The 70,809-nt window shown below is 45.4% G+C and overlaps 6 protein-coding genes across 11 annotated transcripts; 4 read left to right on the forward strand and 2 right to left on the reverse strand.

Moving 5' to 3' along the window:
• Nucleotides 1–1,325: 1,325 nt before the first annotated feature.
• ZCCHC10 (zinc finger CCHC-type containing 10) lies at nucleotides 1,326–15,797 on the reverse strand. Its single transcript, XM_068131350.2, has 3 exons — nucleotides 15,498–15,797; nucleotides 12,956–13,123; nucleotides 1,326–2,374 (listed from the first exon to the last, which is right to left on the reverse strand). The coding sequence occupies exons 1-3, from the start codon at nucleotides 15,536–15,538 to the stop codon at nucleotides 2,101–2,103; spliced, it is 483 nt and encodes a 160-aa protein (XP_067987451.1). The 5' UTR covers nucleotides 15,539–15,797; the 3' UTR covers nucleotides 1,326–2,100.
• On the forward strand, nucleotides 15,699–26,405 carry CCDC32 (coiled-coil domain containing 32). Its single transcript, XM_068131349.2, has 5 exons — nucleotides 15,699–15,730; nucleotides 19,734–19,907; nucleotides 20,398–20,493; nucleotides 20,725–20,878; nucleotides 22,496–26,405. The coding sequence occupies exons 2-5, from the start codon at nucleotides 19,763–19,765 to the stop codon at nucleotides 22,641–22,643; spliced, it is 543 nt and encodes a 180-aa protein (XP_067987450.1). The 5' UTR covers nucleotides 15,699–15,730; nucleotides 19,734–19,762; the 3' UTR covers nucleotides 22,644–26,405.
• A 4,962-nt stretch (nucleotides 26,406–31,367) lies between these two features.
• On the forward strand, nucleotides 31,368–50,617 carry PTGR2 (prostaglandin reductase 2). Of its 3 annotated transcripts, none has more exons than XM_078786958.1 (10): nucleotides 31,368–31,438; nucleotides 31,659–31,795; nucleotides 31,946–32,064; nucleotides 38,303–38,494; nucleotides 40,728–40,898; nucleotides 41,179–41,388; nucleotides 44,075–44,196; nucleotides 47,620–47,707; nucleotides 47,940–47,979; nucleotides 50,152–50,617. In XM_078786958.1, exons 2-10 carry the CDS (start codon nucleotides 31,759–31,761, stop codon nucleotides 50,217–50,219), a joined length of 1,047 nt encoding a protein of 348 aa, XP_078643084.1. In that variant the 5' UTR covers nucleotides 31,368–31,438; nucleotides 31,659–31,758; the 3' UTR covers nucleotides 50,220–50,617. The 3 variants fall into 3 exon arrangements, with proteins under 3 accessions (XP_078643084.1, XP_078643083.1, XP_078643085.1); XM_078786957.1 differs by having other exon boundaries at nucleotides 31,387–31,570; XM_078786959.1 differs by having other exon boundaries at nucleotides 31,400–31,494.
• LOC144888278 (uncharacterized) lies at nucleotides 35,025–36,458 on the forward strand (the record flags this gene model as incomplete). Its single annotated transcript, XM_078765925.1, has 1 exon — nucleotides 35,025–36,458. A coding segment is annotated over exon 1 (1,434 nt), but the record flags the coding sequence as incomplete, so codon positions are not given.
• Nucleotides 36,471–38,118, forward strand: LOC144894322 (uncharacterized). Its single transcript, XM_078786956.1, has one exon. The coding sequence runs from the start codon at nucleotides 36,535–36,537 to the stop codon at nucleotides 37,978–37,980; it is 1,446 nt and encodes a 481-aa protein (XP_078643082.1). The 5' UTR covers nucleotides 36,471–36,534; the 3' UTR covers nucleotides 37,981–38,118.
• Nucleotides 50,618–58,034: 7,417 nt separating the features above from the next.
• On the reverse strand, nucleotides 58,035–68,718 carry RPS14 (ribosomal protein S14). Of its 4 annotated transcripts, none has more exons than XM_068105071.2 (5): nucleotides 68,674–68,718; nucleotides 67,794–67,952; nucleotides 62,260–62,421; nucleotides 58,331–58,407; nucleotides 58,035–58,172 (listed from the first exon to the last, which is right to left on the reverse strand). In XM_068105071.2, exons 2-5 carry the CDS (start codon nucleotides 67,940–67,942, stop codon nucleotides 58,105–58,107), a joined length of 456 nt encoding a protein of 151 aa, XP_067961172.1. In that variant the 5' UTR covers nucleotides 67,943–67,952; nucleotides 68,674–68,718; the 3' UTR covers nucleotides 58,035–58,104. The 4 variants fall into 4 exon arrangements, with proteins under 4 accessions (XP_067961172.1, XP_078643086.1, XP_078643087.1 ...); XM_078786960.1 differs by lacking the exon at nucleotides 68,674–68,718 and adding an exon at nucleotides 68,223–68,408; XM_078786961.1 differs by lacking the exon at nucleotides 68,674–68,718 and adding an exon at nucleotides 68,328–68,403.
• Between the last annotated feature and the right edge of the window lie 2,091 nt (nucleotides 68,719–70,809).

The raw sequence follows: 70,809 nt of genomic DNA on the forward strand, positions 1-70,809 counted from the left end.
AGATGGTAGTTGGAGAGTTCTGCTTTGAGATTTGGAAGATGAGGTTTTCTCGCTTTCCTCAGGATGAACACACTTATTGCAGGACCTTACCAAATGAAAAGAAGTTACCCTCAGTTGGGTTAGCTGTCCAAGCTGAGAAAGCAATCTGCTCAACTGCAACCACCTTCCCACAGGATTCAGTGTACCAGTCAAGAGGGTGGATAGAAAGGGATGGGATAAACTGGCACATGAGAGAAAGTAGGGTTTTGTGAAGGTATTCCCAATGCAAAATAAATATCAAGTGATTATAGATACGCTTGCACACACTAGTATGTCTGTGAATATTATTTGACTCGACGAGCAAGTTTCAACCTTCTCATAAGCAAAACCAAAGTCGTCTCCAAAAACAAGGTTAAATTTTTTTTTTTTTTACCTCAAAGGAGATGTCAAATGCTATCTCGTATCTACATATGCTGCATTTAAATTACTAAATGTTCTATGCAGGAATGGTAGAGGTTTTCTGGTCATGATCACAAATTCCTTGAGAACAAACCACAATTGGTACTTGCAAATTCTCCTCAGTTAATGAGAACTTGGACTGTGTGCCTTTAGTGGGAGGGAGACATTAAAAAAATTCAACTACAAAAAAAAGTAAAGTAAAATTCATCATGATCTTGCTTTGCGATAAAACAGCAAAAAAGTTTGATATTTTTGACCGCCAAGTGAAAAGCGCAAAATTGATGACAGAAGAATGTTGTGGACTCTGGCAAAATTATTACATTTAACCCAAATATGCCTACATTCCTCTATCTCTTCTCATTGTCCACACATCTTTCAATTTTTTTTCCAGGGACATTACTGGACTAGCCACCTTAGGTGGATAACTATCCAGGGCAGCACCCTTTTGTACATGGGCATGCACCAGGTATGAGCACGTCATGAAGGGGACTGCACTGCTCACCCACAGGTGTAGCCAGAACAGGGATTTGGAAATGATGCCGGAGATAACCAAACTACACTTTGTCGAAAGACCATGGGACATTTAACATCCACCAACTAATGCTGGCAGACAGGACGCCCAGGTTATCGTCCATCCGAGGGACGGCACACACGTTGATATAACACCGTACCTGTGAGCACTAAGGTGATAGCTTTAAGGCAGGTTCTTGCAACTACGACATGCGGTAAGTTCCTCATTTCCCCCATAAATCACCTCAAAATAGGTGACTCGTAAAATACAATTTACCAAAATTGAAACAATACAACACCTTATAACGGCCACGATCATAGGCCACAGAAGTATGCCGTGGCCTTTGCAAGTTCCTAATTTACAAATCGTGGCAATATTCATGGAATTAGCAACTTTAATAAATAATATAAAACATTTACATTCAGGTATTGGCATTTGAAAAATAAAACAGCAAAGTCTGATAATTTTTAGTTCAAAGACGAGACCTCACTCCTTATAAAAGGTAAGAGGGGAAGAAGAAGAAGAAGAAGAAAAATGTTGAAAATGTTGGTATTTGAAAGCAAGTCTTAAACTAAACCTCCCTCAATGTGTAGTACAAGGGGGAAAAAAATTCAGTATTCAAAAAAGGCAACAGACAATTTAGAAATAAACACAGACACCTATAGATTTTGATTTCACCAACCTTTTAACATTCTTACTTTAACCAAAATACTTAAAGTATTTTGATTAGAAATGCTTAAACAAGATTAGTTAAAAACAAAAGACGGGTCAAATTCAAAAAATCTACAATAAACATTCGCAAAGCTTCGAAAGGAAAACATAAAACAAACCATCCAAAAGAAGAAGTGTATCATAACATTGACGTGGAATGGGGGAGGCTTCAGCAGTTACATTACATTATTGTTATGAAGCGTACAATTTCATTCCAAACTCATTGTTGGCCGTCTTTCTTTTTTTTTGAACCCATGCTTCCCATGGCGAAACAATGTTCTCTCCTCAAGCAGAGTCACATTTAAGGTCCCAAGCGTTTTTCACCCAAAGGTGATTCCATCTGCATTGTTTTCATGGAATCATCTCGTATCATCTATTGAACCATATAGTATTTGTGTTAGGGAGTCAACCGAACAGGTGAAAATCCCGCTGCCCCTCCCCTATAATAAAGCCTTTTTCTTTTTCTTTTTGACAGGCCCTTCACTGGCACTGCTTGTATCAGAGTTAGAGTCAGAATCAGAGTCACTGGAACTTGATGAGGTAGTAGATGTGGATGAGGTGCTGGAAGTCTCTCCATCAGGGTCCTCAGATGAATTGTCCGAATCTGATGAGCTCTCTGAGTCTGATGAAGTGGAAGAGGAAGAGTCTGAAGTTGTTGAATCACTTTCAGAGTCTGAATTTTTATTAATAGAAGCTCCACCACTGGTTTGCGTTCTGCAAAAGGAAGTACAACATGACATTATTTTTTTTGAACAAATAAAGTCTTTTAAAAAATAGCCAATATAATAATACATAAATAATATAACCAAGATTAAAAATAATATTACAATGCTAAAATGTATAAAGAATATAACCAAGATAAAAAAATACATAAATATAATTGGATTAAAAACACTTGTAGAACCTCAACATTTGCAGTTCCAACATTCGCGTATTTGTGGTTCATAAAATGTGACCTGCTTCTACATTTGCAGCCCTGTGCTTCATGTATTCGTGGTTTCTCATGGGCGCAAAAAACATTTCCCACCAGCCGCGCGCATGCCAGTTCCAAAACCATCTTCGTCAACCAAAAATAAATGCAAAGCATCTTCATATGAAACCGTATATCACAAGCTGCGCTCATAATACAATTCTAAAACCATCTTCCGCCAGCAGCGCATCAATACAATGAATCTCTAACCAACCATCTACCACCAGCCGCGCACATGACACTTCTAAAAGCATCTTCCACACGTCACGCATAAAGCAGCTGTACGTGCGCAAAAACAAATATCCGACCCCCCCCCCCCCCCCCCCCCAAAACAATTGTCATACTATCCACCTATCCTCCATCTACCTACAACCTCTGCACGAGTACTTACTCATGTGCAGTGTGTCATGGGTTTCATACTTTCTTCTCGTCCTGCTGCCTTTACCTGCAATGATTCTTTGTGCTCGTGAACTTTTGCGCACATCATTCGGCCCGCTGCCTTGACCTGCTGCTATGCCTCACGCTCATGAACTTTTGCACACATCATTGGATCATGAGGGACCAAGCGTACGAGTAGTGCAGGCAATGTGGTCGCTCCCAAGAAGAATAAAAAGCTGCTTAACTAGAAAGTGGAGCTGCTTAACTGACCGAATAATTGGAAACAGTACCTGCTGTTGTTGTTGTTCTTTTTTTAATGTGCGTGTTCGTGTTCGGAATTTTTTTAATTTTCCCTTATGAATCATGAACCGCCGGGAATTTATTCCCCTTTTTCCCATTGAAACAATGCCCCAACATCCGCGACCTTTTTCAGGAATGTATCCCCCCCACGAATGTTGAGGTTCTACAGTACAAATATAATATCACCAAGATTAAAAATACATACATAATATTATTACCATTGTTGTTCCCACAATCAATTGTGATAGAATGTCTGTCCAAAGACATATAGTTTTGCCAACGTGCAGTGAACAAATTCCTCGTGAAGGAGAGGTCAGCTGCAGATATCTATGGCCAATTGATTCACGGAAACACTGACATCGCCGATCAGCCACGCTAAGAAGTGCTATAACTGGATGCAACGAGCAGAAATTTGATGCGCCCATCAGTGAGGACCGAAGGGTGCCGGGTAGGGAGATCGCAGAGCAGCTTGGCATAGGGCACCATGCCATACATGAGATGATAGTGACTTTGGGATATCGGAAAGTTTGTTCTCGTTGGGTTCCCAGTTCGCGGAGGAACACAAAAATACATGCGTGGATGTGTCATCACAGTTGCTTAAATGACAAGGGCGTGCAATAAACGAGGGCGATGACTTCCTGTTCCACATCGTGAATGATGGTGATGAAGCTGGTTCCACCATTTCAACCCAAAAACTAAGCAGCAAAGCATGGAGTGGCATCACTCCACATCTCCAAAAAATAAGGACAAAAGAATACCCTCACCACCAAAGTTATGAAAACCATCTTCTGGGATGCCGAGGGATGCATATGGGTTGATTTCCTGCCCAAAAGGGAAACCATTAACACGGCTCGCTACATTCAGACACTCAAGAAACTGAAGCGTGCACTTCAGGAAAAGCGCCCGATGAAGAAAGCTGTAATCTTTGGACATGACAATGCTAAAGCTCATACTGCACATCTGACATTGGAGGAATTCTCAAAGAATGGCTGGGAAGTGCTCCCCTACACCTAGTACAGTCCGGTCTTGGCCCCATACCATATGTTCGGGGCCTTGAAAGATCACACGAGAGGCCAGCACTAAGAAAACGCCGAGGCAGTCCAGATAGCAGTGCGTAGCTGGTTGTGAAGTGTTAGAACGGACCACAGCGGGACTTTTAAGCTTGTGCAGCGGTGGCAGAATGTAAGGATCGTTCTGTAGATTTTCTTGAAAAGTAATGTGCAATGTCTTATTATTGACAGCATCAGTTTTCTTACTCCGACCGTTGTTTTACTGTGCAATAAACGTACTCATGACTTTCAGTACAGCCCTCATACTTTTGTGGATAAAATCTGGAAATCAAAACTGCCATTAAATTTCAAAAAATAATTCTTTAAAGCAACAGTGGAGAATATTCTCCTTTATGGAACTGAGTCTTGGACACTAAGCAAAGCACTTGAAAGCAGACTCGATGGATGTTATACTTGACTCCTTAGTTTGAAACATCATGTCTAATAAATATCTATATGGTAATCCATCACAGGTTTCTGACTGTTCAAGGCAGTGCAGACTTAGAATTGGTGGACAGTGTTATGGAAAAAAACCACCTTTAGAGGCCATTTTCCCCGCAAAGCGGGGGTTGGCCTTTTTCGGGAACCGTGGTTGTTGTTGGTTTTTGGTCCCCTTTTTGAAGCAATGTTTTACGGCCGGATGCCCTTCCTGACGCCAACCCTTTTTGCCGCCTTTAACGACAAACAGGGAATTACCAGTGAACTGGTACTCAATTTGCTGACCTCGGAAGGATGACAGGCTGAGTCAACCCCCCTGGCGTTAATTCAGCGATCGACCGGGATTCAAACCCAGGATCCTGGGATCCTAAGCCGGCACCCTAGCCGCTAGCCCAACACCAGAGGAAACTTTAAATCGTATAACAACTCATACTCTGGTCAGAAAATCACGGAGCATGATGTAGTGGTCACCCAGCTCTTACCTACATTGATCAATTAGTAAGGGACACAGGGCTGAAAAAAGAAGAGTTACCAAGGAACAAGGAGGACTGACGTGCATGGGAAAATCCCATACGTGTCCGACTTTGGTCGACCAAACAACGATGACGATGACGCTGACGATGACGATGACGATACAAGGTGCTCCACAAACATTTGCCTCTCTTCAGATTAAGGGATCTATCAAGTCAAAATGAAACATGACTCGCTGGAGACGTATTGCCCTGGTTTGCTACAACCCACCGTGGTTTGCTACGATTCGAACCGAGGTGCACTTTAATTCCAATGATCATACTAAATTACACAATTTGGTGTCTGTCTTTCTGTCTTTTTGTCATGATACATTCAGTCATTACTTATCCAATCTCAACCAAACTTAACAGGAGGACGCGCTGGAGGTTGTGGGTCACACGGTGGAGGTTGTGGGTCACGCGGTGGAGGTTGTGGGTCACGCGGTGGAGTTTGTAGCCACTTAATTTGCCTCCTCCCCAAGGGGGTTTTCACCTCGGGTGAAATCGTGTTAAAGTGTAGCTAATCGGGGTGGTTTTCCAAGGCTCCTTGTAATACCAAAAGTAATAACAACACTAATGATAATAGCATATAATACTAATGTTATTACAAAAACAATCTATATTATAAAAGGAGACGTGTGTTACGGATACCGGCCCTAATTATGGTGGTTCTTGTTATCATGGTTGATTCTAGATGATGCTTATTGTGGTTAAAAGGGTTAAAAGCGCTCCGGGTAAAATGTGGCCGGAAATCGGATCGTGACCTGGAAGAGATAAGGAGGGGAGGAAAAAGAAGCGGCGGAAGATCGCAAGCAGACGTTTCTGATTGCAACAACGTACCGAGCAGTCAAACGTACAGTACAAGGGAACTTTGCCTACTTGAAAAGAAGTCCGCACGATAGGAGATCGCCGGATTGCTGCGGAGCCTGCGTAGCCGGGTATCCTCATTGAGGTTGCCGAGTATCCTTACCTCCAAACCCGGGGGCGAGAGAAAGCCGTCCGCCATCTTCGCCACGCGCACAACTGGCAGTGACCAGGTTTTTGTGTCGCGTCGGCCGGGCATTATTCTCCGGTGGCTTGCCGGGGACGGCGGTACAAGCCCGTGGCTTTTGGAGGGTTATTGAGGAGACTCGCGGATTGAACCGCAACTGTGTACGTACCAGAAATCGGCTTTGGGAGGTTTCCCATTCTACCGCTATCGTGCGGGGGATTGGACCACGTGACCTGTGGGTTGGTTCGATCGGCCATGCCTCCCCTGATTGGAATCGGAAATCGATTCCACGATCGCTGGAGCGAATCGACGTCGCCTGGGAGGAGTAGAGACATTGGGGAAAGGGCCGTGAGTTTGGGGGTTAAGGGACTCGATATGGTGGTGCCACCTGTAGATAGGAATTATATGGTGAAGTGCTGTACTAATTGGGGCCGTGATTCCTGTGTGGTATTTATAATACATGGTGGTTTGTTCGTAACCCTTGGTGTGGACTCGTTATTGATTGGCTTGTTTTCAACCAAGAACACATCTTTCTGCCGGGGACTTCCTCGGGGTTCGAAGGTTTACCGAGACCAGAGGATGGGGGAGGACCCCGTAACAGAAATTGGGGGCTCGTCCAATTGATATTCGTGGGCTCGCAATTGGGTCTGCGTCCGGGATCTGAAAATTCCTAAATTTAGTCTGGGAAAGAATTCCCTAACATTCCCAGAATTCCCAAGTTTGGAACTTTTCCAACATTCCCAAATTTTCTCCAAAAGAAAAAAAAAATTCTTCTTTTTTGTGTGAGGGTTAACAGGTGTTAACAGTAGTCACCATGGAGTTTGACGCAGGGAAGTTTACAGTGACCCCTAGTGAAGCACAGTTCAGAGCGTTAGTAAAATGGGACCTCCTGAAATTGGCCAAACATTTTAACATGGAGGTCCGAACTAATATGAAGAAGGCATAGTTGCACAGTGGTGATACAATCTATGGTGGGATTAGGAACATGGGAAGAGGTAGCCTGGGAGTGGTTACCAGAAGAGCAAGAAAATTTGGAGCTCCGGAAACTGGAGATGCAATTACAGAGCCAGGAAAGGGAAAAAGCAGAGGAAAGGAAAGCAGAAGAGAGAAGGGAAGAGAAACAAGCAGAAGAAAGGAGAGTGGAGCGAGAACTCCAGGAAAGAAGAGCAGCACAGGAAAGAGAACTCCAGGAAAGAATAAAAGCACAGGAACGATAACTCCAGGAAAGGTTAGAAAAGAAGAAGAAAAAAAACAGAGGAAAGGAAAGTGGAAAGAGAACTCCAGGAAAGGTTAAAAGTACAGGAAAGAGAACTCCAGGAAAGGTTAGAAGAGAAAAAAAAAACAGAGGAAAGGAGAGCTGCAAGAGAACTCGAAGCAGAAGAGAGAAGAGCCGAAAGGGAGTTAAAGGACCGTGAATTGGCGCGTCAGCAGGAAATTAAAGTCAAGGAGCTGGATGTATGGAAAGAACGGGGAGAGATACCATCCATGCCGACTGGTTCGACACCTGGTCAGAACACCTGGGATGTCAGCAGACATGTGAGGCTGGTTCCACCCTTCAATGAAAAGGAGGTAGCCAAGTTTTTTTCCACACTTTGAGAAAGTTGCTCAACTGTTAAACTGGCCTGAGGAATACTGGTCCATACTGGTGCAAAGTGTTCTGGTGGGTAAAGCTCAAGAGATTTATTCGGCTTTACCGATTGACCAATGTGCAGATTACGAGGTATTGAAGAAAAACATTCTAAAAGCCTATGAATTGGTCAAGGAAGCTTACCGGCAAAAATTCCGGAGTGCCAGGAGGAGGGAGAGTGTGACCCATGTGGAATTTGCCAGAGTGAAGGAAACCATGTTTGATAGGTGGTGTGATTCAAAAGGAGTGGGGAAAGAGTTCGAACTATTGCGACAATCGATCCTGGTGGAGGAATTCCAACAATGTGTCCACGTGGACATTAAAATACATCTGGAGGAAAGGAAGTACCAAAGTTGTATGACGCAGCAACCATGGCAGATGATTATGCCTGAACACACAGGATGGAGTTCCACAGAATGAACTCCTCGCCTAGACTTAAACAGGGGAGCTATGGGACATCCGGTGCTGAGAACGACAAGGCATGGGGGCGGCCTCTAGATGATTATGGGGACAACTCTGATACCACAACTTTTCGAAATCAGAAGATGATGGGCCCAAGACAGACTTATCTTGCGGGGGGCTCGAGGCAGACCACGGGGCTCCCCTCCGGGCCTACTTGCGCCTTTTGCCATAAACCTGGACACTTGATGTCCCACTGTCATGCTCTGGGAACGGAAAGTCAGGAGTGGAGGTCGACTAGTACAACTCCGAATGCAATGGCCAGTGTGAGAAATCGCCCTCAAAAGGGTTACCAACCATTTATTTCAAAGGGGTTTGTGTCACTGGATGGAGACCCGACTACCCAGAAACCTGTTAGGGTATTGAGGGACAGAGGAGCACATCAATCTTTAATGCTGGAAGGCATCTTGCCATGGTCCGAGGAGACGGCAACTGGGGATAGTGTTCGTTTACAGGGGATTGGTGGCTGTGTTAGTGCTCCACTTCATGTCATCCATTTGGAGTCCGATTTGGTGTCAGGACCGGTCACCGTCGGTTTACAAGCCACGCTTCCTGTAGAGGGAGTATCGGTGGTTATCGGGAATGATTTGGCCGGTGATCAAGTTTATGGTAACCCGATGGTTGTTAAAAAGCCCAGTAGGGAAAATAATACCACACCAGTTCGGGATGGCGACAAGTTTAGCAAGTTATTTGTAGGTGGACTGAACTTCAAATCAAAGGAAGATGTTTTGGAGTCTGCCTTCAGCAAATATGGACCGCTTTTGGAAGTGCTGCTGATAAAAGACAGGGAGACACGAAGGTCAAGATGGTTTGGCTTTGTCACGTTTGAAAACTCCAAGGACGCCAGAGAGGCAGAAAAGGATCTGAATAGCCAGGAGTTGGAGGGTCAGACCATCACAGTAGGGAAGGCATTTCCTAGGGGTTGAGGGGGCTACAGAAGAGGAGCACGGAATAGTAGTGGTGGTGGCCGCAATCGATATTATTATGGAGGCTTCCAGAGTTATGACAGCTCTCGAAGGAAGGATTATCAGAGCACTGGCCGAGAAGGAGACCGCCAGTCAGGTGACTACTGTGACAAGTGGTCCCACCGTAATTATTAGGAGTCCGGAGAAGTTGAAGCACTGAATGCGGCAGAGCCGCCGAGCCCAGATTCCTACACGGACTAACCATGAACGCCACGTTCCTAAAGGCGTCCAGGTAGTGAACTTTCCTCCCCGGACTAACCGTGAACTCCACATTCCTAAAGGCGTCCATGTAGTGAATACTCGGCTTGGCCTCCCGGAAAACGTGCTATCGAGTTGCTTAACGTTGGATTTTTGATCAACCCCTTAACCTTCATTCAAAAAATGAAAAACAAAAATCCGAGGTTGATGAGATGGAGTTGGCTTTGCAGGAGTTCAACTGGGAAATTGAGCACGTAAAGGGCAGGGACAATGTCGTTGCTGATGCTTGGTCCAGAGGGAATTAACTTTGGAAATCTCTGTGGGTTGTGTAGAATTTTGTTGCTTTTTTGGGGAACTATGGATTGTTGTTGCTCACAGGACTTGATGATTTGGGGGTGAGCTTACTTTTGTTTGTGTAAAGAATTTTGCCTACAACGAAAGTTTTCCCTATGTTCAAACTTTCTTTCTTGAGGGGGGGAAGTGTTATGGATACCGGCCCTAATTATGGTGGTTCTTGTTATCATGGTTGATTCTAGATGATGCTTATTGTGGTTAAAAGGGTTAAAAGCGCTCCGGGTAAAATGTGGCCGGAAATCGGTTCGTGACCCAGAAGAGATAAGGAGGGGAGGAAGAAGAAGCGGCGGATGATCGTAAGCAGACATTTCCGATTGCAGCTCCGTACCGAGCAGTCAAACGTACAGTACAAGGGAACTTTGCCTCCTTGAAAAGAAGTCCGCGCGATAGGAGATCGCCGGATTGCTGCGGAGCCGGGTATCCTCACTGAGGTTGCCGAGTATCCTTACCTCCAAACCCGGGGGCGAGAGAAAGCCGTCCGCCATCTTCGCCACGCGCACAACTGGCAGTGACCAGGTTTTTGTGTCGCATCGGCCGGGCGTTATTCTCCGGTGGCTTGCCGGGGACAGCGGTACAAGACTGTGGCTTTTGGAGGGTTATTCAGGAGACTCGCGGATTGAACCGCAACTGTGTACATACCAGAAATCGGCTTTGGGAGGTTTCCCATTCTACCGCTATCATGTGGGGGATTGGACCACGTGACCTGTGGGTTGGTTCGATCGGCTACGCCTCCCCTGATTGGAATCTGAAATTGATTCCACGATCGCTGGAGCGAATTGACGTCGCCTGGGAGGAGTACAGAGACATTGGGGAAAGGGCCGTGAGTTTGGGGGTTAAGGGACTCGATAAGGTGGTGCCACCTGTAGATAGGAATTATATGGTGAAGTGCTGTACTAATTGGGGTCGTGATTCCTGTGTGGGATTTATAATATATGGTGGTTTTTTCGTAACCCTTGGTGTGGACTCGTTATTGATTGGCTTGTTTTCAACCAAGGACAACACATCTTTCTGCCGGGGACTTCCTCGTGGTTCGGAGGTTTACCGAGACCAGAGGATGGGGGAGGACCCCGTAACACGTGTCTGTCTGTTTGTTTGTTTGTCATGTTATAACTTGAGAACGGCTTAACGGATTTCAATAAATCCAACTACTGTGGATTTGGGGACCTCCCGGGAATGTTTAGGATTCCCACCCCCCCCCCCCCCCACCCCAAAAAAAAAAATATATATATATATATATATATATTTTTTTTTTTATGGGTACATTTATGGGTACAAAACTGCTAATGCCAACACAAGGAGAGCAGGTTCTCCCAGGAATTCTATTTTTTTTTCTTCCCCCATAGATTAGACATTGCAGCAAAGATTGGTATTTCCGTCAGCGAAGCGATGGGTCTTTTATTCTCGTATTAATACCAATAATATCCCCTCTCCCCCAAGGGGTTTTTCCTGCTTGGACAAACGTTGTGTCAATGTGTATAAATAGATTTATCATGGCGTTTTGTGGGGCAACGCTACCAGAAGAAATATTATAAACAACAAACACGTAGAGTGCCTTCAGAAAGCATTCACACACCTTGACTTTTTCACATTTTGTTGTGTTACAGCCTGAATTAAAAATGGATTGATTGTAATTTTTTGGTCACTGATCTACACGTAATACCCCATAATGTCAAAGTTCAAAAAAAAAAATGTTAAAATTTTACAATTTAATTAAAAACTAAAAGGTTCCCAAGAGCACAGTGATCTCCATCATTAGGAAATGGGAAAAAATATGGAACTACCTAGACTCTTCCTCGAGCTTCTTCTTAGGCTGTCTGATCACATTGAGCAACTGGGCAAAGGAGATGACCAAGAACCCAATGACCACACTGACAGAACTACAGAGTTGTTGGCTGAGATGGGAGAACCTGCTGGAATAACAACAATCTTTGTAGCACTTCACAAATCTCGGCTTAATGGGAGAGTGGCCAGATGGAAGTCACTCCTTGAGAAAAAGGCACATCACAGCACAACTGGAGTTTGCAAAAAGGCATATGAAAGACTCAGAGCATGAGGCAAAAGATTCTGTGGTCTAATGCAACGAAAATTGAACTATTTGGCCTGAATGCATAGGTGGTGGCAGCATTGTGCTATGGGAATGTTTTTCAGCAGCAGGGATCGGGAAACTTTCAATGATAGAGGGAACAATGAATGGAGCCAAATACAGGCAAATCCTTGAGGAGAACCTGGTTGAGAGTGCAAAGGACATATGACTGTGGCGAAAATTTACATTCCAACAGGACAATGACCCCAAGCCTACAGCCAGAGCAACACTGGAATGGCTTCAAAACAAGAACGGGGAAAGTCCCTGAGTGGCCCAGCCAAAGCCCAGACTTGAGTCCCATTGAGAATCTGTGGAAAGACTTGAAGGTTGCTGTTTGCCGACACTCCCCATCCAACTTGACAGAGCTTGAGTAAATCTGCAAGGAAGAATGGGAGAAACTCTCCCTAAATCCAGATGTGCAAAGCTGATACAGACATACCCAAGACTCAAACCTGTAATCACTGCCAATGGCGCTGCTACAAAGTATTGACTCAGAGAGTTGAATACTTATTTTAATTAGATATTTCTGTATTTAATTTTTAATGAATTTGTAAAAATTACTAAAAACTTTGTCATTATGGGGTATTTTGTGCAGATCCGTGACAAAAAATTAAATGCAATCCATTTTAAATTCAGGCTGTAACAACAAAATGTGAAACAGTCAAGGGGTGTGAATACTTTCTGAAGGTGCTGTATGATTGCCTTTTTAAACAGTCGCTACTGTTGTTTTAAACACTAAACTGAAAGGGAGGAATCCCAACATTCATGCTAACAGACCCCCACAGACTAACGGATCCAAGCCTGGATCTAATGTAATCTACATACCCCAGAGAGGATAATAGCATGATGCTTCCTACCACTACAGTAGGGAGTGAATACACTTGTAAAATAAAACGAGCAACAAAGAAGGAAATGCATTTCCTCCTCCGATCATCTTGAAGATGAAAAAAAAAAATGACGTGTACGTTGCTCACTTGGGCAGAAGAGCTGGCAAATTCCGATTCTGCTGAGCCTTGAGCAGGCGATTCAGCTGGACAGTGCGAGACGGCCGATAGACGTACTTCTGTTTTCCCTTGCATTCGTAAGTCCAATGCCCAATCTCCAAACACTTTTGACATTTCACATTCTGTCTGTCAGCATCCCTGTCACAAAATAAAGTGGAAAAATCAACAAAGCAGAATAGATTTAAAAGTTTAAAAACAGCTAGAACGGCACTCTGTAGAGCGCATACCTCAACCAGGCAACCAGGAACAGTCTATGTTTTGTATCCGACCGATAGGCCGGATCTGGATTCGGACATAAACCAAAATCTAAACGGCTTGTTCTCATCACCTAACCAACTCATTCTTACATTGTCACCTAACCAACTCATACTCTAACTCAACTCATTCACCAAGTTTATTCATAACTCGTCATTAACTTTTTTTAAATATCATGTTATATATCGCTTTTCGCCCGATCTCTCAATGGTGAAGAATCACTTAAAAATTAAATAATTCTCGTATCCGAATCCATATTCAGATCTTCACCAAAATCAAAACGATTAGTCCTCGTCACACACCCAACCTGTCTCCCAAGTTTCGTTCAAATCCGTCCATAACCTTTTGAGATAACCTGGTATATATCGGTTTTGGCCCTATCACCCAATCGTGAAGAATCACTTAAATTGTAGTAGCCGGATCCGGATCTTCACCAAAATCGAATTATTTCGTCCTTGTCACATACACTACCTCTCTGCCAAATTTCGTCCAAATCCATCCATAACTTTTTGAGATATCCTGCTATGTATAGATTTTGACCCCATCTCTCACGGTGAAGAATCACTTAAAAAATTAAATAATTCTCATATCTGAATCTATATTGAGATCTTCACCAAAATCGAATCTATTTGTCCTTGTCAGACACTCAACCGGTCCACCAAATTTCGTCCAAATCCATCCATAACTTTTTGAGATATCCTGCTATGTATAGTTTTTGGCCCTATCATCTCCCGATGGTGAAGAACCACTTTAAAAATTCTACTAGCCGGATCCGAATCTTCACCAAAATCGAATTATTTCGTCCTTGTCACATACACTACCTCTCTGCCAAATTTCGTCCAAATCCATCCATAACTTTTTGAGATATCCCGCTATGTATAGTTTTTGACCCCATCTCTCAATGATGAAGAATCACTTAAAAAATTAAATAATTCTCATATCTGAATCTATATTCAGATCTTCACCAAAATCGAATCTATTTGTCCTTGTCACACACACAACCTCTACACCAAGTTTCGTCCAAATCCATCCATAACTTTTTGAGATATCCTGCTATGTATAGTTTTTGACCCCATCTCTCAATGGTGAAGAATCACTTAAAAAATTAAATAATTCTCATATCTGAATCTATATTCAGATCTTCACCAAAATCGAATCTATTTGTCCTTGTCACACACACAACCTCTCCACCAAGTTTCGTCCAAATCCATCCATAACTTTTTGAGATATCCTGCTATGTATAGTTTTTGGCCCCAATCTCTCATTGGTGAAGAATCACTTTAAAAATTCTACTAGCCGGATCCGAATCCGGATCTACACCAAAATCTAATCATTTCGTCCTTGTCACATACGCTACATCTCTGCCAAATTTCGTCCGAATCCGTCCACAACTTTTTGAAATATTTTGTTCACAAACAGACAGACAGACATGGGTGAAAACATAACCTCCATCCACCTTTGGTGGCGCAGGTAAAAACAAAAGATTATGTGGATAAATTAAACATGAAGCTCATTTTCAGCTTGTCCTGTTGGACATTATCGAATGAGCACATGCCTTGATGACGCTGAGATTCCAGGTTCAAATCACCGACATTGCACTTATTTGCCAATCGGCTCCGAACTATTGTTTATTAAAAACAGGGCAATGCATGGAGGCAAATTTTTGAGCGAGTTTGTCTTGATAGTGTCAGTAATTGATACTCATGATCATGTGTTTCTGCTTTAAATCACAAGCTGGAAATAAAAGAGGCACAAGGGAAATAGCAAAGAGGTATTAGAAAGGAGGTGGTTCCAGGGGGATATGATAGAGATGTTTAGGATAATGAAGGGTATAGACAAAACAAGTGGAGAATAATTACTCAGCACAATAGACAGTGATAGGATCAGGGGTCACAGCCTGAGAATGAAGTGAAGAAGAGGAGCCTCAAGATGTTCGTCACAGTCAGGATAACAGAATTATTTAAATTATATCGTCACCAGATATAGGGCCAAAAACGATATATAGCATGATATTTCAAAAAGTTATGGACCGATTATGACGAAACTTTGGTAGATGATAAGAACAATAACTTGGTAACACCAGTGCAGGCTTTCATGGGCCAAATGGCCTCCTGCGTTCCTTGTATTTCCAGGGATGGGGGAATAGCCTGGACAGGGCCTCAGAAAGACGACGTGAGCGGCGCGAACGAAATCATTAAAACTCAACAGGAAGATCAGAGAATGAGGATTGAAGCAAATGTGAATGAATAACACTCACGCTTTTCGGCGGGCGAGAAGCCTCTGTGTGGCTGTCGCCATTACTTCAACCCCCCGAACTCTCTCACGCAGCCAGCAGCCTGGCTCACTGTCAATCGTTCGTTCTGTCTTTCGTTCATTTATTTATTCATTCATCAATCATTCTCGAGTTCGTTCGTTATTCATTCGCTCTTTGGCGACCTCATTTATCTGGAGCTTCCGTCATTGCCTCAGGTACACGAAGCGAAAATGAAGGTGAACAATTGGTTCATGTCCGTCCGTCCGTCCGTCTACAAACGTCAGTTTATGATCAAGGACGAAGTTTATCTTAAATTATTGAATGTTATATTTGGAACACGAAACGGAAACAGATTTAATACCCGGGGCGCGTTCCGTTACCAATCAACTTGCTATCGCTTGCCATTTGCCAAGCCAGTCGTTCCTTATCAGCGGTTTCCAATGGAGTGCTTGCTTGAGTGGTTAAGCCGCTTGGCGAGCGCTCTTCAACCTGATTGGTAATGGAACCAAGAACATGGTAGTAGCCAGCCAGTATCACACGTTATCTCAGACGACATGGACCAAATTATTAACCACCCATCCCAACTCTTCCTCATATATGGTGATTTTAATTGTCACCATAGGCCTACTAATTAGCTGGGTGTTGGAACCTCCATCATCAGCAAAGGACTTCTGTGACTCCACGGATCTCTCCCAATGGCAAGTCTTCCCTTATGGATTTGGTGATTGAGAACTTCCCTGAAAATGTATCTTGCTCGTTCTCTGCCCAAATTGGCTCATCTGATCATGTGCTCGTGAAGGTCAAAATCTCTCTGGCCATTCTCAGAGAACGGCCTCAGTGCCGGCGAGTCTGGCAGTTCACTCAGGCAAACTGGCAGGGACTACAAGCAGCCATCTTGCTTCAGGACTTGTCTCATATATTTACCACCCCTGATCTTAACTCAACCTAGGAAGGCTTCCACAGGAACCTGTTCTCTCTTTTACACAAATTACTCCCATCTCATCTTCAGTTATCTTACCCATCGTCCCACTCTTGGAATCCTGTGGTGAGGCGGTTGCTTTAAAACAACAGAACTTTCCTCGTGGAAGGCAAATCCAACCGAAGGCAACCTCAGATCATTCCACAAATCCCAAGTGTGCCTCCTCTCAGGAGAGCCAGAAAACAACATTCATTCAATCTCAAGGATGAGGTTTCAAACTTGGCTCCTCTAAAACCTGGTGGTGCCTTGTCAAGTCTGTCTCTGGTGTATGCTCCCATTCCATCCCTACCCTAACTTCAAATGGAACCACAGCTGACTCCGGTCGTGAGGAGGACGACTGCCTCAATTCTGGTTTGCTTCAAAATGCTGCATCCCTAACCCCTCTTTCGGTGCCCACCGTTCCCAGCCGTATCCAACTGCTCCTGGATTCTGTATCTTTTGCACCTGAGAAGGTGGAAAAGTTTCTGGAAACCATCGACTCTGCAACTAGACAGGATGTCATCACCTCACGTGTCCTAAAACTCTGCTGTGCTGCGCTTGTACTTCCTCTCTCTGCCCTTTTCACCGTGTCATTTACACCAGGACAGCTTCCATCTGCTTGGAAATCAGCCAACATCACAGCATCTACTATAAATGGATGAGTTGTGTTTGTGTGTGTGTGTGTGTGTGTGTGTGTGTGTGTGTGTGTGTGTGTGTGTGTGTGTGTGTGTGTGTGTGTGTGTGTGTGTGTGTGTGTGTGTGTGTGTGTGTGTGTGTGTGTGAGGCATACTTTTTGACGTCTATTAATTAATTACGTACGATTGAAATGTAGCTTTTAACCCTTTAGACTGCTGACACCCCTTAGACCCTGGAAGACCCTTTAACACTTGAGACCCAAAAGACCCCATGGATCAAAAAGACCCCCGAGGACCCAAAACAACCAGATGACCCAAAAGTCCTTAATGACCCAAAAGACCCAAATCACCCATAAGTCCCCGAAGACCCAAAATCACCCAAAAGTCCCCGAGGACCCAAAAGTCCCCAAGGACCCCACCTTGATGGCCCAAAAGTCCCCAAAGACCCAAGAGTCCCTGAGGACCCAAAAGACCCAGATGACCCCAAAAAAATCCAGATGACATAAAAGTCCCTGAACACCCAAAAGTCCCTGAAGACCCAAAAGACCCTGAAGACCCTTGCGTTCTCCCCGACCACTCATTACCAGCATTCCTTCGTTGTCCGTCTCCATATACTTTCTCCTCCGCCCTGTTGTTAGTGTTTCCCATTTCTCCTGCTGTTCCCTTTGCTATGCTGTCCTGATCTGTTCTGTATCCGAGGTCTTCCACGAGCCTAGACCTTAACTTAAGTTAAAAAAGAAGTTTTTAAAAAAAATCTTTTTTTCTACCGGGCACATCTACAAAGTACGTACAATTAGAATGTGAGGAGATCTATAAAGTACGTACTACAAAACCACACAAAATAAATGTTGGCGAGGGTTTGCTGTTCTCTGATTGCTCTTTCTAGCTTCAGCTATCTTAATACTACTTCCGACTTTCCTCATCTCTCTTTCCTTCTCATTTAGTTTGAATGTTGTTTTCAGAGCTGAGACATATATACGCCACGCCCCTCAACGCGTCGGCAACAAAAATGGGAGGGCGGAGAAATCAAGTTCGGCCAAACTTTATATATTCTGACCAAACGTTTTTTTCCCGTTTGTGTGATGTTCATTGTTTCGTATATATGGGATAAAATATATCATTATTTCTATTTGCAGTATTAAATACTGGCGATGATTATTTGAGGATGTATTGTAAAGCAAGGCTGTGATATCTCCTTCTGCATACACACCACACACCAAGTGGGGTCGGGCTTTGCGGAAGTCACACCTTTACCTAACGTTGTTTTGGAACGTAAGAGAAGTATAACCACGAGACCTTACCTTACCGGTACAACAACCTTACCTTACCTTACCGGTACATACGTACAACATCAGGTAAATAATTTAATCAAATTGAAGTGCGGGCAGGGTATTTTAACGCAACCGTTTGTGTGTTCGAGAGTGCTACATTGTGTTTTATTTTACAGTTAGTTGTATCGGTATTTTGGACACACACACACACACACACACAGACACACACACACACACACACACACACACACACACACACACACACACACACACACACATACTGACACACACACACACACACACACACACAGGGACAGACAGACACACTTCTGATAGTGATAAATGTGTCGAGGGACCATTGCTATTAGTCGGTGCTTGGTGAAGGTCACGTTTCTTTTGCATCTCAACCCTGAGCCGTACTATAGTGTATGGACGGGTGTGTTAGACCGGTGAACGGGTGTGGAGGGCGGTGGACGGATGTGGAGGCCGGTGGACGGGTGTGGACGCCGGTGGACGACGGATGTGAGGGACCGGTGGACGACGGATGTGAGGGACCGGTGGACGACGGATGTGAGGGACCGGTGGACGACGGATGTGAGGGACCGGTGGACGACGGATGTGAGGGACCGGTGGACGACGGATGTGAGGGACCGGTGGACGACGGATGTGAGGGACCGGTGGACGACGGATGTGAGGGACCGGTGGACGACGGATGTGAGGGACCGGTGGACGACGGATGTGAGGGACCGGTGGACGACGGATGTGAGGGACCGGTGGACGACGGGTGTGAGGGACCGGTGGACGACGGATGTGAGGGACCGGTGGACGACGGATGTGAGGGACCGGTGGACGACGGGTGTGAGTGACCGGTGGACGACGGGTGTGAGTGACCGGTGGACGACGGATGTGAGGGACCGGTGGACGATGGGTGTGAGTGACCGGTGGACGACGGATGTGAGGGACCGGTGGACGATGGGTGTGAGTGACCGGTGGACGACGGGTTTGAGGGACCCGGGGCCGGTTGTGGGGGACCGATAAATAGGTTTGTAGGTCCGGTGGATATGTGAGGTGGCTCAGCGATAGATATGGGAACCCGGCAAATGGGAACTGTGTGTGTGTGTGTGTGTGTGTGTGTGTGTGTGTGTGTGTGTGTGTGTGTGTGTGTGTGTGTGTGTGTGTGTGTGTGTGTGTGTGTGTGTGTGTGTGTGTGTTATTTATATATATATCTATATATATACACGTTTGTCTCATCACTATCTCCCATATAATTTCTATTTCCAGTCCTTCATCTCTTGCTTTTACCTGGACATCACTGTAGAGAGAAGGTTGGTTCTCCTGTGTTGCGTGAATCTCATTTCTCTCATTCATTTTCAAGGACACGTTTTGTGCACAACTTCTGTGCACATGGCTGAGGTATCTTCCAACAACAGCAACTCTGAGAGTTACACCTTAGGCTCTGATGTTGATCCTTGGAAGCCCATATTTGTTGAATTTCAGAGTGAAGGATCTTGCAGTACCTCCAATCAAGGATTCGACAACAATTTTACAGGTGCTGCACTTCAACCACTCCATTCTCGATGAAATGTTTCTCGTAAGTAGATGTTGGTTGCCTCCTGGGTTTTACAGCATGTTAACAACATGTGTTACCAGCTGGCCAGGCTCGACTGATTGTTGTTGTGGGAATTTGTAAATTTGTTCGGGGGTGCCCACGATAAATCGCTTTCTCTTCACGAACGACACCTTGTGATCTTTACTGTCCACTAACGACTCCAACTTGCAGACATGTCCGAGAAACGCTGACTGGGCGGGTTACATGTTACCAGTGGCAGTGCCAAAAGACTGACCTGACCATGTTTTCGTGATATTTGAAAGGTTGTAAATTTGATAATGGGTCATTCCTGGTGGAACTTCTTGCGGTCTTTGGACTTTACTTTCGGAAGGAAGCGTGGGGATTTGCGATGGCGTGCCATCAATTTGGCTCGTGTGTTGTTTTGAAGTGGTGTGCCCATGGTTAAAACATGGCTTTTTATTCATTTCAGACTCTTTCGCCAACCCGTCAGTGTATGTACAGAATGGTTTGCAAACCCAACAGCACTGTCGATTGCCAGACTCTGAGGTGTACCTTGCCTCCTTAGGTACGTGTTCTTGTCATTTCTTATGTGTTTTGTATTAAAATTATTGCAATATGTTGGTTTCACAAATGTATAAATCTTCATATTTTTATTTTATTTTAACAGTTCAAGTACTTTATGCTTCTTTTTACCGAGTGTCCTGAAGAAAACTTGCAATGCAAAAAGGTCTACCTTGCAGTAATCCCCTTTAGATCGATGGTCTGCATAGGTGGATTTCCATTTGTGGGTTTGCAGAACGAAGGCTACAGAAGATCCAAGGCCGGGGTCACAATTTGACTTCACACGATGTGATCTCGGAGCTGGAGAGAGGTCGACAGGACTGCCTCGCTGAACTGCTGGATCGCGCTGATGATTCGGAACCTTTTTATGAAGAGGACATTGATGACAGGTGACTCCACATATAAGTTTGATTTGAAAAGGGCATAGCGGGATTATCCTACCCAATGTGTGAAGTTTCACAGATCTCTCGATGTCCCTGCTCTCAAATGTTGTGTTTGTGTCCTTTCCCCTCTCTCCCCATCTTGTCTACCGCTCCCCATGTTATATGTTTTATGTGTCGGTTTGTCTTTCTGTGTGATTAATGTTCGCTCTTTCACGAGCCTCGATCTTGTATACAAAAAAAAAAAAAAAAAAAAAAAAAAAAAAAAAAAAAAAAAAAAAAAAAAAAAAAAAAAATGTAAAAGAGGAGAAAAATAATCCCACACCGCGTGTCGTGACGGCGTTAATGTATTATTACCTCCGCCAACAAAGGTGGATGGAGGTTATCTTTTGACCCCTGTCTGTTTCTCTGTTTGTCTATCTGTCTGTCTGTGAACAGGATATCTCAAAAAGTTGTGGACGGATTCGGACGAAATTCGGCAGAGAGGTAGTGTGTGTGACAAGGACGAAATGATTAGATTTTGGTGAAGATCCGGATTCGGATCCGGCTACTAGAATTTTAAAAGTGATTCTTCACCTTTGGGAGATGGGGCCAAAAATGATATATAGCAGGTTATCTCAAAAAGTTATGGACGGGTTTGGACGAAACTTGATGGACCGGTTGGGTGTCTGGCAAGGACGATTCGATTCGATTTTTGTGAAGATCTGAATATGGATTCGGATACGAGAGTTATTTAACTTTTAAGTGATTCTTCACCATTGAGTGATAGGACTAAAACCGACACATAGCAGGATATCTCAAAAACGTATGTACGGATTTGGACGAAACTTGGTGGAGAGGTTGAGTGTGTGACGAGGATGAATCTATTCGATTTTGGTTAATATAAGATCTGAATATGGATTCAGATACGGTACTTATTTATTACTTATTCAGACTTATTATTATTATTCAGATACAGTGCTTATATAATAGCCTGGTGTTGGCTTAGCGGTTAGGGTGCCGGCTTGGGGTCCTAGGATCCTGGGTTCGAATCCCGGTCGATCGCTAAATTAACACGAGGGGGGTTGACTCAGCCTGTCATCCTTCCGAGGTCGGCAAATTGAGTACCAGCTTGCTGGGATGAATGATCCCGGTGTGTACCCCAGTTTAGAATAGGTACACCGTACCCCTGCGCATCGTAAGAGGCGACTAAGGGTTGGCGCCAGGAAGGGCATCCGGCCATAAAAACATTGCCTCAAACAGGGAACCATGATTGTCATGGGGCCCGCAAGGCTAACCCCTGCTCTAGCGGGGAAAATGGCCTTAAAAAACGATCATTCATCATTCATACGGTACTTATTTAATTTTTAAGTGATTCTTCACCATTTAGAGATCGGGCGAAAATTGATATATAGCATGATATTAAAAAAGGTTATGGACGGTTTATGACTAAACTTGGTGGACGAGTTGTTTAGGTGACAAGAATAAGCCAATTATATTTTGGTTCAGGTCCGAATCCAGATCCGGCCATCAGTGCGATACAAAACATAAACTGTTCAGCCTGGCGGAGGTATTTGCTCTACTGAGTGCCGTTCTAGTTCATTCATTCATGTATGCTAATTGCCATCATGTTTGCACTTCAAACAGTGCGTTGATACAGCTGCGGAGACGGCTGCAACCCGAGAGCGTGGCGCTCAGTGCCGAAGAGTTGCAGTATCTTCTCCATGCCCGCAAGTCCAGCTCTTCTTCGCTCGGCTACGAGTCTTCTGAGTCAGATATTGCAGAAGATAGCTGATGAAACATCGCGGGACACCATTTGGAATGGAATTTGGTCATTTATTTTTCAGACATAAGTGGTTCAAAGAACCACGTACCCATCTGCTGTGTTCCGTTTAGGGAATCTTCTTCAGATTAGTAATGGATCTTGAAGTATGTGAGAAATTGTCATCTGGTGATCTTTAAATCGCTACCGATCTGTTCTCTGTCTGTGTTACATTTGATAGTTTGTGTGATTGTTAAATATTACTAAATACTGAAGTCATTGTAAAAGTAGTGAGCCTTAGCACTGTCTCAGTATTGTACAACAGAATCACAGGGTCTTTTCCCTGGACTCCGAATATGTAATAACAAATCACTTTGCACATCAGAGTCCTGTCAAGATGAACAGATTAATTCTGTGGACATTTGGGCTTGAATTTTGACTTCAGGGGATTCCATATTATTGTTTTGCATTCTACAGTCACGTGAAAAAGTAAGTACACCCCATGTAAAGTTTTGACTTTTTCAACATACAGCTATTCGATCTTCATTTCAACAATATTGATAGATAAAGGTGATATAATATAACAAATATCATGAAACATTTACATTATGTAGTCCATTGTATAATTTAAATAAACATAAATGCAATTTCGCATGTGGAAAAAGTAAGTACACCCCTACATTTATCACTACTTCAAATACCTAAAATTAGAATCAGGTGCACCAGCTCAGGTGCAAATGATTAGAACATCGTTAGAGAGGATCTTGGAGGAACCTGTCTTATTTAAACCTCAGACATTTCGTTTGGTTTGCTCTTTGTTGTTGAAGTGTGCGGCATCACCATGCCTAGATCAAAAGAGCTCTCTGAGGCCTTCGGAAAGAATGTTATAGATGCTTATGAGTCTGGGAAGGGATTTAAAAAGATCTCCAAACAATTTGAAATCAATCATTCGACTGTCTGGAAGATCATCTACAAGTGGAGAAGATTCCAAACAACTGCCAACTTGTTCAGGCCAGGCCGGGCCCAGCAAGTTCAGCCCGAGAGCAGACCGCAAGATGCTGAAAGAAGTCTCTAAGAACCCCAGAATGTCATCACGGGACCTACAGGTAGCTCTTGCCACTGTTGATGTCGAAGTGCACGAGTCTACCATTAGAAAGAGGCTGCACAAATTTGATCTACATGGGAGGTGAGCCAGGAGGAAACCTTTGCTGTCCAGAAAGAACATCAGGGCAAGACTAAAGTTTGCCAATGAACACCGAGGCAAAGACCAGCACTTCTGGAACAATGTGCTCTGGACAGATGAGTCAAAGGTAGAGCTATTTGGCCACAGTACCAGAAGACATGTTTGGCGAAAACCAAAGACAGCATTTCACCACAAGAACCTGATACCAACTGTAAAGCATGGTGGTGGAAATATTATGGTTTGGGGCAGCTTTGCTGCATCAGGGTCTGGGCAGCTCACCATCATAGAATCCACTATGAATTCTTCATTTTACCAGAGGGTGCTTGAGGATAATGTGAGGCCATCTGTCGGAGAGTTGAAGCTTAACGGAAGGTGGACGTTCCAACATGACAATGACCCTAAACATACCAGTAAATCCACCAAGGAATGGCTGAAAAGAAAGAAAAGGAGGGTTCTGGAGTGGCCAAGTCAAAGCCCGCATCTAAATCCCATCGACATGTTGTGGGGGGGATTTCAAACGAGCTGTGCATGCAATTGTGCATGCTGTGGAACAATTTTTTGTTGAATAAATTATTGCAAAGTCAGGTTTTCATTGTTTTTTGTTCAATTAGATCACCTTTATCTATAGATACTGTTTAAATGAAGATCAAATATTGATATGTCCACATATGTTAAAAAGATAAAAACATTTCATGGGGTTTACTTACTTTTTCCACAATTTGCATTCATGTTTATTTAACTTATACAATGGACTACAAAATGGACTACAACATGGACTACAACATACAATGGACTACAACATAACTTATACAATGGACTACAAATGTTACAGACGCGGTTGTGGATGTTAGTTTACCGAGCGGTTTGGTATGACCGCGTCTGCACAGTTTACCCGATTATACTCGAACGTTGGCCGAGTCGCGCTACGCTAAATCAATTGAGGAAAAGGACACAACGGCTGGGATTAAATGACACGACACCAGGGGTACAGTTCTCAAGACCTCCGGAGGAGGATATAATATGGGATATGTTTAGATTACACCGACCAGAGGTACAGCACAGTAAGGTGGGCACTTAAACACGGTCTTATATTAGCCCCGACAGACCACAGATAAACAGGACAAAACTGACTCACACAGGGATTGATGGCAAGGAGGGGCAGGTAGTTGATAGCTCAAGGTGCACCTTGGCTCAGGGGCAGGATCCACACGGTCCGGTCCAGAGATGCGGGAGGTCTCTCTCAGCGTCAGCGTTAGAAGGTGACGTTCTTTCTCCAAGCTGGGGGCGCATCTGACGTCACGTCCGGTAAGTCGCTGCGTATATCCGGCGGGGAGTGACACGCCCTCGGCTCGTTAGCTCCGCCCCAGATGGAATCGGCCCATTGCTTCTTATTGGGTGCGGGGGGTTACCGGGCTCCGCCCTTGACGAGGGGCCGACAGGCAGCCCCTTCGTGGTAACCCCGTCGGCGCACATGGGCAATGGCGGCTAACCGAGCCGGAGTGAGGACGCACACTCCCCGCGCGCTGTTGTGGTAGTTGTTGTTGTTGTTTCATGGGGAAGATGGGAGGAGGTATGGGGAGGTCCTAAACTCACTACTGGTGCCATACAATCACATTCTGGTGCAACGAAGAGTCAGAATTAATGGAAACGAGTCCTTAACTGACATAGACTAAGAATAACTAGCAAGATGTCCGAAAGTTGTCTACGTGAGATGCGGTGGACCTGGGCACGACATTTAATGGGGGAAAAAGGGGAAGGTCGGTTCTACAGAGTGTTGTTTACAGACAATGGGACTAGGGAATGGGGGATTGGGGATAGTTGGGGAGTATTGGGGAAATAGGGGAATATTTACAAGCGGATATGGAGGCCAAATCCCATATCCGCAACACTGTGGAACAATTTTTTGTTGAATAAATTATTGCAAAGTCAGGTTTTCATTGTTTTTTGTTCAATTAGATCACCTTTATCTGTAGATACTGTTTAAATGAAGATCAAATATTGATATGTCCACATATGTTAAAAAGATAAAAACATTTCATGGGGTTTACTTACTTTTTCCACAATTTGCATTCATGTTTATTTAACTTATACAATGGACTACAAAATGTAAATGTTTCATGATATTTGTTATATTATATCACCTTTATATATCAATATTGTTGAAATGAAGATCGAATAGCTGTATGTTGAAATATGTTGAAAAAGTCAAAACTTTGCATGGGGTGTACTTACTTTTTCACATGACTGTATATAGTATGATGAGGCCTGCTCTACATGCGATTAGCTTAGTCTGTCAAATATTGTATCGAATGTGTCAAAATAGTCAATTAATAAGAATAGAGCCTTTCGTGTGTAAAACACAGAATAGATCATGGGATATGGCCTGCCAGAGCAGAATAGAAAGGGCCCCATGACAAGGACATCAAAACAAATCAAGTGTCCAATACAGGTGAAGTAGATTTATAAATTGCAGGCAACATGTATGGTGGATGGACTGCGCTACTGTTCTTTGCAACATGATGAGACTGCATGCATGAAACATCATGGCACAGGCCTGTAAGCTTTGCACTTTCAGGCCTTCAAGGAACACAAAGTAAAATGATAAAACCATATTTTTTTCCTTTTTCTCACGGCAGTTGGTTACGAGTTGGTCCTGGGGAGCAGCATCATTTCGTGTAGGGAGAGCGCAACTAATCTGCTGATGCATTGCCTGCTGCAGCTTTGGGATGGAAATTTTAATTTATTCAGCGGGCTGGCGAGAACTCACCTACTCTTCATAGAAGGACACTGTGGTATATTTAACATTCACTAACGGCAGCAGACTGGACATCCGGCTTAACGTCAAACCAAGGGACAGTACATTTTGTGATACAACACATACCATGCAATTCTCAGGTTTTGGAAAAGCATATGGAGCAACAAGAGGGCAAAGGGTACTGAGGTTATGGAACCACACCGAGGTAAACGTCTAGACCGTTTACCCAGGTGAACGTGTAGGCCTACAGAGCCATACTGAGGTATCGATCTTAAAATAAACCCTTTGTACCAATGGCTCCAACTATGACCCTTAATTAATTAAGGCTTGAGCAGTACAGTTTTGATAAAAGGCTTAATGAATAGTCAAGTCATGGTTCTGCCAAAGTGAATTAGAAATGCTGGATGGATGATCCAGCCTACTTCCCTCCAGTTGATAGTTCCAAATCTCGTCTTGCCTCAGCCTTTTATGTGCCAGACATGGTCAGAAAGGATATCAGATCATTGCTCAGTATATACAGCAGAACTAGTGTGCTATTACTGTGTTAGTAGTGGTGGTACTAATCGTGATGGCGTTTGTAGTGCTGGCAATGGAACCAAGAAGTAGCAGTTGTGGTGCAGTACTGGTAATAAGGTCAGCCAAAATGGGCCCCATTCATCCACCCCCTCCCCCCCCCTAAAAAAAATCCCTTAAAAAAAAACAACCTAAATGGAGGTTTCCGTATTTTCGTCGTCAGAAACACACATGCCTGTTTAAAGGGAATTGGGGTGTCATTCACTTATTCGTATATGCGGATTCGTTTCTTAACCCATTTGATGCAGCTGGGATGTGGGCAACACTGCTGTGGTCATTTAGGTGATTACGTCAACACTGCGATTACCATGTAAATTCGAATCGTTCCCACAGTCGTTTATTTTACGAAGGAGGGTGTCACTCTCATGTCTCATTGGCAATGCCATGCCGGGGAATCGCCCTGAGTGGTTTGGAGGGAGACACAAAATAAAGCTTCCCCCTGTGGCGGACACGAAAGCCCACTGGCGTGGTGACATCATTCCGTGCACCAAGTGGGCGGCGGCCACGCCCGAGGGGTAGGCGTGGCCTCAGGATATACACTGAGCGCGCAGCCCGGAGCGCGCGAGTGCTACAGTGACCTCTTGAGAATAAAGACTTTTGTTTAACCGCGTTGTCCGCTTCCTCCTTGGTAGCAAGTAAGCGCACGTAGCACCGCGCTTTAATTGGTGACCTCCGACGTTCTGGTCAGCCGTCGCTGACCACCCGACATGGCAACCAACGCGGTAGCAATGAAGCTCCCCGAGTTCTGGGAAGCTCAGGCGGAGATCTGGTTCCTGCAGGCTGAAGCCCAGTTCAGGCTTCGACGCATCACGGCGGACGAGACACGCTACTGCCACGTGGTTGCCTCCCTCGGGGCCGGAGCGGCCGCCCGCGTCGTGTCGGTCCTGAGGAACCCACCGGCCCACGACAGGTACGGGGCGATCAAGCGTCTCCTCCTCGCCACGTTCGGCCTCACCGTGGACGCACGGGCCGATCGCCTCTTGGACCTCCCCGAGCTCGGTGACACGCGACCGTCGGTCCGAATGGACCATATGCTGTCGCTCATGGGCGACGAAACCCCGAACGCTCTATTCCGGGCGTTGTTTCGACGCCAGCTGCCAGCACGAGTCCGCCTCGCGTTGGCCGGTTCTGCGACAACGGAACCCCGTGCGTTCGCGGCCGAGGCTGACAAGTTCTACGCGGCTTTGGACACGCGGGCGAGTTTCGGTGCGGCCGTAGCGGCTCCCGAGCCCGAACCTCCTGCGGGTGCCCACCCCTGCTCCGAGGGGCGCCTCGTGGCGGCCGCCACGCCCCGCCCACCACCACCGCGGCAACCGCGGCCTCCGGCTTTGCCGCAAACCTGGTGCCATTTCCACGCTAGGTTCGGCCACGAGGCTCGGCAATGTCGCCCGCCGTGCTCATTCCGCAGGTCGGGAAACGCCCGGGCCGGCCCTCGGTAGTGGCAGTGAGCGCCGGCCGATTAAACAGCCTCCTATACATAACGGACACCTTCTCCGGGCGCCGTTACCTGTGCGACACGGGAGCGCAGGTGAGTGTCGTTCCCGCCGGTACGTCCGACAAGCAGTCCGCGGGCCTGGGCCCCGCGCTGCTTGCTGCCAACGGTGCGCCCATTCGCACGTACGGAAAACGCTGCCTTTCTCTGCGGTTCGGAAGGCAGGTTTTCCGATGGTCGTTCATCACTGCCGACGTGCCTATGGCACTGCTCGGCGCGGACTTCTTATGTGTTAATGGATTACTGGTGGATGTAAAGCGCAGAAGGCTTGTCCAGGCTGAGACGTTCAGCTCGCTCGCGTGCGCGCTGCCCGCCTCGTTGAGTGGCTCGCCGAGCGGCTTGCTGAGCGGTTCCGTTCTGGCCAGGTTCATCTGCACGCTTCCGGCAGCGAACGAATTAGCCCGCCTCCTTGCGGGCAAAGGTGACGTCACCTGGACCGAGCAGATGGACGCGGCGTTCGTGGGCGCGAAGCTCACCTTGGCTAACGCCACCATGCTCGCGCACCCGGCGCCCGATGCACCGATCGCCCTCACCACCGACGCCTCGGACTATGCGGTGGGCGCGGTGCACGAGCAATGGGTGCGTGGAGCTTGGCAACCGCTGGCGTTCTTCAGCCGGCAGCTTCGCCCGCCCGAACGCCGGTACAGTACCTTCGACCGCGAGTTGCTCGGGCTCCACCTGGCGGACAGGCACTTCCGCCATCTGCTCGAGGGCCGTGCGTTCACGGCCTTCGTCGACCACAAGCCACTGGTGTTCGCGATGGGCAAGGTCGCCGAGCCGTGGTCGGCCCGTCAGCAGCGTCACCTCTCGGCCGTGTCCGAATACACGACGGACATCCGGCACGTCGCGGGGAAGGTCAACCCGGTGGCGGATTGCCTTTCCCGGGCCGTCGCCCACGCAGTCCACCTTGGCATCGACTATGCCCGGATGGCGGCGGACCAGGCCGCCGACCCCAACGTCCAGGCCTTGCGGACCGCCGTTACGGGCCTCCGCGTCACCGAGGTGCCGTTCAACGGCGCGGGCACGGCCCTCTGGTGCGACGTCTCCCTCGGGCGGCCCCGCCCCATCGTGCCCGCGGGCTGGCAGCGCCGGATTTTCGACTCCATCCACGGCCTGTCCCACCCGGGCACGAGGGCCTCCCAGAGGTTGATCGCCGACAAGTTTGTCTGGCATGGCCTCCGGAAGGCCGTCCGCGGCTGGGCCAGGACGTGCCTCGTGTGCCAGCGCGCGAAGGTGCACTGACACACCCAGGCCCCATTGGCCCCGTTTGCCGTGCCGGAACGTCGGTTTGACCACGTTCACGTGGACCTGGTGGGACCTCTGACCCCCTCGCGGGGTTTCACCCACGTCCTGACCATGATGGACCACACCACCCGGTGGCCGGAGGCCGTGCCTTTGGCGTCAACGACGGCGGCGGACGTCGCGCAGGCGTTCATCGCCACCTGGGTCGCCCGGTTCGGCGCCCCCTCGGACATCTCGTCCGACCGCGGCCCCCAGTTCACCTAGGAGCTCTGGGGGGCGGTCGCACGGGGGTTTGGGGTCCAGCTGCACCGCACCACGGCCTACCACCCCCAGGCTAACGGCCTGTGCGAGCAGTTCCACCGCTCGTTGAAGGCCGCGCCCCGGCCACCCTCCGCGACGGCGGCTGGGTCGACAGGCTCCCCTGGGTCCTGCTGGGCCTCCGGATGGCGCCCAAGGAGGACCTGCGCGCATCCGCGGCGGAGTTGGTCTTTGGACAACTGCTGCGGGTGCTGGGCGAGTTCCTCCCCGACCCCACGGCACCTTGGTCCGTGGCGCAGGAGCGCTGCAGGAGACCGCCCGGAGGTTCGCCCCGGTGCCGACGGCGCACCACGGGCACCCACCCACGCACGTCGCTCCGGAGCTTCGCACCGCGGAGTATGTCTTTGTCCGGCACGACGCCCACCGGACACCACTGCGGCCCCCGTACGACAGGCCTTTCCGCCTGCTGGAGACCAGGGTGAAATTCTTCACCTTGGACATCGGCGGTACTCCCGACCGCGTCTCGGTGGATCGACTCAAGCCGGCCCACCTCGACGTGGACCACCCACCGCCGGTGGCTCGGCCCTCGCGTCGGGGCCGCCCCCCGGCGGGCGGCCCCCTGGCACCGCCCAGCACCGCCGGCACGCCGCCCCCCGGTCCGGCACCCATCCCGGGTACAGCCGGGGGCATCCCAGCTGGCATCCCTGCACCCCGGACGCCGCCGGTCGCCAGAGGGCGCTTCGGCCGGGTCATCCGTTTGCCCCGCAAACTGGCCCTCCAGGCGCGCGGGAATTCTGGGGGGGCGTGTGTGGCGGACACGAAAGCCCACTGGCGTGGTGACATCATTCGGCGCACCAAGTGGGCGGCGGCCACTCCCGAGGGGTAGGCGTGGCCTCAGGATATACACTGAGCGCGCAGCCCGGAGCGCGCGAGTGCTACAGTGATCTCTTGAGAATAAAGACTCTTTTGTTTAACCGCGTTGTCCGTTTCCTCCTTGGTAGCAAGTAAGCGCGCGAAGCACCGCGCTTTACCCCAGTGTTTTATCGTCACAAACAATTATATATGAAACAAAAAAATTGAAGGAATAATTATGACAGAAAATAAAATATAATGTGAAATATATAAATAAATAGAAATAATAATAAATATAAATAAAACAATAATAATAAATTAATTAATAAATAATAATAATAAAATAATAAATAAATATAAATATAAAAAGGAATAAAAATATGTGAATCGTGCGGAAGTGACGAGTGTGAATCGTCGATGCGGAAATGACGAGTGTGAATCGTGCGGAAGTGACGGACAAACAACTTTCTCACGTGAATTCCGTTTAGATGTTTCTGTGTTTGGTTGGAAACGGCCGACGGGGAATGATGTAATCGGCATCTTTTTGATGTTCACACGATCAAATCATTCTTTCCTGACCGTACTGAACATGTATAAGAATAAGGGTAATTAATTGTATCTCTGAGGAACCGGATTACCGGAACGCCATTAAAACCAAAAAACATCATTAGGAAATTCTCTCTCTACTTTCAGTTCCACCTGAGACGAGGTCAGGGGAAAGGAATCCCCTCATCGCTCAAGCAGCATCATCGACATCATCATCCCGTTGCGAGGACGAGGAGACGCCGACTCCATGGACGTGCAGGCCGTGCTTTTACATTCTCGTCCAGGTGTATCAATCGGCACTTTTTCTTTATTCAGTGCTGACCCTTTGCCCTTACCTCCATTGGTACCTTGCTTGTAGCCATGCATTGCGGCTCGCTATGAAGTGTTTAAATCTAAAGGCCTTAATAATGACGTGCCTCTGACTGTCCCAACAGGAAAGGATGGAGAACCAACAGAGGGCAACTTTGAGTTGAGCGAAGTCGAATTGCCAAGTGTGCTCGCCGCAGGTTGTGTCGTGGTTCGCACTCTGTGTCTATCTGTTGATCCTTACATGGTACGTGGGACTCGGTGAGAGTGCAGGGAGTGGTTTGTTGGCTATCTGGTCCAGCCTGTCAGAATTCCTTTAGGCCTTTGCCCGAAACTGCGATGATTGGTTGATTTTGGGATTCGATTTGTTGAGATGCAGTGATGACGTAGAGAAATGACTGATACGATAGCCAAGAGGAAGGTGCATTCAGCACTGGGCTGTGTAGCCTGGGTTCGAATCCCGACCCAGCTATAACCTGTCACTGGTGTTTCATGTACAGGGCGAGGCATCAATGTGGACGTTGAGGTAGAGGACGAGTTCACTAGAAATGCTTGTTATCATGTCTCCATTGGTTATCCTTTCAACCCTGTCTGTCTGTCTGTGAGCAGGATATCTCAAAACGTTGTGCACGGATTTGGTGGACAGGTTGGGTATGGGGCAAGGACAAAATTATTATGTTTTGGTTCAGGTCCAAATCCAGATCTGCCCCATCGGTGGGATACAAAACGTAAACTGTTCAGCCTGGTGGAGGTTTGTGATCTACCGAGTGTCGTTCTACTTTGTAGATGTTAGATGTCCTTCGCGAGGAGGAGGCAACTTATTGTCGGAACCCTGAATGAATACCAAATTCCTGTCGTGACTGACTGCTGGGACGACGATGGATAAAAACCCATCACAGCCAAATCACACAGTACAGTCAAACCACTCAGTACAGTCAAACCATGCAACATAGTCAAACCACCCAGCACAGTCAAACCACCCAGCACAGTCAAATCATCCAGCACAGTCAAACACCCAGTACAGTCAAACCATGCAACATAGTCAAACCACCCAGCACAGTCAAACCACCCAGCACAGTCAAACCACCCAGCACAGTCAAATCATCCAGCACAGTCAAACCACCCAGCACAGTCAAACCACCCAGCACAGTCAAACCACCCAGCACAGTCAAACCACCCAGCACAGTCAAACCACCCAGCACAGTCAAACCACCCAGCACAGTCAAATCATCCAGCACAGGCAAACCACCCAGCACAGTCAAATCATCCAGCACAGTCAAACCACCCAGTACAGTCAAACCACCCAGCACAGTCAAACCATGCAACATAGTCAAACCACCCAGCACAGTCAAACCACCCAGCACAGTCAAACCACCCAGCACAGTCAAATCATCCAGCACAGTCAAACCACCCAGTACAGTCAAACCATGCAACATAGTCAAACCACCCAGCACAGTCAAACCACTCAGCACAGTCAAATCATCCAGCACAGTCAAACCACCCAGTACAGTCAAACCACCCAGTACAGTCAAACCATGCAACATAGGCAAACCACCCAGCACAGTCAAACCACCCAGCACAGTCAAATCATCCAGCACAGTCAAACCACCCAGTACAGTCAAACCATGCAACATAGTCAAACCACCCAGCACAGTCAAACCACCCAGCACAGTCAAACCACCCAGCACAGTCAAATCATCCAGCACAGTCAAACCACCCAGTACAGTCAAACCACCCAGTACAGTCAAACCATGCAACATAGGCAAACCACTCAGCACAGTCAAACCACCCAGCACAGTCAAATCACTCAGCCCAGTCAAATCACCCATCACAGTCAAACCACCCAGCACAGTCAAACCACCCAGTACAGTCAAACCATGCAACATAGGCAAACCACTCAGCACAGTCAAACCACCCAGCACAGTCAAATCACTCAGCACAGTCAAATCACCCATCACAGTCAAACCACCCAGCACAGTCAAACCACTCAGCACAGTCAAACCACCCAGCACAGTCAAATCACTCAGCACAGTCAAATCACCCATCACAGTCAAACCACCCAGCACAGTCAAACCACTCAGTACAGTCAAACCATGCAACATAGTTAAACCACTCAGCACAGTCAAACCACTCAGCACAGTCAAACCACTCAGCACAGTCAAACCACTCAGTACAGTCAAACCATGCAACATAGTTAAACCACTCAGCACAGTCAAACCACCCAGCACAGTCAAATCACTCAGCACAGTCAAATCACCCATCACAGTCAAACCACCCAGCACAGTCAAACCACTCAGTACAGTCAAACCACCCAGCACAGCCACACCACCCAGCACAGTCACACCACCCAGCACAGTCACACCACCCAGCACAGTCACACCACCCAGCACAGTCACACCACCCAGCACAGTCACACCACCCAGCACAGTCACACCACCCAGCACAGTCACACCACCCAGCACAGTCACACCACCCAGCACAGTCACACCACCCAGCAGTCACACCACCCAGCACAGTCACACCACCCAGCACAGTCACATCACCCAGCACAGTCACACTACCCAGCACAGTCACACCACCCAGCACAGTCACACCACCCATCACAGTCAAACCACCCAGCACAATCAAACCACCCAGCACAGTCAAACCACCCATCACAGTCAAACCACCCAGCACAGTCAAATCACCCATCACAGTCAAACCACCCAGCACAGTCAAACCACCATCACAGTCAAACCTCCCAGCACAGTCAAATCACCCAGCACAGTCAAACCACCCAGCACAGTCAAACCACCCAGCACAGTCAAATCACCCAGCACAGTCAAACCACCCAGCGCAGTCAAACCACCCAGCACAGTCAAACCACCCAGCACAGTCAAACCACCCAGCACAGTCAAACCACCCAGCACAGTCAAACCACCCAGCACAGTCAAAACCACTCAGTACAGTCAAACCATGCAACATAGTCAAACCACTCAGCACAGTCAAACCACCCAGCACAGTCAAACCATGCAACATAGTCAAACCACCCAGCACAGTCAAACCACTCAGTACAGTCAAACCATGCAACATAGTCAAACCACCCAGCACAGTCAAACCACCCAGCACAGGCAAACCACCCAGCACAGTCAAACCATGCAACACAGGCAAACCACCCAGCACAGTCAAACCACCCAGCACAGTCAAACCACCCAGCACAGTCAAACCATGCAACAAAGTCAATCCATCCAGCACGAACCACCCAGCGCAGTCAAATCACTCAGCAGAGTCAAACCACTCAGCACAATCAAAACATCCAGCACGAACCACCCAGCGCAGTCAAATCACCCAGCACAGTCAAACCACTCAGCACAGTCAAACCACCTAGCACAGTCAAACCACCCAGCACAGGCAAACCACCCAGCACAGTCAAATCACCCAGTACAGTCAAACCACCCATCACAGTCAAACCACCCAGTACAGTCAAACCACCCGGCACAGTCAAACCACTTGGCACAATCAAACCACTCGGCACAGTCAACCCACTCGGCAGAATCAAACCATCCGGCAGAGTCAAACCACCCATCACAGTCACACCACCCAGCACAGTCACACCACCCAGCACAGTCACACCACCCAGCACAGTCACACCACCCAGCACAGTCACACCACCCAGCACACCACCCAGCACAGTCACACCACCCAGCAGTCACACCACCCAGCACAATCACACCACCCAGCACAGTCACACCACCCAGCACAGTCACACCACCCAGCACAGTCACACCACCCATCACAGTCAAACCACCCAGCACAGTCAAACCACCCAGCACAGTCAAACCACCCAGCACAGTCAAACCACCCATCACAGTCAAACCACCCATCACAGTCAAACCACCCAGCACAGTCAAACCACCCATCACAGTCAAACCACCCATCACAGTCAAACCTCCCAGCACAGTCAAACCTCCCAGCACAGTCAAATCACCCAGCACAGTCAAACCACTCAGCACAGTCAAACCACCCAGCACAGTCAAACCACCAGCACAGTCAAACCACCCAGCACAGTCAAACCACCCAGCACAGTCAAACCACCCAGCACAGGCAAACCACCCAGCACAGTCAAACCACCCATCACAGTCAAACCACCCATCACAGTCAAACCACCCATCACAGTCAAACCACCCAGCACAGTCAAACCACCATCACAGTCAAACCTCCCAGCACAGTCAAACCACCCAGCACAGTCAAACCACCCAGCACAGTCAAATCACCCAGCACAGTCAAACCACCCAGCACAGTCAAACCACCCAGCACAGTCAAACCACCCAGCACAGTCAAACCACCCAGCACAGTCAAACCACCCAGCACAGTCAAACCACCCAGCACAGTCAAACCACCCAGCACAGTCAAACCACCCGGCACAGTCAAACCACCCGGCACAGTCAAACCACCCGGCGCAGTCAAATCACCCGGCACAGTCAAATCACCCAGCACAGTCAAATCACCCAGCACAGTCAAACCACCATCACAGTCAAACCACCCAGCACAGTCAAATCACCCATCACAGTCAAATCACCCATCACAGTCAAACCACTCAGCACAGTCAAATCACCCAGCACAGTCAAATCAACCAGCACAGTCAAATCAACCAGCACAGTCAAATCACCCAACACAGTCAAATCACCCAATTCGAGAATGGTTTATCAACATTTTTAATTTTTGGACACTTGTTTTAATGCCAATTCCAGAAATGCTTCCAATTTATTTTGAACTCAGAAGCGTGCGTGTGTATGTGTGTGTGTGTGTGTGTGTGTGTGTGTGTGTGTGTGTGTGTGTGTGTGTGTGTGTGTGTGTGTGTGTGTGTGTGTGTGTGTGTGTGTGTGTGTGTGTGTGTGTGTGTGTGTGTGCGCGTTTGTGTGTTTGTGCGTTTGTGCGTTTGTGTGTTTGTGTGTTTGTGTGTGTTTTTAAGCTTGAACTGCCAAAATCACAACAAAATAAATTAAATATGAAAATAATATTGGGAAAACTCTCCTCACCACCTCCTACAGTCAAACCACCCAACACAGTCAAACCACCCAGCACAGTCAAATCACCCAGCACAGTCAAACCACCCAACACAGTCAAACCACCAAACACAGTCAAACCACCCAGCACAGTCAAATCACCCAGCACAGTCAAATCACCCAGCACAGTCAAATCACCCAGCACAGTCAAACCACCCAGCACAGTCAAACCACCCAGCACAGTCAAACCACCCAGCACAGTCAAACCACCCAGCACAGTCAAACCACCCAGCACAGGCAAACCACCCAGCACAGTCAAACCACCCAGCACAGTCAAACCACCCAGCACAGTCAAATCACCCAGCACAGTCAAATCACCCAGCACAGTCAAACCACCCAGCACAGTCAAACCACCCAGCACAGTCAAACCACCCAGCACAGTCAAACCACCCAGCACAGTCAAACCACCCAGCACAGTCAAACCACCCAGCACAGTCAAACCACCCAGCACAGTCAAACCACTCAGCACAGTCAAACCACCCAGCACAGGCAAACCACCCAGCACAGTCAAACCACCCAGCACAGTCAAACCACCCAGCACAGTCAAACCACCCAGCACAGTCAAACCACCCAGCACAGTCAAACCACCCAGCACAGTCAAACCACCCAGCACAGTCAAACCACCCAGCACAGTCAAACCACCCAGCACAGTCAAACCACCCAACACAGTCAAACCACCCAGCACAGTCAAACCACCCAGCACAGTCAAACCACCCAGCACAGTCAAACCACCCAGCACAGTCAAACCACCCAGCACAGTCAAACCACCCAGCACAGTCAAACCACCCAGCACAGTCAAACCACCCAGCACAGTCAAACCACCCAGCACAGTCAAACCACCCAGCACAGTCAAACCACCCAGCACAGGCAAACCACCCAGCACAGTCAAACCACCCAGCACAGTCAAACCACCCAGCACAGTCAAACCACCCAGCACAGTCAAACCACCCAGCACAGTCAAACCACCCAGCACAGTCAAATCACCAGCACAGTCAAATCACCCAGCACAGTCAAATCACCCAGCACAGTCAAATCACCCAGCACAGTCAAATCACCCAGCACAGTCAAATCACCCAGCACAGTCAAACCACTCAGCACAACCAAACCAGTCAGCATAACCAAATCACACAGTGTAATAAAACCACCCACCATAACCCTTGCCAAGAGGTACCTTCTGCAAAACCGATTCTCTACCAAGATTATGTTATGATCATGATGATGGTGGTAATAGTGCTGAGTTGGCGACATTTTTCTGGTTTGATGGGCAGAATGACCCTTCTCTGTTTTACTTTCCATGTATTTGCTTGTTGAAATAAAAAACAAATGGATAATATATAATTTTTTCGGAGTGGAAGTTGAATAAACATTTTGCAACATTGTAATTTAAGGAAATGATGTAGTGCTTATTTCCTTTTGTTTTGTTGCCCATGGCTTCCTCAGCGTTGCCGGATGAATGCAGATACAGGGACGGATTACCTGAGATCCTGGGAGCTTGGCAAAGCTATTGAGGGGGGAGGTGTAGGGCTGATAGAGCAGAGTAAGTTTCAAGGTTTTGTCCCCGGTGACATCGTGTGCTCTTTTAGCTGGCCCTGGCAGTTGCGTTCTACCCTGCCTGGTGCTTCACTCAACAAGGTGAGCTTACCTGGAAGCTGTATTCTTCATACCATTTTCGAGAATGGTTTATCAACATTTTAAATTTTTGGACACTTGTTTTAATGCCAATTCCAGAAATGCTTCCAATTTATTTTGAACTCAGAAGCGTGTGTGTGTGTGTGTTTGTGTGTTTGTGTGTGTTTCTAAGCTTGAACTGCCAATATCACAACAAAATAAATTAAATATGAAAATAATATTGGGAAAACTCTCCTCACTTCCTCGACATGGCCGATTTATATGGGGGTTGCTACAGGAGGTGTTGGAATACTCCTGAGTAAAAAGGCTCTTCAACGTCTTACAATCGTTGACTCCTTTAATGAAAGAATACGTATTGTAATTTTCTTAGGGAACCCAGCAATGACAATTATTGCCACCTACTGTCACATAACTGTTGAAGATGAGAACGCAGCACAAGCACTCTACAATAACCTGATAAGGGCCATTAAAAAGGTCCCTGCTCACAACATGTTCATTATAGCAATGCACGAGTTACATTGGAAGATACTCGTTTTTCCTTTTCATGACGTGCCAAATTGCATTGGGCAATTCCTCGTCGGCCTTACACCTGGAAAGGGGCTTCAAATTGTTACCACTCGGTTCCGAAAGAATGAAGGAAAGCGTCGAAAGAAGCAACTAGACGATGTCCTCGTTCACAAAAAATGGAGAAAGCGGAGAAAGAAATTGTGTGGACGTGAACGGTGTGAAGTGAAGTTGAGAAATCGTGTGAAAGATGCTGAACCGTGTAAAAATTTCACTACTATTGGAACAGACCATCGTATAGTTACTTCATCTGTCATGAAGTGTACAGTCAAACAGTCAAATGTACAGTCAAACTCCCCCCAAGCCCTCTCCCTCCCACACTTCTCCCTGCTCTCAAATGTTGTGGTTGTGTGCTTCCCCTTCTCTCCCCATCTTGTCTTCCGCTCCCTCTTTTTGTATATTTTGTTTGTCTGGTTGATTTGTTTGTGAAATAAATGTTAGCTCTTCCACGAGCCTAGATTCAGTATACAAAAAAAACAACAAAAAAAAAACATAGCCTGGGGAAGAGTAAAACTCCGCTGAGGAAAAAACAATTGGATTGTGGCAAATGCAGAATTGCAGAAGGAATATGCTGTCGAAATCCATACCCAGTTTCAGTGTCTTCTCGAAGATATGGAAGAAACAGCAACAGTAAGATGCGACCATTTTATCTAAGCTAACCAACAACCAGCAATGGAATTTATATCAAAAACAAAGAAGGTGAAGAAGAATGATCTTTCTAAAAATCCTAATTATGAAGCTTATCAATGGCAATGTTTGGCAAGATAAAATGCGAAACAATTTCATGAAGCTTATCCATGTGATGCAAAGCACTGCAACTGCTTCAAATGTGAACAGGCGAAAAAGGCCTTAAGAAAAAAGTACAACGATGACTGGGAGAACGACCACAGCAAGTGACTTGAAGTAAAGAAACCACACAGTAACTGCAAGCATGAAAGGAGTTGGTGCCTCAAACATCATTAACGGAAGAAAGGCTTCACAAGGATGTTGTATTTAAGGAAGTGTCCGTGTGGAAAGGACGAAGAACTGGTTCACTCATTTTCAGAATCTTCAGGCAGTCCACTGATGATAGAGGATGAGCAGGTGTCTTCGAGCACCAAGCACATCTAACGTGTGTTTGAACACCTAGCCATCAAGATGGGTCAGTTCGACATTGAAGAATCCTACTATTGATTTGCGATTAGTCACCGGCTTTGACACCAAAACAAATTTTTATTACGGACTCTCGGCATCAAAAAGCTACACATATCAAACAAACAGTTTCAAATGGAGAACCTCGCCGCCATTAGAGCATTTAAATTGTATCAGATGCGCCAATAAATGTGAATTGTTGCTCTTAGTTTGTCGGTTCGATGGCAGAAGACGCCATTTGCATTTTTGCTGCCTTAATCCATACCCCGTTTAGGATCCCTCGCTGGCACGGGGCAACTTGCTCGTATAACCAAGTTGCTAGTATAACAAAACAATGGTGTCTTTAGCGGAAGGAGAGAGTCGTGGCGAAGCCGGTATACGACCAGACCAGAACTTCTTAAACTGTGTAACGTTGATGCTGTCATTCTCGACTTTTGTAATGCAGCACTAATGGGAGAAGATCATCAACCATCATCGCCTTCATAGTTCCTTTGGCTTCAACTGTGCTTCCCATTAGTTACCGTTTCATGTTCACGTCCAGGTTGATCCTGCCATTGTTGGAGGCCACCTCTCTCACTTCCTGGGTGCTGTAGGAATGCCTGGCCTGACTGCTTTCTTGGGAATCAGAGAGAAGGGTCACATTCGCCAAAATGCGAATCAGACTGTGCTGGTCAGTGGGGCTGCTGGAGCGTGTGGCCACCTGGCTGGTCAGGTGAGGGCACAAACGATATTATTACGCAACGCCTGTTGAAGTTTAATTGTTTTGAAACAATTGCATTATCGACTTTAAATGTTAATTTATGTGGTGTTCAAATCTCGAATCCTAAAAGAGTCCAGATGGTAATTGAAGAATGATTGATTTACTTATTTAGTGGGGATTGTGGGTTGGTCAGGGAGGTATGAACTTGATTTTGTATTATTGTTGACAAAGAAATGCGGCATCTGCACAATAAGTCTTATTCTATTGTAAAAGTCATGTGTTTAAACTACAGATCGCGCGATTGGATGGTGCCACCACTGTGGTTGGAATTTGCGGCTCAGAAGAGAAGTGCCGTGTACTAGTCGAGGAGCTCGGGTTTGACGGTGCCATTAACTACAAGAAGAAGAATGTAGAAGCTGAATTGCAGTCGTGTTGTCCTCGTGGTATCGATGTCTACTTCGACAATGTTGGTGGTGACATCAGCAACTCGGTCATTAGACAGGTGAACACATCAGCCATTCTCCTTGCTTCTATTGCTGCCATAACCCGTGGAATCGTGCATCAACAATTCTTTTTTTGTTACACATGGTCGAGGCTCATGGAAGAGGTGGAACAGAATGGAAAGGGGGAAACATCAACAACAGTAGAAGTGAGAGTAAGATCAAGGGGAGGGGGAGAAGGATACACGGGGGTGAATAAGCTGCACACAAACTGAATGAAACACAGCAAGAAGAGGAAAGGGGGAAAGGTGAGGATGAAACAGAAAAGGAACAAATGAACCGACACGTAACAAACAAAAAGTTGGTGTTGTCTCCAGCTGTGGCCCTGCTGTCAGTTTGTCACCTCGCTCTTCCATGAGCCTCGCTCTTGTACTTAGAAAAATGTGCCTCAGATTGTGAAAGATTGAATACCAGCTTCATTGAGACAATTTTGCTTTGAACAGTCTGAAGTAGCGTTGTGGAGGGTCTGGCATAAGGCTGGACCATTTACAAAGCTGTCCAATTAGGCAATGTTCACCAAACAGAGATCTTCCTTCCTGTAAGGGTAGTTAGCCTCGCTTGGCCTCCACCTTGCCTTCTGCATGGCCGATCATGCAGGCCATGGCTAATTATTATTCTCACTATTTCTGCTGACACTGTGACTAACTTCATGAGCCACACCTACCTGCCATTAGGTGACACCTCGCTTCAGCACACCAATCGCTTTATCATACTCATATTCACTTAAAAGTCATTTTTGGGGCACAAGAACACCTGCTGCCACCGGGAGTGGAATATGATGTCAATATCTGCTCCCTGTTCGTGGTCCTTCTTCATGTGACGGACAGATGGACACATCTCTTTTCATTAATAGTGGCACCCGTTTCCTCCTGGACTGACATATGATATCGATACTCCCTGTTAAGGTCCTGTTTCTTCTTCATGTGACGGACAGATGGACACATTTCCTTTTATTATTGATGACACCCGTTCTACCTGGGAGCAAAATATGGTATCAGTACCCGCTCCCTCTAGCAGGGTCAGTGGTTAAACCACTTGGACTATTCTCCATGTATAGGTGAATATAACAAGTCATTTCCCTATTCTTGCCTAATGAGAGAGTGGTGAGGGAAGGAAAGGGAGAGGGACTCTCTTGTGCCATTGGCTCGACCCTGGGTATCCCGAGCACATATGCAAAACGTGATGGAGATTAGCCCAGTTGCTTTCAATTCCATAATGATCAGACGTACATACATACAGTACATACACTCATACGTATGTACATCTTGTACATACGTACATATATCCATACATACATACGGTCGCGTAAGACAGCCTCCATTAACCTGGGTCGTATGTGCCGTGATCCTTTATCCATGAACTGTCAAAAGGTTTCTAGCTAAACTGCGTTCAATCGAACTCATCTACAACTTTACCATTCTCTAAGGTCACCCAAATGAACCGAGTGTTGGTTAAATGTTTAAGGTAGTTGGTTTAAGATCTTAAGGTCTTGATTTCAAACCCCTTTTGTGCCGTTGAAAAAATAACACCAGGTGGGTTGACTCAGCTGGTCATCCTTCCGAGGGCATCAAAATGAGTAACAGCTTACTGGGGTAATAAGCCATTCGAGTATCCTGCGTCAGAATGACGGCCCATCCAGGATTGGATTCCTTAGCCAATGAAACTGCTTCAGCAGCCATATGAGCCTCACGGTGTGAAAGGAATGGTTATGCACTGGAGGTAGAAGAATGGAAAGCATTTCTTTCCTTTATAAAGATTTATTAGGCGTACAGGCGAAAGGTGTAAGTGCAAAATGGAACAAACCAAGCAAGTCAACAGACACGAGCAGGGAGAAGGGAATATGAAACTTGTATACAGGGAGATAAATAAAACCTAATTCCCTATATGGTGCCTCACAATACACTGTTACTGACAATGGGGAAGGCGACGACTTCCCAATGGCGCGATGCTGAATGGTGTACAGGGTGATGGTGCAGTTCCCGAACAAGAACGATGCAGTGGATGTGAGGGATTGTGAGGCGGTGACAACGTCTCCAGACAGCAGTCCTCCCTTTCCAGACGACAAAGCAGACCCCGGACGAAGTGCGAAAGAGAGAGGAAGAAAACGATGTTCTTTGTCCAAAGCATCCCACTTCAATTTTACTTGCATGTGCAGACCCAGCGCTCATGGATGCTCAGTACTTTTCCACTGAGCTTTTGCATGGCAGGTCCTCTGGCCCGCCCTCCGTACTCTGGGACCGCCTTCACCTTTGGCGAGTTCAGTGATTGGCTGCCTGTTGCTTGTGGGAGGTGCCATCCTCCTGGCCAACCAGCCCCATGGGGTTATCCCAATAAAATGTCCTTCTGCCCTCTTCTGTGCCCTACAGCACATCTCACTGCCATGGCTTGTGGTGTGCCAGCCAAGCAATTCATAACGGTCCTTTTAAAGCACATAGCGCTTTCCTACTGCCTTTTTGTGGCCGCGAGTCCTCACTTAGCCCTGCCCGGGGGGGAAGGGGGGGGGGGGGGTCGGGTTGCCCACCAAAATAGGTATTGTGTGTGTGTGTGTGTGTGTGTGTGTGTGTGTGTGTGTGTGTGTGTGTGTGTGTGTGTGTGTGTGCGCGCGTGCGTGAACATGATATCTATAAGAAATTCACTTCAATTTGCCTCAAATTGTTTTAACAAGTTACTCATCATTCCTCTTACTAGATGAACGAAGGTGGGCACATCGTGTTATGTGGACAGATATCTCAGTACAACAAGGATGTACCATATCCTCCTCCACTGCCCAATGACATTGAGCAGGTTCTGCATCAGAGGAACATTACTCGGTACGTCTCATAAAACAATTATTTGAGTATGGGGTGTAGTCCAGTAGATATGTGTTAGCGTTCATCACACTTAGTACAGAGTTACATTGTGGTCCTTAGAAGATACCACCCTCATCTCGGAGAGAGATATATTCTGAGGTCAACCAAGCAACCATATTCAAAATGGCCACCAGAAATCAATGGGTGGGATGAGTACAGTAATTATTCATTATTTGGCAATGTCATGGCTTATAATGTGCTGTTTTCTTCCAGGAAATTGATATAAATGCTCGGCAATGCAATATAATACTTGAATAGTTTTGTTTGGGATATTAAACCCATTGGGATTTGGGATTAAAATTGGGATTTGGGATATTTTCCCGGTGTGTACCCCGGTTGGAATAGGTACGCCGTATCCCTGCGCATCGTAAGAGGCGACTAAGGGTTGGCGCCAGGAAGGGCATCCGGCCATAAAAACATTGCCTCAAACAGGGAACCATGATTGTCATGGGGCCCGCAAGGCCAACCCCTGCTCTAGCGGGGAAAATGGCCTTAAAACGATCATTCATTAAACCCAAAAATGTGTTGTAATGCATGCAGTGATATTTTATTGGTGCTTTGGGCTGTATTTACTAAATGTTGTGAAAAATGTTACGGATATGGCTGAAGGGTTAATTGTGGAATAGATTCTACTAGTTATTTCCTGAGTACATGATTTGCATAAGTGTACATAATAATTGGATGGAGAAAATTTTGTCATGGGGACCGCAAGGCTAACCCCCGCTCTCGCAGGGAAAATGGCCTTAAAATGCATGTTGTTGTGTTGTGTTGTACGTAATAATTGGATGACAAGGCAGTGTCGAGTATTTATTTCAGGAGGCCTCTCGTTTTCTCTCCCAACATGTTTGTGTTTCAACCCACATTTCTCCACCTTTGTATATTATATGGGTTTCCCCATTGTGATCTGCCTTTTTGTGTTTTCATTTCGTAAACAGCACTGAGGATGTGACTAAGCTGGGAGATTCCATTACTTTTGGGAAATTCCATCATGCGTCCCCAGTGGGACTAATGCATGATTGGAAAATTACCATCCTCTCCAGCCAATGAGCACGAGGCCAGGGAGTCAACGTGCCACCCTGGAGAGGAGTTGATAAAAAGAGGACATGCACGGCACAGCTCGCTCATTGCTTCCAGCGCCCACTTCAGCCCTTGTTCCTTGTTGCCGCGGTCCTCTTGTCCAGGTTCTTTGAGCGTTGGTGCCATTCTGTGGGATGTCCTCTGGCCATCTGGTTCGTGCCCAGAGGGTCGCTGGCAACGACGACTATTTCGACCACTGTCTCTTTTCACCTTCCCAGTGATCGTTGGGCAGACAGGCCTTCAAGCACGTGCCGTGGAGAGTCTCGGCACCAAAATCAGGAGCGAGCAGAAACACGCGCACCTGTCTCTGTCTGTCTGTCTCTCGCTTTCTGTCCTGTGAACCCCAGTGCATGTGAGTTAAGGACATAAATAAATAAGTGTGATGTTGGAACTGTGGGTGCGAGGGGTTATGTTTATTTATTGTACAGACTGTGATGGCAGTTAGCGGCCATGTTTTCTCTCCTTTCTACCACCGCTGCTATTTATTGTGGCTAATAAATTCTTGCTTATGAGGATCTGCACACTGTGGCCATTCATGGGGTGCAGAACTCTCCCAGCACATATAATTAATTGGCACTATAAACCAGCACGCATGTCAATACAGGACTTTCAAAATGATGTATGAATGCTAAACGAGGCCTTTTGCGCATGTACTGTGTGTGTGTTTACACTGACTTGGTTTGGCTTGCCGCGCACTTTTTACCGACTAGTGCGAAAGCTAGTGCAAAATCTGTAACTCAAATCGTCTCTTTAACATAATTTCCAGCATTTAACGAAAGATTGGAAATTTCAAAATGGTGAACCATAATTGTTCTGTTCCTAAATGCAAATTGGAGTCATGGATGTATGGGAAATACAAGAAATATCCGTGGATGAGGGGTGTCTTGTTCGTACCATTTCCTGTTTATACAGGCCAGCAGTGAGGGTGTATGTAACACATGCACACACACACACATATGCTTCTCCTTTTATCAATAGATGCAAAAATCGAGTATAATTTCTCTTGTGGCCCTGGAACCAAACCAAATATATATAAATATTTATAATGGTCCTCATTGAGTGGTGAGTGAGTGGTGAAGGTGGGAGTGCATCAGGGGTCAGTACTAAGTCCACTACTATTTGTAGCTGTGATGGAGGTGCTGGCTCGGAACGTAAAGGAGGGTTTACTGTGGGAGTTGTTGTATGCAGATGATCTGGTGTTGATGACGGAAAGTATGGATGGACTGAAGGAAAAGATGAACAAGTGGAAGGAATGTATGGAGACAAAAGGTCTGAAGGTGAATATCGAAAAAACGAAGGTGATGGCAAGTGGTAAAGCATGTGGTGAGGTGAAAAGAACTGGGAAGTGGTCGTGTGCTGTGTGCAGGAAGGGTGTCGGAGTGAATTCCATTCAATGTCAATGTGCGCTGAGTGGGTTCATCAAAAATGTAATGGTTTGAGAGGGTCATTAACCAGTGTTGCACCTTGCACCGGGGGGGGGGGGGGGGGGGGGTCGGGCAGAATGTGTTGTCCACGGGCCCACCTCGTCGGGAGTTTTTGCAGTACGGGTTGCAAGATGTAAACTTTTTGGGCAAGTTGATCAAAAAATTCTCCACATCTTTTGTTGTGCAGAGGCACACCCCTTTCTCCCAGGTATTTTTCTCCCAAGTGTTTTCAGCTTCTTTTAGAAGCTTTGTGGGGCATTGTATGTTGCAATCCTTATCTAGCACACCTGATATTCGTCCGGCCTCCCCGATGAACCTCGGTGCTACGGGGTTTCTGCACATGCACACCGAGCATCCTGGGGCAGGTTACATTATTTCAAAAGTCCCGCATTGGAACGTAGTACCTTAAGTTTCCATCAAAACGCGGGGAAAGGGAAGAGAAGCTATCAGTCACTGACTGCACATTGAACTGGGATCAATGCCAAAGAGGCAAACCTTGATGTTATAAATGTGTTCAAGTAATGTTACAATGTTATAACTCTGTTGTAGCACTGTTGCCCCTGTTTGGTGAAATTGTGGGTCGAAGACTGGGGGAAAGGGAAGAGAAGCTATTGTGGATATATTTTAATTTCTCCATTGAAATATTTCTTGATTGAAGGGATAAACACCATCATACTCATACAGAACACTGTATTACACCGGTGTGATTGATGCATGTTGATAATCATGCGATTGCACCATCCATCTGAGGTGTAGACTCGCAAGGATGAAGTAAACTTTGTCCATGTCATTTGAATTTTAATATCAGAAATATTTGGAGGGACCTATTGATAACATGGAAGTTTTCCAAGACAACTTATCAGAATTGTTCACTTGTTTGCAGCGAACGATTTCTGGTGCTTCATTACCAAGAGAGATTTGCAGAAAGTATAGCCCAGCTTGCTGCCTGGTTGACTGATGGAAAGTTAAAGGTGAGCAAATAATTAGCACGGATTGCCCTGTTCGACATGCCCGATTGACAACTCCCCAGTGTTTTTAACCTGCCCGAATAACAACCCCCCCCCCCCCCCCCCCCCAGTGTATTACCGTGAATCCATTCTCGTGACAGAATGAATTAAATGATTTGTAAATTTGTATGAACTGGAGAGAGAGATTTCTTCAGATTAAGTCGTGAAATCGGTGTATCCACTTTTTTCACTTCAGGTTCGTGAAACTGTGGTACACGGTCTCAGTAAAGCTGGAGGTAAGAAAGTTTGTGTACATCTTTAAAACCACCACCTTCACCATTCACTTTTGTGCTGTCACAGCAACCACCAAATTATCTATTATATAACTCGTAAAAAGCCCGTCAAAAATGACGGGTTGCAAGTTTATTCGACGGTGCAGCCTCGTGAGCGTGCCAAAGTCTGAAGCCTGGGCCTATTGTGTGTTTATATCTTCTTTATCTATTAGACATTATACGGATGTAAATGAACATTTATTTTTCTCTGGACGCGTTGCACATCACGTTCAGCAAATTTCACCTCCCCCGCCTTGTATTTTTTTTAACGTTTCTGTACACCGCCCTTGAGGCTCAGTTTGCAAGCCACCATCTACAATTCCAATAGAAGAGACATAATTACTCTTTTATGGAAAATGTTTTCCCGAGTTTGTTTAATCCTCAAAAATTGACCTCGGTGAACACACATTCGTGTTAAAAAGATTGGCCTTTAAAACCTACCCTTATAAAGAGAGACAGACATCTGCGCAAACACGCAAGCAGCATTGTGTTTTATATGGCAGAGGCCGAGTCAGGTTTTTTTTTTTTTTGAACAAATCGTTTACATGCTTGCCAATTGACTTCATGTCCGAGACTTGAACAATACATCACTCATGTTATGGACCTTCACTTTGTGTGATTGACCATGAAGAGGGTATTGTGGATGACCCCAAAAATGCTTCAGGAGGGCTGACACATCTTGCTTCCAGAAACTGGTATATTTCACCATGTGTGACATCATCACATTAAACAACTTCAATGTTGGCGCAATCATTGCCCTTGTACTTGAATAAGTATTTGACATTCTTCACAGACATGCAAGCTTCCAAATTGATGTGTACCACGAAATTTCCAAGACTGCCGCGGATTGTAAGGCACTATCCAGTTGTCCAGCTGATGACGTGCAACTCTGATAATAGAACCTTTTTCTCGCCTACTGTAGCATGTGTAACTTTCATGCGTTGGAACAGTCTGTTCACAATTTTTTTTGGGGGTAACCCTTCAAGCATTGTCCATGTTCCATACAAACCGCACCAGGCTTGAGAGCACCACGTGGTCCATAAACCATGCATGATTGAACAACATTGTGGTGAAATATGATGTAATGTCTCGAGCTGGAGGAGAAGGTTCGGTCGAAGGACCGACCTTGAGGGAGCTTATAGAAGACCGGACTGCTCGGAGCTCGGTCTCGTGGCAATTCTGTTACCTTCGTGCCAAGAGACTATCGGGATACACAGGTACGTAATTGCTTGCTCGCCAAGCACCCTGAGGCCGACATCTCCTTGGAGAGTGCTTCCGCACGGTCGGACACCCGCCAGGATGAATCGCTAGTTGCGAGCTCGGACGCAGAGGAGAACGAACCTATAACTATGGCTGTGGTGCAAGGACGACGGCAAAATGTTATTTTTGCGTCAATAGGCGATATCTGAGGTCCCTTTGTCCAGCGAGAGGCGCATTGTGCATACTTTTGGCCATGTAGTGTACAAGGGAATCAAACATCAGATGCATCACGAATTTTGCTTGACTAATCCCACATGTGAGCAATGTGGGAGGCCTCACTTTGGAAATTCAATAACGTGTATGCAGGCAACATGAAGGCAGAGAACATGCCTATCTGTGACATCCTTGAGAAGTTCTTACGAGAGTTACTTGAACACTCGAGCCACCAGACCTTGTCTGTCCTGTGGTTGCTGATTGGGTTTTAAATTTGCCGTTATCTCTGGAAGCCTTGGATTGCATTGTAATTGTAAAAGTGAGAAAAGAACAAACTTTCCATATTTACAGACTATAGCTATTGCATCCTGATAATTATGTTGCGTAGCCCATGGACTACCTGTACACGATGATGGCAGAACAGCAGCTCTCCCTGGTGCCAAATATTGAGCAGCACTTTGTTTCTGAACATGATCCATTATACCTTTGCAGAGGTCAACATGTAAGGTCAACAAATGGATATAAACTTGTCAAGGTCCATAATGTGGCTGATGTATTGTCCAAACTTGTGTATATACCCTATTTGTGACATGTTTGTGTGCTCACTTTTACTCCTTCAACTTGTTTTTAATGTGGATTTTTCCACGGATATCGCAAGTTTCCTTTATTTCTGGATCTATATTTTCAGAGGAATATACCCCAACCCTTATGTTTCCTCTATAGCTGCCTTTGTGTCGATGATGCGAGGAGGGAACATCGGCAAACAAATCGTCACCATTGCTGACCTGTGATTGTCTTCCTTGCGTTGTTCGCACTCATGTCCCTATCTGGTTCATTTACCTGTGGTACAGGTGCTAAAGTGTTCCTCGAATACACTCGAAGCAGCACGACGTGTGTGTTCAACTTGCTACTGCCTTAACCAAGCACTTCAGGGCTATTGCATACATGCTTCTGACCTTACCATGTTTGAAAACGCAGGTATTGTATTCACGTGGTTGAATGTCTTGAACATTTCACATTATACCACAAGCTTGTGCAGTTGTACCAATTCCAAATACTGCGCACAATCGTACATCCACATGATGTACTTGCACAAATGAATTGATTGTCGTATCTTTATTCTGTCCAATAAATACGAAAATAAATCAAATGTTCCTGAAAGCATGAATAAAGGTTTGGCGCATGTGTTTGTTTGGCGCATGTGTTTGTTTGGCGCATGTGTTTGTTTGGCGCATGTGTTTGTTTGGCGCATGTGTTTGTTTGGCGGATGTGCTGGTTTGGCGGATGTGTTTGTGTTTGTTTGGCGGATGTGTTTGTTTGGCACATGTGTTAGTTTGGCGGATGTGTTAGTTTGGTGGATGTGTTAGTTTGGCGCATGTGTTAGTTTGGCGGATGTGTTAGTTTGGCACATGTGTTAGTTTGGCGGATGTGTTAGTTTGGTGGATGTGTTTGTTTGGCACATGTGTTAGTTTGGCGGATGTGTTTGTTTGGGGGATGTGTTAGTTTGGCGCATGTGTTAGTTTGGCGGATGTGTTTGTTTGGCACATGTGTTCGTTTGGCGGATGTGTTAGTTTGGTGGATGTGTTCGTTTGGCGGATGTGTTAGTTTGGCGGATGTGTTTGTTTGGCACATGTGTTAGTTTGGCGGATGTGTTAGTTTGGTGGATGTGTTCGTTTGGCGGATGTGTTCGTTTGGCGGATGTGTTAGTTTGGTGGATGTGTTAGTTTGGCGGATGTGTTTGTTTGGCGGATGTGTTTGTTTGGCGGATGTGTTAGTTTGGCGGATGTGTTAGTTTGGCGGATGTGTTCGTTTGGCGGATGTGTTCGTTTGGCGCGTGGGTTAGTTTGGCGGATGTGTTAGTTTGGCGGATGTGTTTGTTTGGCGGATGTGTTTGTTTGGCGCGTGGGTTAGTTTGGCAGATGTTAGTTTGGCGGATGTGTTGGTTTGGCGGATGTGTTGGTTTGGCGGATGTGTTAGTTTGGCGGATGTGTTAGTTTGGCGGATGTTTGTTTGGCGGATGTGTTTGTTTGGCGGATGTGTTTGTTTGGCGGATGTGTTTGTTTGGCGGATGTGTTTGTTTGGCGGATGTGTTTGTTTGGCGGATGTATTGGTTTGGTGGATGTATTGGTTTGGTGGATGTGTTTGTTTTGCACATGTGTTTGTTTGGCGGATGTATTGGTTTGGCGGATGTGTTTGTTTGGCGGATGTGTTAGCTTGGCGGATGTGTTATTTTGGTGGATGTGTTGGTTTGGCGGATGTGTTGGTTTGGCGGATGTGTTAGTTTGGCGGATGTGTTTGTTTGGCGGATGTGTTAGTTTGGCGCATGCGTTTGTTTGGCGGATGCATTAGTTTGGCGGATGTGTTAGTTTGTTGGATGTGTTAGTTTGGCGGATGTGTTTGTTTGGCGGATGTGTTTGTTTGGCGGATGTGTTAGTTTGGCGCATGCGTTTGTTTGGCGGATGCGTTAGTTTGGCGGATGTGTTAGTTTGTTGGATGTGTTAGTTTGGCGCATGTGTTAGTTTGGCGCATGTGTTAGTTTGGCGGATGTGTTAGTTTGGCGGATGTGTTCGTTTGGCGGATGTGTTCGTTTGGCGCATGTGTTCGTTTGGCGCATGTGTTCGTTTGGCGCATGTGTTCGTTTGGCGCATGTGTTTGCTTGGCGCATGTGTTTGCTTGGCGGATGTGTTTGTTTGGTGGATGTATTTGTTTGGCGGATGTATTCGTTTGGCGCATGTGTTTGTTTGGCGGATGTGTTAGTTTGGCGGATGTGTTAGTTTGTCATGCGATTGGGATTCATGCGCCACCTTTATCGGTAACATCAACATGCTTTTCAGGTCTTCTATACAACCCAAGACATAATACAAGAGCGTGTTGAAAAGTAATGCCGCCTATTATTTTTCTCTAAAACAGGTAAACATATTCGAACAAAGACAAAGTACAATCTCCACATTAGTTTCCCACCATTGGGTGCGAATTTTCGTGATCCTGACACCAGGTGTCTTGTCTCAGTGCTCCTCTCGGCAAGATGGCAGAGGGCAGCACAACCTTGCAAATGCTGTTTCGTGTGAAGTGCTGGAGGTGTGGGTTGGGATGACTGACTGGAGGTGTGGGTTGGGATGACTGACTGGAGGTGTGGGTTGGCACGACTGACCAGGGATGAGGGTTGGGACGACTGACTGCAGATGAGAGTTGGGACGACTGACTGGAGATGAGTGTTGGGACGACTGACTGGAGATGAGAGTTGGGTGCACCATTACGATCCTGAAAGTAAGAGATGGATGGTCAATTGTAGAGATTGCAAACCCATGCCAAGATGTATTTTCAATGGTTTTTAAGGCTTTTGTGTTAAAACAAATATGGCGGCCGAACCAGGTGACCGATGGTCTTTTTTTTCTTTTTTCTAAACTAACATTCCTTGCCTATGCTCAAGAAATTTCATCTTGATCAGATGAAGTTTTGTACTTGTCTAATTATGACGTCATAATGGAGGGACCTATGACATCATTAACATATTTTATTCCCCATGGAGAGTTCTTTACAATGAGCCATGTCTCAATTTTTTCTATTTAGCACTTTCGGAGATATGGAGGTGCAAAGTTTTTCGGTTTTTCCAAGATGATGGCCGAACCACGTGACCGATGACGTCATCATTTTTTTTTCTCGCCCAGTTTATGCCGACATGGCGCTCAAGAAATTTCATCTTGATTGGATGAAGTTTTGTACTTGTCGAATTATCGAATTATGACGTCATAATGGAGGCCTTGGGCCTAGAGAGTTAAAAATTGGGCACAGTCTATTCCAGGGCAAGACAAATATGTGTGTAAAGTATGGCGATGCTATGTGCAACGATGTAGACGTAGTACTGCGCACAAACAGACAGATGAAAAATCGGTGAGACTGAGGACTTGCCGGAATGTACTTTTTTTTATCGGCCATTTTGGATCATTTGTTTTCTAAACTAATTTATTCCTAGATTATGCTCAAGAAATTTCATCTTGATCGGATGAAGTTTTGTACTTGTCGAATGATGACGTCATAATGGAGGCACCTATGACATTAACATATTTTATTCCCGATGGAGAGTTCTTTACATTGAGCCGTGTCTCAATTCCTTTCTATTCAGCGCTTTCGGAGATGTAGAGGTGCAAAGTTTTTCGGTTTTTCCAAGATGGCGGCCGAAACACGTGACCGATGAGGTCGTCATTATTATTTTTTCACCACTTTATGCCGACATGGCGCTCAATTAATTTCATCTTGATAGGATGAAGTTTTGTACTTCTTGAATTATGATGTCATAATGGAGGCACTTGTGATATCACCATTAACATATTATATTCCCCATGGAGAGTTCTTTACAATGAGCCGTCATTTTTTTTTCTGTTCAGTGCTTTCTGAGATATGGAGGTGCAGTTTTTCGATTTTTCCAAGATGACGGCCGAACCACGTGACCTATGACGTCATTATCATTAAAAAGTTATACAGGTGGAGTTGCACTTATGGTGAAAATTTTCTGTCAATGGGATCAACGGTTGCAGAGAAAATCATATTTATTCTGTGTGGACAAACAGACAAACAGACTCAAATGCCCTCTCCTCAGGCGACTAGAACGACACTCGGTAGAGAGCATACCTACACCAGGCTGAACAGTTTACATTTTGTATCCCACTGATAGGCCAGATCTGGATTCGGACCTGAACCAAAATCGAATCGGCTTGTTCTTGTCACAGAACCAACTCATCCACCAAGTTTTTATCTCACCTGGAACGAAGTTCAGAGGAGCTTTTGCAATGGAGCGTTGTCCGTCTGTCCGTTCCATCCGTCCATAAACACTTGCAACTTCTTCTCCAAACCGGCTGATGGGATTGCGACCAAATTTGGCACAAATGATATTTGTTGTGTTGTGACTAAACTTTGTTCGTGGTATTTACGGGGAGGCCTGGAACTACATACACAATTTCGATGAAACTTCACCACAACCTTCATCATCCGTGATGTACCAATGTTTGTTCAAGGCATTACAAAAATTGGGGTCTGAGAAGGTATATGTGGTGGGTGGGAGGGCGGAGTTGCCCCCCAAAATAGGTATTTTTTTGTTTGAAGTCTTATGATTATGTTGGTATGATTCTACATGCTGCCCTGTCTTCTGGCGACCATTGAAATTGGTTTAAAATACCGTTAGTTGGTGAAGTATACTGTTTATTCGAGCAGGTGAGCACCAGAGATATTGTTTCTATTTTTACATAATCCGTCCACAACGTTTTGAAATATCATGCTATATGTATCATTTTTGGCCCTATCTCTCAATGAGGAAATCACTTTTTATAAATTTTCATTCGCATATTTTAATCCATATCCAGGTCTTCACCAAAATTGAATCATTTTGTCCGTGCCACATACTCAACATCTCCACCAAATTTCGTCGGACTCCGTCCACAACTTTTTGAGATACCCTGTCGCAGACAGACAGACAGGGGTGAAAATAGAACCTCCGCCAACCTCAAGGTTTTTTTTGTTGTTGTTTTTGTTCCTCTGAACATCTCCACCAAAATGTTTTTTTGTGTAAAGTTTATATGCTGTCATCATTGTTTGTGATCTAAAACCAAGCTTCCCATTCCAGGCTCATTGTGCATCAAATAATTGTGAAAGTTGTCAAGTTGAGCGATATGCAGTGACGTTCCACCGGCATAACGACAGGGTGCGATTATGGAGAAACCAGACTCTACTCTTCTCGGCTTAACAGGAATCATGGTTCAACAACACACAACAGGCATTTTAAGGCCATTTTCCCTGCTCGAGCGGGGTTTAGCCTTGCGGGCCCATGACAATCTTCTCCATTTTGCCCTATTTTCTGCATCTCCCCTTGCACGCATTTCTTCTTCCACCATCTTTAGCCAAGTTTTTCTCATGTCAAGAACCAGGAATCATGGTTCAAGCTAGTTTATACCATTTCTGGGACTAGGCCACTGTGTGCTGTTAGAAGCATGGGGCTCTTACACACACACAGCTGTGCTTTTATAGCAAAATAACAAACTTGTTTTATCTGATTTGATGCACAAAGCCAGCACAGAGGTTCCATTGTGGGTAAAAAGGTAATAAAATGACAATAATTGGACAGATTCAGTGAAGGAGCGAACAGGAAGAGAGGAAACCAACATGTAAGAGGGTTGGGTTGGTGGGGTTAATGGGAGTAAAAAAAGATCATGGGTTGGGATGGGGATCACATGAGATGATCGTGCATCGCTTGCTTGAAACTGTGGCAGAAAGTGATTGAACTGCCCCGGGAACGCAGCTCAACAGGAGAAAAGAGGAACACAGAGGTGAGGAGATGCAACCTGCTCTTCACATTGCAGAGTTGTGAGGGGAGAGGAGGGAAGAAACACCAGATGCTCACCCTGATTAACATGCTGTGGTCTCCTGGATCATACGAGTGTTGCAGATAGTGGTCCAGGCTGTCCAAAGTGACATCCTCATTCTGGCTTCAAGGAAACCTTATAAGAAAATTGACGTTTTTTGACGAAAAGTGCATTTGATAGACTTTGCAGTCCTAAAAAAAAAAAAAAAAAAGGATTATGGAAGCCTTAAATATGAAAATCCTTCGAAATTTCAATCTGATGCAATTTGTAGAGAAACGTGATCAAATTAATAAAAAGGAGCCCCATAGGGGACCGACGGCTATTTCCCCCAAGGTTTCTGGGAAGATTCTAAAATAAATTACCTGAATTTGAGGCGAAACCCCCTTTTCAGCCTCTTATTGGGGGTGGATCCGGATATGGAGCACAACCCCATGAGACCTGGCTGTCCTGATGCATCGTACCAAATTTGGTCCGTATCGCTCAGTTTGTGGGATTTCGCCAAATATTACCAGACATACATACGGACGCCCAAACTTCGACACCTACTCAATCTATGAGGTTATTTCGGAGAAATCGCCTAAAAATAATATGCTGAAATGATGTGGTGGTGGAGAGAGTGAGAGAGAGTGAGAGAATGAGAGAGAGAGCGAAAGAGAAAGAGAAAGAAGAGAGAAGAGAAGAGAAGAGGATAAGTGAAGAGAAGAGGAGAGGAGAGGAAGAAAGGTTCACAGGTTTTCTAGTGAAGTGCAAAGTATCCTGCTGCAAGTCACATGAATCCACCTTACTATCGAATCGTAATATCTGACAGCGAGCGTGCCGGAGTACCTAAAGACCGGGGATACCCCATTCACACATAAAGTACTAATAACCCCGTGTCACTTCCATTAATCAAAACAACGTCAAGGCTCCTAGAATATACGAGCAAATAAGATCCATCGCTTCACTAATGGGTTTAATCAAGACAGCATGTTGTACTTCACAAACATATTGCATGTCTATGTGAGGGGCAATGAGGATGTAAAATGAAATAAAACACACGAAGAATATTTTATAACAAGTACTTGTGGTTGACGTCATGGCTGTGGTTGTTGTTGTTTGCGTGCTCCTTCCGTGTCCTTCTATATATTGACCTCCGCCACCTAAGGTGGATGTAGATTATGTTTTCACCCGTTTGTCTGATTGTGAGGATATCTAAAACTTTTGGACGGATTCGGCCGAAACTTAGTGGACAGGTTGGGTGTGTGACAAGGACCAAGTGATTCGAGTTTGGTGAAGATCTGGATCCAATAATAATTTTTTTAAGTGATTCTTTACCATTGAGAGATGGGACAAAAAACGATATCCCTCGAGAGCACGATTTTTCAAAAGGATGTGTTGCGGTTACGACGTTAGGTACGCATACAATTACGTTAGCGAGAGTGCTTTGGTGAGTACGCGAGAAAGCCTCCACTTGTTTGGTGTTGTAGGTTTGATTATCTTGAACATTCAGAGCAGGTTACACTTTTGTACCAGGGGGAATGAGGGAGGGGATCCATGACCATCAGGTGAACAGCTTTCCATGCGTGTTTGTACAATGTTACTAATTGGTAAAGATATCTGTATATTGTGCACGACTTCCTCAATTTTGAGCTCAAACCCCGGTCTGGGATGGAATAGCAAGGCGTCGTATTTAAGGGGCTCCACACTTTCACACAGATCGGTTTTTCAATTCCACAAACTACAGTTAACAACACAATCACGTGGGTTTGCGGATGGAGCCTCAAACAATATTCTTCGGTCTGAATCATGTTTTTAAGGCCTTGTGAATGACTAACATTTATTTATTTATAAAGCACCATTTAAACCACTCGCACTTTAACTCAATTACAGGCGTTTGTGTTCATCTATCTATCTATAATTCCAGTAATCTCTGTGTGTATGTGTGTGTGTTTGTCTGTGACCGCTGTTTCTCGACAACCACGGGTCCGATATACTTGAAACTTGCCAGGTATATTGCTGGGGACCCGAGGATGTGCCTTTTCAAGGTTTGAAATTAATCGGACAAGTGGTTCCCAAGGTATGGTCACCGTACTCGCAAGCCGTTCGCTTTGGCTTTGCGAATGGACCAAACCATTTCATGTAAATAGAGGGGGGGGGGGGTTCTGTGGTCGTTACTGCCACGTGGTTTCAAAGTTTTTTTTTGTTGTTGTTTGCACGCATGTTTTTTTGCACCCACGTACGGGCACGCCCTAGTACAATAAACAATCACAAAAGGTCGATACTGGTCTTTTTTATTCTTCTATTTCCAAACAGGTGGTAAAAAGATAAATCATAGGATCGATCTTTACAGACGGCGACCACGGCGACCACCCTTCCTGCGGGTGCTGTCTGTTGGGATTGGAGTGACATCCTCTGGAAGAGGAAATAAAATAAGGTGAGTTTCACGTTCATGGATGCCGATCAAAATAATCTGTTTCAAAAATACACATCACTGGTTATTTTCCAAAAATAAATAATTAAATCTCTGACTCATCACTTGTACACCAATCACTTCGTGTTAATTTCCTTACCAATCCGGCCAATCTTCATCCCCGAGCGAGCCAGGGCACGGAGAGCAGACTGAGCACCCGGGCCAGGAGTCTTGGTGCTGAGGTGAAAATAAGTAATGAATGAAGAGGATGAGGTGTGGGGTGATTCGAGGTGCCACAATAAACATTAGAAGCAATTACAGATCGTCTCATTCACAATGTACACATTGAGGGATGTACTATCATGCCTGCCTCCTACCATCCAATACCCACACCCACCACCTCCCACTTTCAACTTTCCTTCCAATCCTTCTTCACTTTGTCTTCACATTCAATATCTTGGAGATTTCATGAAAACACCACAATATTTTTAATGCTTCTTATGTTTAAACTATATAATAGTGCAGAGCAAGACTACTCCAAACAAGAGTCCGTTTGAGAAGGCAAGCAGTTGGCATTTCCATTACAAACTCATTTTAAAAACTCCTGCTATCGGCACTGTACTCCTGAAATGAACCTTCACTCAGTATTCAATGTTCTGTGTAAAACCGAGTGAAGGTTCATACATGTTGATACTGAGCAAAGGTACATACACGTTTAAACTGACTGAAGGTACATACAGTGCCGATAGAAAGTCTAACCCCCATTCAAAAATGTCACCTTTTGTTTCCTTATAGCCTGGAATGAAATTGCATTAAATCAGACTTTTTCCACCTTTATTTACACATTGTAACCCAAAACTTCCAAGTGAAAAACAAATTCGACAAATTTCAGAAAATTAATGAAAAATACAAAACTAGAATATCTTCGTTGGATGAGTGTTCACCCCCTGAGTTAATACTTGGTGAAAGCACCTTTGACAGCAATTACAGCTGTGAGTCTGTTAGGATAGGTCTCTACTGACTTTGCACACCCAGATTGGGCAATATTTGCCCATTCTTCTGTACAAAACTGTTCAAGCTCAGTCAAGTTGTGTGGGGAACGACGATGGACAGCAATATTCAAGTAATGCCACAGATTTTCGAATGGATTTACGTCGGGGCTCTGACTGGGCCACTGAAGGACATTTATCTTTTTGTTGCTTAGCCACTCCATTGTAGCTTTGGTTGTGTGCTTCGGATGTCGTTGTCATGCTGAAAGGTGAACTTCCGTCCCAATTTCAGCTTTTTTGTAGAGGGCAGCAGGTTTTCCTATAAGGATTTTTCTGTGTTTTGCTCCATCCACTCTCCCTTCTACCCTGACAAGTGTCCCAGTCCCAGCTGATGATAAACATCCCCATAACATGATGCTGCCACCACCATGCTTCACAGTAGAGATGTTGTTCTTTGGGTGATGTACTGTATTGGATTTGTGCCAAATGTACCGTTTTGCATTTAGGCCAAAAAGTTCCATCTTGGTCTTACCAGACCAAAAAACTTTTTTGCCACATACCTTCAGAATCTCGTGTTTTTGCATACCTCAAATGGGACTCAAGGTGAGCCTTTTGGTCGGTTCCGAGAGAACTGGCTTCCTTCCTGCCACCTTACCATACAAGCCAGACTTGAGTGCTTGGGATATTGTTGTCACATGCACACAGTGACCAATCTTTGCCATAAAGGCCTGTAGCTCTTTCAAAGTTGCCATTGGCCTCTTGGTGGCCTCTCTGATCAGTGTCCTCCTTGCTGGGTCATCCAGATTGGAGGGACAGCCTCGATCTGGGCAGGTTTTGGTGGTACCATATGCCTTCCACGTCTTGATGATTGTGTTGACTGTGCTCCAAGAGCTATTCAAGGCCTTTGAAATATTTTTATACCCATCCAATGATCTGTGCCTTTCCATACCATTATCCCGGAGGTATTTTGAGAACTCCTTGATGCTCATGGTTGAGTGTAGGCTGTGAAATGCACTACCCAGGAGAGGAAACCTACAGGAACAGCTGATTTTATTCTGAAATAATCAGAATCACTATAATGTAATACAGCTGGAGGCCAATTAAATGGGTGTGTGATTTTGAAGTTGATTAGTTACACCTGAGCTAATTTACATTTGCAATTATAAGGGAGATGGACACTTATCCAACCAAGATATTCTAGTTTTGTATTTTTAATTAATTTCCTGAAATTTGTAGAATTTGTTCATTTGGAAGTTGTGGGTTACGATGTGTAAATAAAGGTGGAAAAAGTCCGATTTAATACAATTGAATTCCAGGCATTAAGGCAACGAAAGGGGGTGTTTGACTTTCTATCGGCACTGTGCATGTTTATACCGAGCAAAGGTACATACATGTTTATACGGAACTGGATACAATGTTCATAGTAACCAATATATACCTTCGCTCAATATACAATGTTCAGCATAAACATGTCTTCATTCCATTATTTCCACATTTACAGGATGCAAATCATCCTTTTACCACAGAGCCAAAATAAATTGCACAACATTCCCAAAATGATCTTATTTTGTCCACTGGGAATTAATGCGAAAGGTCCAGTTCATGCTAACAAGAATACTGGCGGTCGCAAATAACCCCGGCTCATGAAGAGAACCCAGATTCAAACCCCATATAATCATCATTAATGTAGCATCTTCTACAGTGTCGGTGCTGCTCAAGCAGTCTCCTGCCAAGGATCATGCCAGGTGTGGTTTGGCCACACCGAGTTGGGCTTGGCAGTTGCTCTCCCAGCAATCGGCGTTGGGACTTGCAATTTGTTCAGGTTGATGGCAATAACTTGACTACTCTTTGAGAAGGACACTGTGGGATATTTAACATCTACCAAGCACCAGTGCTGGTAGACCGGTCCTCCGGCTTAACAGCCACCCAAGGCACGGCATAACTCACCCTGCATAAGAAACACCACTGACAATTTATTGCTGAGATGAGATTCAAACCCAGATTAGACAGCTCAGAAGCAAATACGTCACAAGTATTCTCAATGTAATAGTGGTACGCAAGCAAAGACATTATATTCTCGGGTCAGACTCTCAATCAGTTCCAAATCCTAGCTACAGTGTGAGCCAGAGGCATAGTTTGATGGTTGATGATTGCTCGGTCTTCAGCTCATCACAGTTTGGCTTTGCAATATTGTAAAACTTTATCAAAAGACAATAGTGAATAAACTATGAATACTGTCAGACCCAACTATTCGCGGTTCTGCTATTCACGGGTGATAAAATGCGACCTGTTTTTCTATTCGTTGGAAAATGTCCCACAAATTCGCAGTTTTTTTTTTCCCCATATTCGCAGCCGTGTTTCGTGAATCCGCAGTTGTTTTTTTTCCTATTCACAACAGTGTTCCACAAATTCGCGGTTTTTCAGGGCACAATTCCCCCCCCCCCCTCCCTCTCCACGAGCTGTTAGCTTCACATACGGTATTTATAAAACCTTCGCTGATTTATCGTCGACATTCGCGGGATTTGCCTCGCCATTCGCGAACATATCCCCCCTTTTTCCATTGAAACAATGCCCTGCTATTCGCGGGTTTCGCTATTCGTGGATTTTCCAGGAACGTATCCCCCGCGAATAGTCTATATTATTCCACTGACTCCTAAAGTGTGGCATTGGTTCATGAAGAGCATACTCAGGTGTGCGTTACCCTTTTATTCAATATATTCAGTACCTCAGGATGTCCAAAAATGCCCTGGATGCCTCGAGGAACGCGTTATGGAGGCAATTTGTTATTTTTCATTGGTTCTGTTAATCCTATTGCATGAACCCCATGCTCACGAAGGAGGGAACCCAGGTTCAAATCCCATATGTCATACATTTGTCCATTGTCTACTGAAGTTCTAATTCGGGTGAACGTATATTGACGTCTCCCAATATCTGTCTTTGCATGCAATGTGTGTACAAGTTCCTCCATTAGCTTTTGATAAATATAAAAGTAATATTTGTGGCACAAGCTAGACAAAAATAAAGAGCAAGAAGTTCAACAAACAAGTGTTCAGCAAGTAGTTCTGCAAGGAGGATGAAAAAGGGATCAAAGAAAGCCCACCGGTTTCCTCCTGTGGCACGCAAGCGGACATGCAGGGCAGTGATGCCAAGTTCCTTGCAGCGTGCGGCAACATCCTGTGCAGCGAGCATGGCAGCATATGGGGATGACTCGTCTCTGTCAGCTTTCACCTTCATCCCGCCCGTGACACGGCATATGGTTTCTCTGCAATAAAGGTAAGGGCACCACAAGGAATTGCTGTCAGCAATCTACGATTCCAACGAGGCACATCAGCTCGTCGGCAAATGGGGGAAGGAGGCAGAGAGGGGGCGGTTGAGGTATTGTATTACGTTCACATAACAATCGCTGCATTCATTTAGTAAAATAATTATATCGTTTAAAAGATTGCAATGGGCTGGCAGATTAGGGTATTGTCTACACATAGACGCACTCATCTTGGAGCGGTACAGCCTGTATTGAAATCTTGACGAGGGTTATGAACTGCACAGGCAGGGCGATTCATCAATGTGTGTGCCGTCGCTCAGATGCATGTTACACTGGCATCCCATCTGCCAGCATTCATTGGTGAACATTAAAGATCCCACAATGTCATTCATGAATTCGTGGTTTTTGCGAAAACAAATTTGTGAAATTTGCTACCCACGTAATTGCAAGGTGAGCTATCGCCGGCACCCGAGCCAAATTCCAAATTCCTGCTCTTAACTTACAGGAGGCACTGCATCAGCGACATCATGAAGTTTCAACTCTCCTTGGCGACATCATAAAGCAAAAGGCCAGGTTTATGAGGACAATCCTTGTCACAATCGCTTCCAGCAGCAAGATATGCTGCCAGGGACTCCTGGAGCTGTCGCACAATTCAGGCCGCAAGTGTAGTCAAGTGCCTCGACTCACCAGATTAGCAAATTAGCAGATTCCAAACCTGATGGGTCATCCTGGTTTATACTTCTACTAATGGGAAATGTGTGGTTTGGTTGTACCTTGAACTAGGTAGGTCACAGCTAATTGATAAAACGTCAAAGAAAAGACCAGGGATAACTGCCAAAAGGTAGAGCTCCGAGTCGAATATACATATCAAAATTAGAATGGCAATCGGAAAGTGCATCCTGCATGCCATCGCAAGGCTGAACAGTTTATGTTTTGTATCCCTTTGATAGGTGATGGCAAGTGGTAAAGCATGTGGTGAGGTGGAAAGAACTGGGAAGTGGCCCTGTGCTGTGTGCAGGAAGGGTGTCGGAGTGAACTCCATTCAATGTACAATGTACGCTGAGTGGGTTCATCAAAAATGTAGTGGTCTGAGAGGGTCATTAACCAGTGTGGCAGCTACATTCAAATGTAAGGTGTGCACAGAGGGAGCTGCAGATGGAGGAAATGTTGAGTTGAATCTTGGAGACGGCATGAAGCTGGAAGGTGTGAAAACATTTTGTTACCTCGGAGACATGCTGAATGGAGAAGGTGGATCAGACTCGGCAACGGTTGCTAGAGTGAGATGTGCATGGAAGAAGTTTCTGGAACTGAGTGGCGTGCTGACGAGGAGGGGAGTGTCGTTGAAGCTGAAGGGAAAGGTGTATGCTGCATGTGTGAGAAGTGTTATGATTTATGGGAGCGAGACATGGGTAATGAACGAAGAGCAGCAACGAAGGCTGGAAAGGGTGGAAATGTGAATGGTTCGGTGGATGTGTGGAGTATCGTTGAGAGAAAAAAAACAAACCACCTTTAGAGGCCATTTTTCCCCGCAAGCGGGGGTTGGCCTTTTTTGGGAACCGTGGTTGTTGTTTTTTGGTCCCCTTTTTGAAGCAATGTTTTACGGCCGGATGCCCTTCCTGACGCCAACCCTTTTTGCCGCCTTTAACGACACACAGGGAATTACCAGTGAACTGGTACTCAATTAGCCAACCTCAGAAGGATGACAGGCTGAGTCAACCCCCCTGGCGTTAATTCAGCGATCGACCGAGATTCGAACCCAGGATCCTAGGATCCTAAGCTGGCACCCTAGCCGTTAGCCCAACACCAGGGCTGTTGAGATCGTTGAGAGGAAGACAAATGATGAATTGCGAAAGATGATGGGAATAGAGCCTGTGATTGATGCTGTGAAGAGGAACAGGTTGAGATGGTTTGGTCATGTGTTGAGGAAGGATGAAAGTGACTGGTTGAGAAGAGTGATGGAAATGAATGTAGAAGGAAGTAGAGGACGGGGAAGACCGAGAAAGACTTGGCTGAAGATGGTGGAAGAAGAAATGCGGGCAAGGGGGTTAACAAGGAGAGATGCACAAAATATGGCAAAATGGAGAAGATTGTCATGGGGACCGCAAGGCTGCAAGGCTAACAACTCCCACTCTTGCAGGGAAAATGGCCTTAAAATGCCTGTTGTTGTTTGTTGTTGTATCTCTTTGATAGGCCGGATCTGCCTCCAGACCTCAACCAAAATCGAATCAGCTTGTTCTTGTCACCTACCCAACTCATCCCCCAAGTTTAATCCGAATCCGTCCATAACTTTGAGATATCCTGCTCACAGACAAGCAAAGAAACAGGGGTGAATACATAACCTCCGTCTACCTTCGGTGGCAACGGCAATCAAGGCATTCCCAGTCTACAATAGATTATAATTGCAAGGCTCAAATACATGGAGGTCGGCGGGTAAAATCACCCTCTAAAGATCCAAAATAGCCCTTGAAAAAAAATCAGCCGGGGATGAAAAAATTAAATAATGAGAGAAAGGTTGTCCCCGTAAATATCAGCATGCGCTATGGCAACTTCAAGAGCATCCAAACAGGTTTACTAAGTCTGTGGTCTATTTTCCGTTCCCTGCATCACGAACGATCACTAGCGAGCTGCTCGTGGGTGCGGCCATCTTGTTTATTTACCACACTCAGCATAAACAATAAAGAGTCGCGCAAGCACATTTGCACTTGCTTTGCAGCTTCTCTGGTGAATAAGGCTGTCCTGCTATGATCTCTCGCAGCACAGTCCTGGAGCGCAGTGGTCTGGTTGGGGGCTACAATACAGTGTCTCGCATTTTACATTAAAGTATGGCGCATTCTGGATTCGCCATCACGAGAGCGCTTTCTGATTCGATCAACACCTGCGTAATCCACGGGCACTACAGAAACTTCAAAAGCGCCTTCAAGCTCAACCTCTGAAAAAAAGACAGGTACATCAACCTTCTCTATCTTGAAGAAAAAGAAGCCCATTTCCAAAGAAAGCGCTGTAAATGCGTGGATGCTGGATTGGGATGCAACAAACCAGTGACAGGAGGTAGCATATACACGGCAAGGCCTGCAGTGGCGCAACGTGCACGTCGGGTATTGAAACTACAAAGTTAATAGTCATCAAAGCCATTGAAAGTTTAAAATGTCATTGCTATCCATTTGTAAAACTGCAAAAAGTCAATAAAAATGATAAAACCCTAAAAACAAAAAACAAATACAGAACTTAATGTTACTGTATCACCTAACAGAGTTAGTGAATGTGGAAAACGTAACAGTTAGTGAATGTGGAAAAGGAGCTCCAAAAACAGAAAATGGCCCTTAATTTTAAAAATCATTTATTGATTATGGAATAAATCCCTTATCGCGAGATTTTTTTCAATGTTTCATGTTTTCATATTTCAAGATTATGTTTTCACCCACCTGTCTATATATTTGTCTACGAGCACTACATCTCAAACAATTGTGGATGGATTCGGACTAAATCTGGTGGACAGGTTTGGTGTGTGACAAAGACGAATCGATTAGATTTTTGGTGAAGATCCCAACACGCGATTTTTCATAATTGAGAGGATAGGGCCAAAAACGACATATAAAAAATTTAAAAAACACCTTTAGAGGCCATTTTTCCCCGCAAAGTGGGGGTTGGCCTTTTTCGGGCACCGTGGTTGTTGTTGTTTTTGTTGGTCCCCTTTTTGAAGCAATGTTTTACGGCCGGATGCCCTTCCTGCCGCCAACCCTTTTTGCCGCCTTTTACGACAAACAGGGAATTACCAGTGAGCTGGTACTCAATTTGCCGACCTCGGAAGGATGACAGGTTGAGTCAACCCCCCTGGCGTTAATTCAGCGATCGACCTGGATTTGAACCCAGGATCCTAAGCTGGCACCCAAGCTGCTAGCCCAACACCAGGCTCCAAAAACGACATACAGCATGATATTTCACAAGGTTGTGGACGGGTTATCACAGAACTAGGTGGATCAGTTGGTTAGACGACAAGAACAAGTCAATTCAATTTTGGTGAAGATCCAGATCCAGATCTGGCCGATCAGTTTTGATACAAAGCGTAAGGCCAAGTAAAAAAAAAAAAAGTTTCTCGTCCCCGCCTGCTTCCTTTTTGGTCGCCGCCTACTTTTATTTACTATTTAATACTATTTTTTTTTAAATATATACTTGTTTTTTTTTTACATCGTTTTGCGAAGAAACTCGGTCTAAAACTTGCCGTTTCCCGGCGTTTGCTGATCGTATCTTGTGCATTGATGATCTGAACCATTATGGATCTCGCCCTCTAACGGAACTTCCTGGTTAATACATGCTAGGCTTAACGCAGACACTTTGTGCTAAAGACGCAGCGGTTGTGCATTGGGCAAGTGCAATTTACGTGTAAAAATCTTGCATTTCATACTTTTAATGGTACAAATTTGAGTAGGGAATATGACGATATTCGTGTGTAAGGATCAGCCTTCCAATGAAACTACAGTAGTTGTTTTTTAGGATTTCATCAATCTTTTGGTCTGTTCTCTGAGTAGTCCCCAATATGAACAATTCTTGTACTATTAGTGTATTATTGTGTATTTATAGTAAACAAGGACACATACCAAATTTAAACATTGTCATCGTTTCTTTTTTGTTTTATTCAAATATAGTTTGTCCGGTGTAACACATGACGTGTTCCATTGATCGATTCTATTCATATGCCATTTCAGTTAAAACATATATTTATTTGCTAATTTGGAAATGAAATTGCAGGCCTTTCGGTAACAATCAACACTGGCATGTTTCACATTACATTGGACAAACTATAGAGTCTTTAAGTCGGCCACAGTGGTCATTAAATTCATGGCAGCCATCTTGGAAAAAAATAGCAAAAAAAATGAAAATAGTAAATAGTAAGGGCCTCCCTCCCCCTTTTTTCAAAAAGGTCCGGACGAGAAACATTTTTTTTTTTTTTTTAACTTGGCCTAAGTTGTTTAGCCTGGTGGAGATATGCGCTCTGCCAAGTGCCATTCTCGTTTTGAGCCTTGTTATATGGAGCGCGTGTACTTCCACGAGGTTAGTGTGTGTGTTGTGGCTTGTCCAGGGCAAAGGGGAGGGGACAGTTTAAGATGGACATTTCAAGGAAACCACCACCATCAGAGCAGTGAATACTTGTTGGAGAATAGATTTGAACGCTTCATTGCAAAATTATAATGTCAATGAGAATACTCAAACTACCTTTTTTATCCCGATATAGTAGTTTGCAAGAGCACAACCTCCCACTCGTCTGGCCCTCGCCAGTCATGTACCCCGAAGCCTGCCTGACACGTCCTGTGTACGCCTCTTTACCTTTACCTCATTTTTCTTTCTTTCTTTCTTTTTTTTAAACACGCACTCACTTTCCAGAAAGGTCTGTAACGTGCACGAAGGTATCATTGAAGGAGGCGAAAATGTGAGCCACACCGAAGACGTTTTCACCCTCAGCCACCTGTGGACCAAGACTGATCATCTGCTCTTCTTTCTTCTCTTTTCCTTTGCGTGGAGCCATTTTGCCAGTTCTGCAGCAAAGGCACCGGATTTGTGCATAATAAATCAATTACATGGTGAAGTGCTCTCTATATTCAAGACAAATACCAAGTTCTATGTAGTGCTGCTCACTAATAGGAACAAAACCTCAAAACAACAATTGCACTTTACATGTACGAGAGAAATAAAAGATACGCCTCACCAAATTGGTCCACGATGGACCATGTACATGTACTTTTTGACACATGGCCTACCCACATTTGGTTATATTTTCTCCTTTATTCAAACCCCTCGATACATACCGAAACCCTCTCCCAGCTGCGTCTCCACTGTCCTGTTGCACACTTGTACTTACACAACGAGGGACCAACACACCACTGCAGGTATTGGTAACGGAGGGTTCTCACCTACAGTACCAAGGCCTAATAATATCCCCAGACTCGAAGCTGTGATCGTTCCGACGAAAGACCAAGCCTGCAACTGCAAGCCGTGGCTTACGAGTGCATTACCTGGCTTACGTGGCTTACGAGACGTGGCTTACGAGACTCGCGTGTTCGGCGCACTCTCTTTACCTCAAGGTTCGATATTAACAATAAGCTCTTTCGTACGCTCACAAAAACGACTGCGACGGACACAAAAATTTATTCCACAAGATAAACCTGAGGAACAGAGCAATAAAATACGACTCGCGCCGAGGATGACGACGGATGATCCAAGTGCGAACACCAAAAAGTAACACAAGACGCCATTTACCTTCTCTCGGCAACGAAAGGAAGTTTTCCCCAAAATATCGCGAGAGGTGTGCTGAGACCGCGCAAAACAGTAAAGTCTCGCGATATGCATGAAAAAGTCTCGCGATATGCATGAAAAAGTCTCGCGATATGCATGAAAAAGTCTCGCGATATGCATGAAAAAGTCTCGCGATATGCATGAAAAAGTCTCGCGATATGGGATTTATTCCTTTTGTTTAATTTGATTGTTGTTAAAATAAGACGAGAAAATGAGCACATTGGTACGGTATAACTAATTTAAAATGACGAACGATATTTTGTGGAAAAGCCCGGTTGTGGGGAATGTATATTCATTTTAATACGCCATCTTTATTTTCAAGTACACGTTGTTTAATGCCTGTTTGAAGAAAAAATATATTTCTGCTGGGCCATATTCACTTTTTTGCGGGACAAATTGATTTATATCCTAACTGCATTCGCTGTCAGAGCAGACAACTGAGGTCAATGCGCCGCCATCTTGAGACCCCCAACAGAAGTCACCGCTCGCATTCTTCGTATCCAATTACGGGGGTGAAAGCAATCTCGGTGGCGTAATGGTGAGAACATCCGCTCTGAATCTGAGAGGTCGACGGTTCGAACCCAGAGCCGGTCTTTTTTAAATCAAATTTTTTTTTTTTTTTAAAGGTAAAACGCACATCTGTGCACAATCAAGAAAACCAGAAACAAAGAGTCAAAACTCAAAACAATAATCCAAACAAAGAAAAAAAACCCGACACCAAAAAAACAAAAAAAACATTAACAATCAATAAGCAACCAATGACAAAGAAAAGCCAACAATAACAGTAATAAAACGAATGACAATGATAAGAATACAAGAAAACATCTGAAAATGCAAAGCCCGCCCGCATCCATGTTGTATTCAGATTTCAGGACTCTTCCTCTGCCTCTTCTTCTTCTGCTTCTGCCTCTTCTTCCACTTCTTCTTCTTCTTCTTCAGTATATCAAATGTACAGAAAAAAGATGAAATTAAATGAAAATTGACGATTTTATGCAACCTTAACCTTTTGATCAAAAAATAATTCTACCTTTCGATTGGTGAACCAATTCAGTGACCCAATATGCTAATTTTAAAATTTTCAGGCCAATTGGATGAAAATTGACGATTTTATGTGACGCTCACCTTTGACCGAGTTATTAATTTGTCTTCTCCATATTCTCATAATTAAGCTTTGTTGAAAATTTGATGACAAGGCTCAGTTAGTAAATTGAAATTTCAGGGCAATTGGATGAAAATTGACGATTTTAGGTGATGCTGACCTTTGACCTTTTGACAAATTTATTAATTTGCCTTCTCTATGTTCTCATAATAAAGCTTTGTTTAAAATTTGATGACAAAAGCTCAAATTGTATAAAAGTTATGGCGCACACGCACGTTAATAAATCAAACTAGATTTTCCAAAGCAAAGGGAAACAGGTATTGAACTTAAAAACAACAAAACACAAAAAACCACCACCACCACCCTCGTGAGAAAGGATGTCGACCTCTAACTAAATAAAGGGAAAAACTTAACCAACGAAGGGTAAGGCCTGAAAAGCAAGTTTTTCCTTTTATTCAAGGGATCACCATCATTTAAGGTAATTTTTATCGAAACAAGAGAGACCCCAGACAAAATGTCAGTCCTTTTTTCCTTAAAGTACCGGAAATACACAACTGGCTGCGATTAATACAATAAACATATATGCAACTCACCAAAAAGATACAAGCACAGGACACATTGAGGAGCCAATTCTCCAAACCAAAGGGAGGATAAATCAAACCAAAGCAAAATCAAGATAAAGGATCAAATAAAAGGGCTTTGGGCCTCACAGATCCATTGGCCTTTAGTGGCTTTCCCAGGGGTTCGTGGGGCCTTTCCTCTCGCTTCGTGGGGGCCAAAAGCCAAAACCTTGATCCCAGGGGAGGCTTTCCATTTTCTTTGCTCCTCATCCTATACTTTTTGGCAATTGGCCATTCTTTGATGTCATCGTATCCAAACGAGGAGCACACATTTTCCACTTCCAGCATTGAAGTTCCTTGCACAAGAGACAGTTCTTCTACCTTTCCACGGGGTCAACAACCAGGTTCTGCACTCCCACATCAGTGGGCCCGACACCCAAC

This window comes from Myxine glutinosa, chromosome 11 (assembly GCF_964187855.1).
Source record: "Myxine glutinosa chromosome 11, kmMyxGlut1.1, whole genome shotgun sequence".
Classification (NCBI taxonomy): Eukaryota; Metazoa; Chordata; class Myxini; order Myxiniformes; family Myxinidae; genus Myxine; species Myxine glutinosa.

Coding starts and splice junctions, on each gene's coding strand:
- ZCCHC10 (XM_068131350.2), bottom strand. CDS start 15,538: ATGGCGACAGCCACACAGAGGCTTCTCGCCCGCCGAAAAGC. Junction 13,124..15,497: donor CTTCTCGCCCGCCGAAAAGC/GTGAGTGTTATT, acceptor ATTTTGTGACAG/GGATGCTGACAGACAGAATG. Junction 2,375..12,955: donor TTGCCAGCTCTTCTGCCCAA/GTGAGCAACGTA, acceptor TTCCTTTTGCAG/AACGCAAACCAGTGGTGGAG.
- CCDC32 (XM_068131349.2), top strand. CDS start 19,763: ATGGCTGAGGTATCTTCCAACAACAGCAACTCTGAGAGTTACACCTTA. Junction 20,494..20,724: donor GGTGTACCTTGCCTCCTTAG/GTACGTGTTCTT, acceptor GTGGGTTTGCAG/AACGAAGGCTACAGAAGATC. Junction 20,879..22,495: donor GAAGAGGACATTGATGACAG/GTGACTCCACAT, acceptor CACTTCAAACAG/TGCGTTGATACAGCTGCGGA.
- PTGR2 (XM_078786958.1), top strand. CDS start 31,759: ATGGACGTGCAGGCCGTGCTTTTACATTCTCGTCCAG. Junction 31,796..31,945: donor GCTTTTACATTCTCGTCCAG/GTGTATCAATCG, acceptor CTGTCCCAACAG/GAAAGGATGGAGAACCAACA. Junction 44,197..47,619: donor CATCAGAGGAACATTACTCG/GTACGTCTCATA, acceptor ACTTGTTTGCAG/CGAACGATTTCTGGTGCTTC.
- LOC144894322 (XM_078786956.1), top strand. CDS start 36,535: ATGCCAATTCCAGAAATGCTTCCAATTTATTTTGAACTCAGAAGCGTG.
- RPS14 (XM_068105071.2), bottom strand. CDS start 67,942: ATGGCTCCACGCAAAGGAAAAGAGAAGAAAGAAGAGCAGATGATCAGT. Junction 62,422..67,793: donor GTTACAGACCTTTCTGGAAA/GTGAGTGCGTGT, acceptor CCTTTATTGCAG/AGAAACCATATGCCGTGTCA. Junction 58,173..58,330: donor GATGAAGATTGGCCGGATTG/GTAAGGAAATTA, acceptor TTCCTCTTCCAG/AGGATGTCACTCCAATCCCA.